The sequence below is a fragment of the Sminthopsis crassicaudata genome, chromosome 3, assembly GCF_048593235.1.
Source record: "Sminthopsis crassicaudata isolate SCR6 chromosome 3, ASM4859323v1, whole genome shotgun sequence".
Classification (NCBI taxonomy): domain Eukaryota; kingdom Metazoa; phylum Chordata; class Mammalia; order Dasyuromorphia; family Dasyuridae; genus Sminthopsis; species Sminthopsis crassicaudata.
This window is the reverse complement of record NC_133619.1, coordinates 601,447,777-601,518,953: the sequence shown is the minus strand read 5'-3', so window position 1 is coordinate 601,518,953 and position 71,177 is coordinate 601,447,777. Positions and strand designations below refer to the sequence as shown.

At 45.2% G+C, this 71,177-nt stretch overlaps 2 protein-coding genes and 1 long non-coding RNA gene across 8 annotated transcripts in view; all 3 read right to left on the bottom strand.

Annotated features, from left to right (window-relative positions):
* SRSF4 (serine and arginine rich splicing factor 4) overlaps positions 1-11,783 on the bottom strand; it is a 30,164-nt gene extending 18,381 nt beyond the window's left edge. The window contains exons 1-4 of one of the 5 annotated variants that reach the window (XM_074305549.1): positions 11,472-11,722; positions 5,279-5,395; positions 4,946-5,047; positions 28-221 (exon numbers count right to left, since the gene is read on the bottom strand). Coding sequence is in view for 1 of the 5 variants with exons in the window: in XM_074305545.1 (XP_074161646.1) it covers positions 11,472-11,578 (107 nt within the window). In the remaining 4 variants the exon portion in view is untranslated. Of the gene's footprint in view, positions 1-27; positions 222-4,945; positions 5,048-5,278; positions 5,396-11,471 lie in introns of all 5 variants that reach the window. The other 4 variants (XM_074305546.1, XM_074305547.1, XM_074305545.1 and 1 more) reach the window with 4 other exon arrangements.
* Positions 11,784-30,656: 18,873 nt separating this feature from the next.
* MECR (mitochondrial trans-2-enoyl-CoA reductase) lies at positions 30,657-66,615 on the bottom strand. 2 transcript variants are annotated; one of them, XM_074305551.1, is made up of 10 exons: positions 66,378-66,615; positions 55,420-55,517; positions 54,252-54,383; positions 49,445-49,588; positions 46,421-46,523; positions 45,455-45,557; positions 42,155-42,228; positions 33,242-33,302; positions 33,031-33,103; positions 30,657-31,043 (listed from the first exon to the last, which is right to left on the bottom strand). In XM_074305551.1, the coding sequence occupies exons 1-10, from the start codon at positions 66,548-66,550 to the stop codon at positions 30,886-30,888; spliced, it is 1,119 nt and encodes a 372-aa protein (XP_074161652.1). In that variant the 5' UTR covers positions 66,551-66,615; the 3' UTR covers positions 30,657-30,885. The 2 variants fall into 2 exon arrangements, with proteins under 2 accessions (XP_074161652.1, XP_074161653.1); XM_074305552.1 differs by lacking the exon at positions 66,378-66,615 and adding an exon at positions 61,781-61,914.
* A 1,251-nt stretch (positions 66,616-67,866) lies between these two features.
* On the bottom strand, positions 67,867-68,932 carry LOC141563863 (uncharacterized). Its single transcript, XR_012488527.1, has 3 exons — positions 68,757-68,932; positions 68,368-68,500; positions 67,867-68,229 (listed from the first exon to the last, which is right to left on the bottom strand). It is a non-coding gene; the product is annotated as an uncharacterized LOC141563863 (long non-coding RNA).
* Positions 68,933-71,177: the final 2,245 nt, after the last annotated feature.

Here is a 71,177-nt window from a genome sequence, read left to right as displayed (position 1 = left end):
GTGGAATGGCACATGAATAACTCCAACCTGATTTCACTATAGAGTTGATCACAATTCAGTTTCCATGACTTCTCTTTAATCCAATCCACCCTATATCATGAAGTAGATCAATCAGACTCTTTCCATCCAGAGAAGTGAAGTCACCAAGATCCCCTTGCTTATTGAGAAGTCCCACCTTGGTTGTGAAGAACATCTGTTACTGAATTTTCTTTCCAAAGTCTCTGTGAAGTAATAATGTAATAATGATATACTTGCAGAGTGTTTTACAATTTTCAAAGTATTTGCATATGCATTTATTTGATCTTCACAAGCACCTTGTGAGACAGACTGGGCAGGGATTAGTACTATCCTAGTACAAATGAAAAACAAGCTCTGAGAAGCTGGGACTTATCTGAGGTCACACTGCTAAAAGACAGCAAGCTGATCTTGACTCCAACCCTAGTTTTTCCTTTGGTGTCCTCAAGGAAACTCTAGGAGGGGACTTACCCAGGCCATCAGGCCAACTCTAATGCTCTAGCCATTACTGCCAAATGTCAGCTCCATGCCCTTAAAACTGTCTACCTAAATCTACTACTATCCAATTTGGTGGTGAATCCAGGTCTACCACTTTTGGATATGGCTTCTAGCTTAGGATTCAACTTCTCCCACATTTCAAAACAGAAACCTACCTCCTGATTTATCACCTGTGGACTATATCCAAGGAGTCTCAAATGCCAGATAATAAATAACAATGGTACCACTTTTCTGTATCATGTTTGCTTATATAAATTTGAAGCTCTCACAGTTCTTTTCTTGGCAGCTTTGATACTAAGTAAGTTGCTAATTCTTGCTTTAGTCTTCTAAAATGTCCTCAAGTTTTGCCCATTTGTCCCCACTGTCAAGACTTTACCATCTTAATTTGAGATTACCATAAAGCTTTTCTACCTGGAAACCAGTCTACTGTTTCTGCCTAAGCATTTTATATGTGTGTGTGTGTGTATATAAAAGTAAAACAAATTTTTCCTTCTCCCAGCACTATTTTGGTTATATTATTCTACTGCTCAGAAGATATAGTGAAGCGTCCCAAACCATTATCTAAGTTATTCTCTAAAGCAGGGGGACTTCACTCACTTAATGTGGCAAATTATAGCCTTTCTCAACAATCTCCTTTTAAAAAATTAAGCTTTTTTCAGAAATCTGACTTCCTGTCAATCATTTCAACAAGACCACTTTGCATTTGTCAATAACTGACCAGACCAAAGGATTTAGAACAGAGTAGAAACATTGCATCATTTAGTTCTACTTCTCATTTTAACAGGCTGTTAGGTGACTTGTCTGAGGTCACACGAGCAATAAGATGTAGAACTGGGTTTTAAACCCAGGTCTCCGATTCCAAAACTGGTGCATTTTTATACATGATGTAAATGGTGATACTTCTTTTGCTCTCTTTTGTTTGTAAGGCTTTTAATTTATGCTTTTCCTCTACTTCATTGCAGAAGTGGGAATTCTGTAAATTCCTAGAAGACAAGTATTATGTTTTCCTCAGGGCCTAATCTTCTGTACTTAAGAGGTATGTAGTCTTGACTTGATAATATGACTGTTAGGGTAGACAAGATAGGATTCTTTAGAGGCAGGAAACCTGTCTTCATTGGAAGTATTTAAAAATGACTGCAAGAATAGATGGCATACATACCTCAAATTATGGGAGTTGGGGCTGACTGCCCTTCATTCTGTTTTGGGGGGAGAGGGAGAATCAAAGATCTGAATATGTCTAAGTCCTATATTGAGACACATAGCTGAGTGATTGTCACCCTATCCTATTTCTTCTTCAAAGATAAAAAACTTGAGTAGAAAAGTTGGGGAAAGAGGCTTATTCTTGAGAATTTCCATTCTGAAGACCTCCCAGGGCCTAAAATGAACCTAGGGAAGTTGATGTCAAATTTAGTTCCCTGGGTATGCCTTTAGATTTAGGAAAGGAAGAGAATAAGCATTTATATAGCACATAACTATGTTTCAGGAACTTTGTTAAGTGTTTTTAAACAAATATTTTATTTGATCCTCACAACAACCTTGTGAGGTGGGTGCTGCTATTACCCCCAATTTATAGTTGAGGAAACTGAGGCATATAGGTTAAGTGAGTTGCCCAGTATCACATACATCGTGCCTGAGACCAGATTTTATCTGAGGTTTTGAGTCAAGGCTGAGTGCTTTATCTACTATACCGACAGCTGCCTCTGATGACTCAGGGCTGGGACTGAATGAGATTCATATGAAAGGTTAGTTAGTTAAAAAAAATTGTAATCACCACAAAAAGGGTTGAGAAGGGTGACCAGAAAGATCTTTGTATATGGATTAGTTGAAATCAGAACAAACAGGAAGTGAGGTATATAGGCTTCAAAATCTCACAAAGTTTGAGATGGTATCCCATGGTGTTCACAATATGGTAATTTAAAATTTTGATGTTGAACTAAGTAATATAGAAGGATTTGATTTCTAGACAATAATCAAAGGCATGTATGACTAGTAAGGGAGGTGGGCTGTTCATACAATGAGGTAATCTAAGAGTTATATTGGTACTCTAGATATAGGAAAGCTTCCAGTGCAATGGGTGGAGACTATATATATAGGATATTTAAAGGAAGAAAATTAAAAGGATAAGATATATCTGGTGTATAGTATAAGTTGGGACCCAAACTGATGCCCTTGATGGAATAAACAGTCTTCAGGTAATATAAATATACATATATGTGTCTATGTATAAGAGACACATTTATACTTTTATCTCTTTCAACTTACTGATATTAACTCAGATTATGAATGAATAAGTATCAGAAACAAAGGAATTAAATCTGTATTTGTGGGTCAGTTGAAATTGAAGATTCTTCCAAATATTTAAGTAAAATAGAAGTGTCATTAGCATTACTAACCTAAGCAATACCAATGGATCCAGAATTAGAAGAAGGGCTTGGATATCTACTCAAACGGCTTCACTTTTATAAGTGAAGTATATATATATATACTGAAGTATATATGTATACTGAAGTATATATATATATATATATATATACTTATAAAGTAAAAAAAAAAATTAGTCTTTCTTTCTCTAGCAAAAAAATTTTTGTGATACTACTAGTGTTGCATCACATGCAGTTTGCCTTTCTTCATTCACTGTGGATAATCTTTCCATCCTGCTTTGTCAAGTGGAGAGAGGAATCACAATGAACCAAACAAATCTGAGTGCAAAGAAAGCCAACGTGTTAACTGAAATTTTGCCAAGGAGACATTTATGGCATAGAAGTAAGAATTCTGGATTTGGAATCAGAGGTCCTGGGTTTGAATTCTACAGCTGCTCCTTATCACATGTGTGTTGGTGGCCAAGTGAACTGCCTTCATTATATTCACTGCCAGAATAAACTAATCTAAAAAAATATATTGGTGAACGAACAAACCAATAAAATCTCATAATGTAGTTATAGAGATGCCATTTACCTCAAGATCAGACAACTTTCTTCCATTCTCTTCAAGCAAAATATGATAAAGACTTCACTTTATGACTGAACTTTGGGTAGAAAAAGTCTAATCTAGAGCTTTATGTAGGTGCCAAAAGGACAGGATTACCCACCACTTAAAATAAAAAAGCTAGGTTTGAAAGTATTTCACTATCAATGAGAGATTTTGAATTATAATCAAAACTCGCCTCATTTTGTAGGCATCTGCCTCTATACTCATTTTTTTTGTGTCACCGTTGTCTCTGTCTGAAGTTACTTTGCCATTCTGAGCTCAGTTTCTTCCTTTATAAGTATAAACTTATACTGCCTATGCTTCAGAGAGCTATTGTGATCAAGGGACTTTGTACACCAGATAGCACTACACATATAGGAGCTATTCTCTGTGCTTGCACCTAAGCCCTGTTTCTATTTTTATTCAATAAAGCAATTCTCTTTTCTAGTCATTGTACCTACAATTATGTAAAATATGAGTAACAAATTTTAACCTAGGTGATTATATACCTCTGTAAATAGTAAAACTATTACTTTGGTTTTTATAAGTCAGAATCAAACTGCTCCTCTCCATGGAATAACTGGTCTTCAAGGATTTAGGGAAAAGGGAGGTGAGCATGGGGATGATTTTGGAAAAACATGTCCACACCTGTGTCCACTTTAATTTACTGACACTTAATAACATTAAATTGAGCTTAAGGGTAAATAGAATAAGAGGTGTCATAAGAAAAGGGACTGAATATTCCCTCAAGTCATAATGAAGTTCATGCAAACTCCATTACAAATTAAAAACAATTTCCCAAACATAAGACTTGAAAGATTAAAAAAAAACAACCAAAAAAAAAAACAAAAACAAAACACCCCACACTATTTTGTAATAATTAAAAAGCACCTCTCCATCCCAAATGATTAGGACTAGTGAATGAATTAAAATACCTAAAAGGCCCAATTTCCTTACTCCAGCAAGTGCTTTCAAAGTACTATCTACCACCAGCACAGAAAATATAAATTAGTTTATATTTAACACAAAGACAAGAATGACATGCCAGGCTATGGAGATCCTATGGAGGAGCCCATGTTTAGTCCTTCACTCTTAGGATCTTTTATGACTGGTCGGTTCTGGGAACTGATACTGGGACATCAAGCATTTTACTTCTTACTCTTGTTGGTGCATGTCCTACCCAGGTCAGCCACAACAAAATCATTACCATCTTACAGCTCTTCAGAGAATGGTGTGATGAGCACTTCTGGTCTCAGTCCAGGGTCAACATCATAAAAATCACCGTCTCACTTGGCAGTTACTGGTCCCCTTGCTGGTAGTCTCAGCAGAGAGACCAAAGACTGAATGGGCTGTGGAACCTGAACTACCCTCTCACTCTTAAGAGGCAGCCCCTGAAGGTCAGGGCCAAGCCACCCTGGAAAGGCGTGAGTGAGGGAAGCTTTGACTGCCACTGCCCATGCTGTACCTGGTCTGTGAATAAATAGGTCTTCAGTCTCCAGGGTTGTCAATGACTCATTTTGTAACCTTGGGCAAGCCACTTAACCTCTCTGTGCCTCAGTTTCCCCATCTGTAAAAAATAGGGACAACACTTGTTTGTAAAGCACTTTGATATCCTCAGTTGAAAAAAAAATCATACAAATGCATGCTATTAGAAAAAAAAAATTCCAACGATTTTACCTTACAAATATACAAAATACCACCACCACCATCAATATCACCTTGGCTGTTCAGAGCACCTTTCTTCTGAGGAGCTCAAAGTACTGTCTATATGTTAAGCCCAATCTTCTGCTGTGGTTACCTGGAGGTATCCAACAATACTGGATCCCAAAATCAAATAATATCTTGGATTTATCCAGCACTTGTCTTCTAAGGAGTGATAAAAGCTTCATGTATCCCATTTATTCATATGACACCCCTGTGAGGTAGAAAGGGGGAGGGGAGCACATATTATCCTCATGTTACAGATGGTTAAGCTGAGGCAGTTAGTGCTTAAAAATGACTCGCCCAAAAATCACACTGCAAGTCAATGGATACACCAGGTTCAAATTCCAAGTGTCTCAGTTCAGTGCTTCATCCACAGTGCTTGATATTTTAGGTGTCTTAATGTTTTAATTTGATACATGAGTCCTGGAATAAATTTTTTTTTAAACAATGGAAACAAGAGACTAAACAAAATACTTTAAACAACAAGAACACATTTTAATAATGATTTTTTTAAAAGTCATCAAGTTCAAAAAAAGTATCCACATATGGAATATTTATAATATAAACAACTTGAGGACTGTCATACAAGTCTTAGGAGATGTCACCTAACAATGACTGAAAAACAGACTTAGCAGAATCTCATGATGAGCTATTCTTTTGCCTGTAAATGACTCAGGATAAAGTGCTTGAGTATTCTATGGCCCCTCACACTAGTAGGGGAGCTTCTAAGGCAGCAGTCAGGCCAGATTTTAATAAGCGTCTCTTCCTCTATTAAAATACCAATGAATCTTTAAAAACCCAGAAATTTAGGAATCCATCTTCAACTTTAACTTTAAACAACAGGATTGGCCAAACCCTTCATTAGGTGAAAAACTTCAAAGTGGTTCTTAGGAATTATAATAAAATTATAGAGAACCAAATGCCCTAATTCTCATATAACCCAACCATGTCATTTCTGTTCATATTGGCTCTGAATGACATTCTAAGCTACTCCTTAGGATGAAGTTAACACACAAACATGAAAAAGAGAACAAGGGCCCCAGTGGTAACACTGCTCATTATATTACCACCATAAAAAAACTAATTATTTAAGTTGTTATCTGTTATTTTCAGGGAAGGTAATTACTTATGATTAATCACATCTTATAACCTGAATTATCAAAATCAAACAAACTTGCTCCCTCAATAATAATTTTGCTTTTGCTGCACCTGCTCTACAGGACAAAGGATCAAAATGACAAAAGCCAGGTCATATCAGGGATCATACCCACCTACACAAACCATTCTAAATTGTCCTGGCCTTGGGGCCAGCAGAGATTCAGACCACTGACCACTCATCTACTATATATATATATGTGTGTGTGTATAAAATGATCACTGTTGCTCAAGGTGACCCTATGGAAAAATCCTCAATGAAAAGATATATACTCTATTTACAAAACGTAGGAAAATATACTAAAACATTTAAGCCAAATTTTCCACAACATGAGTTTCCTAACTAATTCTCCATTAAAGGAAAACTCAAATAAACAAACCATCTTACTGTCTGAGAATATTGGTTAATCAAGGGTCATGATAGTATGAAACACAGATCCTCAAAGTACTGGCTAAACCTCAGCCTCAAAAAACATACTTAAAAGTTATTTATTTCATGTCTTCAAGTAGTGAACAATGGCAGCCCGCTCATTTTCAGATTTATTCTTCTCTAAATGCCAAGTGGTTAAGAAACAGAAAACAACCCATAGACACACATTCCAGTCACTATTAATTTGCTAAGGCCTACTAAAAATAAAGATATAAAAACTATCTTTAAGATGATTCTGGTACTATGGTCATTTATACATTTCAAAGCTGTTTTGAGCGGACCAGCTAACAATCTGTTTCAACAACCTACTGACCCCAAAATATGGGCACTTTAATTAAGATATTTTAGACTGTTGCTGAATTTATGGCAAATCCACTCATAAACACAAGATTTCATAAGGCTAAGTAATAGTAGATGTCACTAAATTTCATTAACTGAGGCTAATTACAACATTCAGAAGGTAGCACAGCCACAGAGTCCAGGTCTTTACTCACAGTATACTCAAAAGTTTTGTGAGGTGATCCAACTTTATAGAGCAGTTTGAACTTTGTCTGCTCCTGCCTACAGAAAGAAATTCACCATTCTATCAGTAAGAAGAGTGATTAAGAACTAACAACAAAAACTCCAGCAAACAAGCCAAGCCCTCCTCCCCTCCAGCCCTACAAAACAAAGAGAAAGCTACCTATGCAATTAGTATTTAGCTTTCCGGACATACACGCTACACATGGAGTAAAGAAGATCTAAGTGCAAATCCTGCCTCTGACACTGAATATTTTTGAGCCTGATTTCCCCTCATCTGAAAAGTAGGTATACTACTATGTTTGTAATAAGTACATACTTCACAGGGTTGTTTGTGCGTCTCCAATAATCCCATTTGGGTTTTGCAAACCTTAAAAGTGCTATTATTTTTAAGACTTAAAACCCATGAGTAGAAAGCATCTGATACCACTTTGGAGCTGCTGGTACAAAGAGAAAAAACTCCAATGAACTTGATAGGGTCTAGAATGGTTCTGCCTGAAAGGAGAATGAACCTACAATTTCAGAGGCCCTCCATAACAGGGTACAGATCTTACAGGTTTTGTCTATGAATGGAAATGTATTCGTCTAAATTACAAGGTAACTTGTAATTTAGCACAGCACAAAGCGAAACACTGTTGCCCTGAGTTGCCTGGTATACCAAAAGGGCATGCACTGTTTCCCTCCTCTTCTTCAACAATATTTAATGTAGCCCTGACTCTTACTTTCTAAGTTTTGTACACCTTTTGTAAAAATGAAATTTCCCATGCTTCACTAGTACTGAACTCTTCAAGACAAATTTCTCATCTCTATGCAAAATTCCAGCCGGTGAAGACAGAATTGTTTCTCTTTCAAAACTAATTTTCTCCTTCCTACCCATAATCCTCTTACTAGGAAGCACTCCCTTTCCTGGCACCCAAACCTATAAACTTGCAATTTAAGGTTCTCTTTTTCAGTTGATTATGCAGAAACAGCATATATAGTACAATGGGAAAAAAAGCACCCAGGAGGCCTAAGTTAGAATCCTGTCTCTCTCTCTCCAGCTATGTAGGCAAATCACTCCACTTCAAGTGCAAACTAAGAATTATATTTGCACCAGCTGCCAGTTCCCCAAGATTGGTGTGAAGAGGAAAGCACTTGAAAACTTTGTAACCTTAAAGTGTTATATTAAGATACTATTTTATTATTAGTTGCTAATCACACCATTTTTTCCTTTCTTACTTACTCTTTCCGTGCTGTACTGCTACTTTCACATCTTAAACTAGGATTAGGATCAACTCTTGGCTGGATAATGTCCCTAATGTTGGTCTCATTTTCTTCAAATTCTCCTTTCCTATTAATCCTGACTGCTGCTACAACTTCATCTTTGGTACATGTCCTTTGGCCAATATCACTTCTATCCTTTATTTTAGTTGATGGCTTCTGCCTTTTAAATGAATATTAATTTTAATGACAAAGATAATCCTTCCTTATGATCATCTTTCAATTAATTTTAAATCTCTATGAACTTAATTCTCACTTCTCCCCAAACACCCAATTTTCCTTATAGGACATGAAGTATCTGTATAATGACAGGATGGGAGATGAGAGTACTTAAAAGTGTGTACACTTTTAAGGCTTCTGGAACGGGATCCATTCTTCTTAACTATTTCACTTCCCTAACAACTCTACTCTACAAATGAAAGCCTTTTGATTCCTATGTATTACTGTTTTCATAGTAAAAGCTTTATAATGAACTTTAAAGTTTGTATTCATTCATAATTTTGATGTTCAAATCCTTTGTTGATTTTTAACAAATTCTGTTTTACTAGTATCCCACCGATACTTCTATCAAGCTAAGTTACTGGATGTCTGACATTGGGATTCTTCTTCCTATATTCTCAGTGAAGTTTTCCTCAAGTTCTCAAACTAAAAGTGATCTCTTCCTTTTGAGATCTTAAAGTACTGCACATATTCTAAGTAACAGTTATCTGTGAACATGACCTATCTCCCCCCTACTAGGTTAGTGGCAGAGCCCATGCCATATTTATCATCTTCTGCCCTCAACAAAGCAGATGTGTAAGAAATGTTCGCTCTTGTTCTTATCTAACCTGAGGATTGCTAATCAGGGGCTCCCATTATGACCAGGATAGTGCTTATTTTACCACCCAACAAGCTACCATTTCCCCCTCAACTCAGTAGTATATTATGCTTACTTCTGTATTATAACAATATTCATATCTTAATTCTAAGAGGCAGCTTGATGTAGTGGATAAAATACTAGATATGAAGAAAAAGACCTGAATTTGATTCTAGTCTTTATGATCATGGACATATCACTTATCCTTCTAGAACCTCAGTTTCCTTATCTGTAAAATGGGGAATAATACTTCCCCTACCTACCTCACAAGATTGTTTTAAGAAAGTGTTGTGCAAACCTTAAAGTGCAAATATAATTTTGAGTTATTTTTATTTAAACTATACATTGAGCTCCATATGGCAGAAGAGTCATCCATCCCTCACTATTCTATATTCCCATACAATAATTTCATCACAGTGGTAGGCACTCTGTTAGTATGTAACATAACAAAATGATCAGAATACCTGCATAGTATACTACTAACTCACATTGTATCCTAATAAAAAAAATTGTTTATTTTCAGTTGCTTGAAAATAAGGGGAAAAACTATGACTTGATCTCAATTTAATCTCCTTAACTGTTAGTCTCTCTCAACTAGACTCTGTAAAAAGCATTAAAACATTAACCTTAAATCCTGAGTGTATGTTGTACACCAGTCCAATTCAAATAAAGAAATATTCATTAACCTGACCAAGAACACACATGTGATAAGTCTTAAACCTTCAAAGTCCTACTCTATGTAATTTGGTGTTTTTATTTACCTATATGGGAAGAGGAATGGATATTGATCAACATTTACTAACGAATTTTCTTCCAGATAATTCCTTTGGGTGATCATCTCCCAGCAAACTTTAAAACTCACTACTTTATACTAAGAGCAGCCAAGTTTTCCATAATATACAACCTATGTTTAACAAACTTTCAGAATCTATTAAACAGTGTAACATGTAACAGTGTTACACGAGGGAATAAAGTGCAAGCACATAGCAAAGGGCTAGTTTGTTCTCTACCCTTTTCCTCCCACCCCTATTCAGGTCTCCCCAGAAAACTAACTTTCAGAGACTTCTTTTAATACTCAAGTTTGTCTTTTCATTTTTGTACAATTTCCCTCTTCTCAAGTCCCACCATTAATGTGTTGTTTTTGTTCTAAGTCCCTGTCGTTCCCCCTCCACCCCCTCATTCTCACTTGGGTAACATTCAATCCCTGGACTCACAATGCCCTCTTCACATTTTAACTCCTGATCTAAGAGACCTTCTTCTGGCTCAGTTGTCAGACCGAACCATTAAATGCGTCCTTTCAGGCAGCTCTTTGGGGGTCAATAAATTGAAAAATACTCAAAACCGTGCGCCTTCGTCTCCTTACAGACAACAGCAGAGGCGGTTCCCCCCTATTCAAAGTAAATTCTCTGACCGTACACTTTTCAGAAACACTCAAAGACAGGCACGAGGTAACTGAATAGAGCTCCTTCAGAGCCAAGAGGATGCTGACCTGCCGTGGAGAGGGGATGGTGAAGGCCATGCTTTCGCCAAGTGTCACTACTAGACTGAGTGGACTTGAATCTCCCGCCCAAATGAGCTTGGCACATGGCAAACGTGGCAGAGCCTCTGTGCCCGAGGTCGGGTACCCCGGGAGGATGCCCGGTGCCCCGTTATTCTGGGGGGAAGTGGAGAGGAACAAGAGATTCTAGTTGTTGGTATCCAGCGCGCTTCGGCTTCCCAGCAAAGGAAGCACTAGGCCCTCGCCCCGGTGTTCCCCTCCTCTGCCGGCCTCCCGGCCCGCTTCCTTTTCTCCCCATCCCACCCAGGTCCCAGGTCCTCCGGGCCGCTCCCCATCCCCTCCCCCGCCCGCCCCGAGTCTCCGCTCTGCGCAAGCGCAGTCGGAACCCGGGGCCTACTCCGGCCCCCCGAGGCGCCGCAGCGGCGGCGGCACCGGGGCCAGGAGGTGAAGTGGCTGTCCCCCCCGCGCGATCCCAGAACCCCAGCCCCGGGGCCTCCCCGGCGTTCTGGGGCCCGACACCCCCACCGGCCCCGGCCGGCTCTCTCCCGCCATTTCGCCGCCCGCCTCACCCGTTCTTCAGATCCACCTCCAGGATCTTCCCGTAGCCCTTGAAGAACCGCTCCACGTCCCGCTCCCGAGCCTGGTAGCTCAGACGGCCAATGTAGACCCGCGGCATCCCGGCGGCGGCGGCGGCTGCTTCCCCCACCCCCACCCCCTCAGGCGGCGGCCGGCTGGCTGTCCGCGACGAGGCTGGAGCGCGGCGACGGCGGGGCGACGGCGGCGGCAACGGGCGGGCGGGAGGACGCAGGCGAATCCGGGCGACGTAGGCGAGCACGCAGCGCGCGCGCCGCCGCGGCGGCCGTGAGCCCTCTTCCCCACCCTCCTGGCCCCGCCCCTCACATTTCGGAAGGATAACAGGAAGGGGGTGGAAACATAGGTCCGGAAGAGACGCGCGCGTGCCCGGGCAGGCTTTCCGCTCGGTCCGAGAGCGAGGGAGGGACGGAGGCGAGGCCGGGACCACGTGACCGCCAGCACCTCGTTCCCTGCCCGCTGCTGCTGGGGCATTTCCCGAGCGGACTAACGTCCCGGGAAAAGCCAACCTGGTTGGTTCCGCTCCTTAACTTCCAAGGTTCTTTCCGCTGCTCCGGGTCGGTGTCCAGGCCAGAGCCCTCCGTCGTCAGCTTGTGCTCGAGCACTTCCTCGGATGGGGAGCTCACTCCCACTCCGGAGACGGGGTCCCCGCTCACATTCCAGTCCCTTATTTAAGGATTAACTGGAGAAACCGGACATGGCTCACTTTGGCCCGGTTCCGGCCCTCAGTTTCCTTCTCTGACCCTGAGGGGGTTGTTCTAGATGTCCTCGGGCCCCTTCCTCCCAGATTTAAGGCCCTAAGATTGGGGGGGGTCACATGAATTGTATTTCAGAGTGCCCGGCGCTAAGGAGGGGAATGCGGCTCCTTCGAGCCTTCTCCCATGGGCCTCTTGGAACGCTGTGCTCGAGGCTAGAGGCAGGGCCCGGAGTCACCAGGATCCAACCCGACACCAGGCTTTCCGGCCCGCACAACACGGGTAACAGTACACCCATCTTCAGGTTGTGGGGATTAAACGAGATAGGATAGGTCAGAGGTTTTATGTGCCGAGAACTTGAGAAGTATCTCCTGTTACTTCAGGGCTGAAGGGAGTGCCGCTATTCTACACATGGAGACTGGGTCAGGACGAAGTTAAGTGGCATGCCAAGGACCACACTGCTGGCTTCTCATCGGGGCCAGGACTGTCAGTCAGCGCCTCTGCCGTGTTAGGGTGCGCACGGAGGAGAATGGTCACGTGGCTCAGGGAAGCAGGGCCGAACTCGGGGTCACTGGACCTTGGCAACTTTGGACACAAATTTCCTAAATGGACAAAGGAAGGTTTTGGATTAGTTGACCTTTGATTGATTAGCTGAGTTCAAATCCAAAAACCCATTTGCGATTTTCTTGCCAGATGGTGGGATGGTTTGCCATTGACTTCTCCATCTCATTCTATAATTGGGGAAATTGAGGCAGCCAGAGGTAAATTGACTTGCCTAGGGAGACGGGGTAGGAAGTGTCCGAAGATAGGTTCAACTCGGGTCCCGACTGCCCACTGCAGCCCCTAGCTAGGGCAGTTAGTGCAGGGGGTAGAGCATGGGAAGTTTAGCAGGAGACCATGAAGCGGATGCCCCCTGAGGCGTGACCTCCCTCGCACTGTCTTCCCTGTGGCTCCTCCTCAGCCTTCAGATGCCCTGCTCACTGATCCCCAACTACCCAGACTGGACCCCATTCTCCCCAGGCCCTTTCCTCAGTCTCTACTTGCTTCTTGTGATCGTCTGCATGGAGAAGCCTGTCGGGATCCACTCTGACATCTCTTCCTGGTTAGACCCAAGAGAAACGTCTCCCTTGTGTCTACACTCACTCTGGCCTTGTCTCCTCCAGGAAGCTCTTTGGGAGCAGCCTTTGTTTCACTCTCCAATGTGCAGCCCCTGGGGTGGAAGGTGTTTGATAAATACTTGTCATTGAGAGACTTCAAGATTGGAGGCTCCAGCTTTCACACCCAGCCCTGATTTCTCTTCACCCCAAGTAGGGCTGGGGGTGATGGGAACAGGAAGGGGGAGCCCCAATCTCTCTGCCTTAGGTAAAAGGCCTCCATAGTCCCCCTATTATTGCAGACGGCAATGCCATCCCCCTTCCTTAGGCTCACTAACTAGGAGTCACCCTGGATCTCTCACAAACTCCCCTCCCGTGATCCTCTCTGTGGCTAAGACCTGCCTAGGTCGCCTTTGCAACATCTTTTTAGTGTGCCCCCCTTCTCTTCTCCCCTCTTACCTGTATTATTCTGATAACCTGGTGGTGGGTCTGCCTGTCTCAAGCCTCTCCCCACTCCAATCCAGCTTCCAGAGATTCAGCTATTACCACTTCACCACCCTCTTCATTTACTCTCAATGGCTTCCTATTACCTCCAGGATCGAATAGACAATTCTGTTTAGCTTTTAAAACCCCTCATGAAGCCTTCTTCCTGCCTTTCCTGTCTCTTCACTTTACATTCTGTCCCACCCGGTGACACTGCTCTCCCCTTATTGTTCCTTAAACAAGACATTCTGACTGGGCATTTCCATGGGCTGTCCCCCATGCCCTTCGTGACTCCGGGTCCTGGGTTCTAGCCACGTGCCACTGTCCCCTCTTTCCTCATCTTTATCTCAGGTGTCTTGACTCCCTTGAAGCCTCAGCTACAGTCCTGTCTTCTATAATTGTTAATCCCAGTGAGTTCTCCGAGACTACCCCCTGCCTCCTTTTATTTTCAGAATCTCGAGTTATAGATATGGATAGAAATATAGCTTGCTTGTCCATAGCTTTTGTGCATAATGCCCTTCCCCATCTTCTGAGCTTTGAAAGAAGGAACTGTAGGCAGTTCTCTTTTATTGGGATGTTGAGGAGGACTGGAGGGCAAGGTGGGGGGCATTCTAATTTTCTGTCCCAGATGTCCCTGCAGATCCCAGGGATTAGGTCCTGTAACCTTGGTCCTGAGTCTTCCCCTGACTCATTTCAACCTGAATGGCAAGCTGGAGGCTCAGCACTCAAGACTGGCAGCCCTGGAGTGAGGTGATGGAGGGGGAGGAGGAGAGCTCATCCTTTTGCTCCTGCTCTTGACTGTCTCTGAAACCAGAGAACCCACATGGAACAGAACAGTGGGAGGCCAGGTCACCCAACAAACCAGGCAGTCCCCATCTCAAGTGCCTGAAACTTAAAAAAAAGACTACAGCATCCGAGCTGGAACATCAGAGCTATCAGACCACGACTTCTCTCAGTCTCTAGGCTGCCTCTGGATCACTAGGAATGCACAGAGACCTAGATATGGCATCAGGAAAACCTGAGTTCAAATTTGACCTCAGATATTAGCTAGCTGTGGGACCCTGGGCAAGTCACTTAATCCCTGTCTGCCTCAGTTTTCTCAGCTATAAAATGGAATAGTAATAGCATCTCTACCTCTCAGGGTTGTTGTGGGGAATGAGCTAAAATAACATTAGATAAGCACCTAGCACAGTGTAAATAAACATTATATAAATGTCAGTTATCGTCATTATGATATGAAAAATGGAATTTAAAACTTTTATAAAATGATTAAGAATAAAATCAGAAGAACAAGAACAATTACTACAATAAAGCACTATGAAGACAAACAAGTCTGAAAGATGTAAGGACTCTAAACAAAACAATGATTATGACTCCAGAGGACTGATGATGAATATTTTTTCCAACTCTTGACAAGAATGTAGGGTACAGAAATTCACATATGTATGTGTGTGTGTATATATATGTATTTCTGTTATATATATGAATACACACAAATATATTTACACGTAACCAATGACAAATTTGTTTTGCTTAACTTTGTTACAAGATTATTTTTCTTTTCTCTTTTGTTCTAGTGGAGTGGATAATGCAAAGGAGAGAATATAGATCTCTTTTGATTAAAAAAATTTTGACATTTAAAAATTAAGAGGTGGGGGGGAGGTGCTATAAGTGTGGAATATTGTAAGCACTTTCAGATGAGACCACAGGATTATTAATTTGGTTAAACTGTTTTACTTTTTAATAAAAGAACTCTCATGGGGGGTGGCGGGGTGGGATGTAATTCTGGAAAAGTTTTTAATGTAAAAAAATGCATCATTACAACTCAAAAAAAAAAAAAAAAGTAAGTTGTAGATAACTGGAACTCTGAAAAGGTATACTTGAATCTAGGTCACCAAGGTGCTTAAAGTTAAGCATATACTTAGTACTTAGTATGGTGATGTAATGGTTGTGCATGCATTGTAGTGATGTAATGACAGGCAGACATTTAAGGGAGTCTCAGGCACAGAAGACTCTCTTTCAGCCACAAACACAAGAGAAGACGCCAGATTCCAGACTCCATCTTGGACCAGCCTTGTGGTGGCTCTCCTGCCTCCACTCCTCCACTAAGACTAAGGACTGAACCCAAGGTCCTCCAGAAAGCTAGTCTAGACATTACATTTTGGCGCCCAACATAAGCAGGCCCAGAAGTTAAGGGAGATTCTGAAAGGGGGAGATCTGCAGAACTAGCACCATACTGAAAATTGGCAGCCAGGTTAAAAGAAACATAGATGTTTTTGGAAGAACCTTTCCCTGCTCCCTGCTGCTCTTATGCCTAAGGGATGGAGTCAGAGCAGGGCTTAATCCCTGGCTCTGCCTCAGAACTGTGCATTCTATCATTCATCAATAACGTGCCCTATCCTAGGACCTGAGAGGTATGAGGAATTAGTAGTGAAGGGAAGAGAATATGAGCTCCTAACTATTGCTGCTCATAATCCCACAATCCCAGCTGAAGGGATGTTTGCTAATATTTAAGCAATAGTTGTAGGTCTTCCCAAGGGTGACGGTAAATCTGAAATAGATCTTGGCAGGGCTCAGGTGCACCCCAGCTTCAGAGAGGAGGAAACAAGTAGCAATGACTTAAGTTCCTCCCTTTGTGACATAAAGTGGACCTCTTGTTTACTCTATTGTCCAGAAAGAAACTGGGGATCCAGTGCCACAGAGAAGGTGCAGAACCAGTATCAAAAAATTGTTCTTCAGCCTGGAAAGTTGGCACTGGAGTCACAGAGCCAGCCAGACTCGGGTCTGTTCTCTTAACCACGGCCCTGCCTGAATCTAGGTTAAGTTCTCCCCATCTGGTTCAGGATCCTGAACTTCCTGGGGCTGCTTCCTTTGCACTCAGTCTTCAGCCTTTGTCGGGCTCTTCTCAGTCCATATGAAGGCATTAACAATGGATGAAATACCCAGTAATCTGTAGAATTGTTTATATAGTCTAGCTCATTTGAGTCTTGATACTAGCAGGTGGAGAGCATAAGCAGCAGCCCTCTAAAAGCTGATGAAATTCTGATGATAACTTTCCAAAGTCCGATTCATCGTCTATCTCAAAATGAGGGTGAAAAGCCAGGGAATGTCATCCAGGGCGAGGTACATGAGCTTGAAGATGGACAGGTGGGGAGGAGCCCTGATGTAATGTTCGGGCTAGTTTTCTGGAATGCAGGAGGCAGGAGAGCCACCAGGAGGATGGTCAAAAATGGAATCTCTTATTTCCACTTCTCTCAGCCGGCACATCAATTATGTGTGAACTAGAGAACCACTACATCAACATGCTAAGTACTAAGTATATGTATACTAGAGAACCATCATGTCATCAATTCCATTGAATTAATAACTTGTTGGAAGTATCCTTGTTTCAAGTATACTTCTCCAGTTTTTTGATCTATAGATCTGTAGAGATCTCCTCTACACCCCCAAGGTCTCTGGCAACAGACTTGGGGTGCTACAATCCAATGAAACTTCCACAAACCCAAGACAGACCCAGGGCAAATTAAGATAGTAAACTGGCAAGACTTGAAACTAGTGATGATTAGCTTGACCTGGGAACAGCCACATGAACAGTGTTCTCTCACATTCTGGTCCTCCCCAAAGGCAAGACCCATAGGAACAAATCAGAAGTACCAGTACTTGTTGGAACTGCTTCAGTGCAGAGAGCACTGGGGCAAAGTATGAAGTGGACTGAAGGATTGAATGCTTGCATTATGAAACAATGCTATGTCAGAAGGAAAGTGAAAATAGATATTATTAGCTGTAAGCAGAAGGTTTCTTCCTGTTTTTTGTCCTCAGCATCCTCAACTTGAACAGACTGCTGACCAGATAATTTAAAAAAAAAAAAAAAGCCTCATCCTTGAGCCTTCTCAAAATAAGATTATGAAACCAAAGAGCTGCTAAACTCTTGAGGAAGGAAAATACTGAAGATTCTCAGGCCAATAAAAATACCTTAACTCCAAGTGCAGAAATTATCCCTAATAATGAAACAGATAACAGCAGCAGCATTTCAAATGATTTAGAAAAGGAGATGGGCAAACTTAGAATAGAATCCCAAAAAGCCCTTCTGAATCTAAATCGCAGGTCAATTATAGATCAAAACAGCAATTTAAAAAAAGCTTTTATCTGTGGTCACCATCACCAAGAAATTATCCTCAAATAATATTTGATGGAAAATGTAAAAAACATTTTAGGATTTCTGCCCAGTGGTATATGTAGCAATCATTGCCATGGTAAGAGCCAGAGAAAGAAAGGTAGAAATATAAATTAAAACCTATGGAAGGGAGTCCAGAAAACAAAGGCATCTCAGAAATGAGAACTTACCTTGACCAGCATTTGAGAGCAAAGGTTAAAGTGATATAAGAAGTTAACACAGGGCAAAGAATAAAATAATTCAATAATAATTAAAAACTTTAAAGCATCAATTCTCAAACTGTGAACCACAGATCTTTAGTATCCTTGAGGTCAAAAGCAATTTCACAATATGAATAATATGTTATTTATCCATTAAAATACCCTTCCCTGCAATTTCACAATATGAATAAGATATTATTTATCCATTAAAATACCCTTCCTTTTTATAAATGCCTATCTTTGTAAGGCCATTTTCTTCACAGATTTTAACTCCAACATGCAGCAGAAGTAGTTATGAGAATCCAGATCTCTTCAAAGATTTTCAAAAATATGTAAAACAATGTCACTTTTCACTTAATTCTTTTGGACAAAATATCTTTTGCAGAAAAATATGTTGACATATGGTAATTTATTATTTTAAAATTTATTAATTTTTATTTCTAATATTGGTAAAGATCAATAGTTATAACCAACAAAATAAAAGCTGTTATGAGTTTTTTTCTTTTAATTAAACAAAATCTTTGTTCTTTTTTATATTAAACATGCAGTTTCTCTATATACATTTCCACAATTATCATGCTGCACAAGAAAAATCAGATCAAAAAGGGAAAAAAAAGAGAAAGAAACAATATTATTTGTTTGCAAACAAAAAAGTAAAAGTACTATGATTCCTACACTCAGTCTTCCTTTCTTCTTTTTGGGTGCAGGTGGCTCTCTCTATCACAAGTCCATTGGAACTGGCCTGAATCACTTAGTACCGTTGAAAAGAATCACGTTCATCAGAACTGATCATCGAGTTGTTGCTATGTACAATGTTCTCTTGATTCTGCTCACTTCACTTAGCATCAGTTCCTGTAAGTCTCTCCAGGCCTTTCTAAAACTATCCTGCTGGTCATTTGTTACAGAACAATAATATTCCATAACATTCGTAAATCATAACTTATTCATCCATTCTCCAATTGATGGACAGTCACTCAGTTTCCAGTTCCTTCCCAATACAAAGAGAGCTGTCACAAACATTTTTGCACATATGGGTCCTTTCCCCCCTTTTAAGATCTCGGAATACAGACCCAATAGAGACACCACTAGATCAAAGGGTATGCACAGTTTGATACCCTTTTGGCATAGTTGTGAACCATTTTTAAGAGTATAAAAGGAGGGAGGCCTGAGGCTAAAAAATCCCACACCATGAAGCTGAAAATTGTATCAAATTGATCAACTACAATGACTTGGTTCTTTTGTACAATGAGGTGATTCAGGACAATTTCAATAGACTTGTGATGGAGAGAGCCACCTGCACCCAGAGAGAAGATTATGGGGACTGAATGTGGATCACAATATAGTATTTTCACATTGTTGTTGTTTGCTTGCTTTTCTTTTTCATTTACCTCCCCTCCTTTTTGATCTGATTTTTCTTGTGCAGTATGATAAATGTGGAAATATATTTAGAAGAATTGCACATGTTTAACCTATATTGGATTATTTGCTTCTATGGGAAGGGGAAGGTGGAAAGGGAGGGAGAAAATGTGGAATACAAGGTTTTGCAGAGGTGAATGCTGAAAACTCTCTTTGTATGTATTTTGGAAAACAAAAAGCTATTAAAAAAAAAGAAAATTGTATCAAATGAGAAACACAAAATGTATGTACATCAATAATTGGCAGGTGACATAAAAACAAATCAATTAAGAATGCTTTGCAAATGGTATAGTGCTTTATTTACATAAGGTATGATAAATCTCTGCAGGGTAGGTGGTTGATGGGCACATGGGGGAAAGTAGTCCCTTATGAGAGAAAAACCAAGTCTGAAAGTGTCTAGAGAGTCAGTGAAAAGCTGGCTGCTGGAACTAAGCTGGCCAGACCCATGCCATCCCACTCCATCCGCCTCCTTAGGCAAATCTACAAGGGCAGGTCTTCCCAAGCTAAGGCTATCTTGCTCCTCTTCCCCTGTTTGCTAGGATACCTACAACTCCATAGCCACAGTAGTAGAAGATCATAAATCTATTGCCAGAAGGGTCTTTAATAGTTATTTGGTCCAATTTTCTCATTTTACAGATGAGGAAACTGAGTCCCTGAGAAGTTAAGGACCTTTTAAGGTCACAGGTACTAAGTGACTATTTGAACAACCCAGGGTTTCTGGCTCTGGATGGTTCCACACTGCCTTCATTCCTTTGGATCTCAGAGTCTTGACCAGAAGGCAAAAGAAACTCTGAAAAAAAAAAAAGGCAGGGGGCAGCCTCATATACAATATTAATACTGGATTAGGAGCAATTCTGATGGTCTGGGGATAATCTGTGCCTTTCTTTGCCTCCATTACAATTTACTTTGAATTTGAAGGGGAGCAATTGGGGACAGGACAGAGCATTATTTGTAGCTATTAATCCCAAACTCTTTAATCATCTGGCTCAGTCCATAGCCAAATAGGATTTCCATTTACAAAATTTCTGACTATTCTGCTTCTTTATGAATATCTCCAGGGATGGTAGACTTGGTATTACCCAATTCATTTCACTCCTAGAGAGCACTAATGGTTTATAGTATGTTATATTTACATAGTATCCCATTTGATTTCCATAATAATTCTGTGAGGGGGTTATAATAGATATTATGAAATATTATATTTTACAGAGATGGAAATTGAAGCAGAGACTTGTCATCCGTGATCACATGTCAGTAGACTAAAATGAGCCTATAGCTTCTTGATTCCAAGTCCAGTGCTCTCCCTACCATACATATTGCCTTGGACACTTTCCCCCAAATGTGGGGTCAAAATCTGCCTGCTTGTTTCTTCCACTCAGTTGGTTGGGAACAAACTTCTGGGGGCCAAGGGCAAGTTTAATAATATCAGCAAACAAGCCTTACTTAGATGCATATTTCTCTCATGCTTATATTGCTGCCAGATCCCAATCACTAGGACTCTGGCACCTGGTTTGGGCTTTGTCTTTTTAAGGGTTTTCCTTCTGCCTACATGGTCAGAAATCTCAATGCACCATGTTAATGACGTTTTCAAACTCCTTGGAGTGATCTTTTCTGGGATTTCTCCCTCCCAGGGCCCTCACCTTCACCCCATTATACCCACTCACTGGCATGGCCATATTTTGCCTTTCCCCATCATTTGGGGAATGTTCAAGATGTGCTTTTGAGCAGGGAATGGAAACATGTTCCTGAGATGGATTTTCTTAGCTTGAGAGAAAAGTACCCACTGGGACACTGAGAGTGCTCGTGGCAGGAAGAGTTGCACCCACCTGGCCCAAGTTCAAGAATTCAGTGAATCATATCTGGAGAGGGAGGGCATTTCCTGGTACAGGTATTTTAATGAAGGTTAAAAAAAAATACCCTTGTCGCCCCTTTGTAAGTATCCTATGTGGAGAATGACTCAGAAGGGCAGGTCTGACAGGGAGGGGAATACTTGTTCAGCAGTTCTTAAAGGATATTAGTCCTTCAGGGGCAACCCAAATCCCAGGCTGGCCCTCGATGTCTCTGGGAGCATGGGCAGGGCTCAAGGCTGCCTCACTTATTGACTTGTGTGACCTTTGGCTTCATCTTGGTGGACTTCAGGATCCTTATTTGTAGAATTAGGGAGTCTGATCTCAAGGAGGTGACCTTTAAGGTCCTGTCCACCTTTAGATTTATGATTTTCAATAAATGGACAGTGTTCATCATGTTGGATCTGGATTCTAGAAAACAAGTTCAAATGGAGCCACGAAACTTATTTAGCTGTGACCCAGAGCAAGTCAGCCCTGACCTCCCCTTCCAACACAGGGCTGGATCAGATGAGAGGCTATAGAGGGATTTGCAAACTTTATAGCATTCTACAAATGGGGGCTATTTTTAAGACTATAACTCAGAACATAATAGATTGCCCTCCCGCCTTTCCCACTGCTTATTAATTACATTCATCTTATAACCTCCTGATCTTTGGCTGAGCTCTCAAATCCATTTAATTTTTATTTGCCTTCCTACCCAGCCGGGGTCCAGAATCAGACACTTTTGTTGACTCACCATCTCTCTCAAATCAGTTCTTTCTTTCCTTCCTCTTTCTTCCCATCCCCCTATTTTTTTCTGTTCTAGCTTTGTTCATCTTCAGGCCTGGGTTTGAATTCTCCATTTACATTTCTGAAATGCCAATGATTTTGTCTTCCAGTTGAAGAAGTTTCAGTGGCTTCTTAGTGCCTCAAGGATAAAGTACAAAATCCTCAGCCTGTCATGAAAATCCCTCATAATCTGGCTGCAGTCTCTTTTTACAGACTTCATAATCTTCCCCCTCATGTACCTTAGATGCCAGTCAAACTGGCTTCCCTGCTGTTCCTGGAATACTACATTTTACTCCCACTTCACCACTTTTGCCCAAGACAGATCTCATACCTTGACCTACTCCATTCTCACTTCTTAGATTTTCTAGCATCCTTCAAGACTAAGCCATCTAACACAAAGTCTTTCCTGGTTGTCATTAATTCTTTCTCTGACCAAAATTACTTTGGAGAGACTTTGCTTAAAAAATGCTGGCTAAATGAATGACAACTCCATTTATCATTCCCCTTCAGTTGGTCTCCTCTGAGCTACACACATACATACTCTCTCTCACCCACTCTTTCCTTCAACCTCCCCTTCTACCTCTCCTCTCTTTCTCCCTGTCTCTTTCCTTCTATTTCTCTCCCTATCTCCCCTTCTCTTTTTCCTTCCATCTCCCCTTCTCTCTATGTCCCCTTCTCTCTCTCCTATCTCCCTTTCTTTCTCTCCCTCTCTCCTATCTCCTCTTCTCTCTCTCCTATCTCTCCTTCTCTTTTTCCTTCTTTCTCTCCTTCTTTCTCCTTTTATCTCTCCTCTATCTCCTTTTCTCTCCCTTCTCTCTTCTTCTTCTCTTTTCTTCTATCTCCCCCCTCTCTCCTTCTATCTCCCCTTCTTTTTCTCTCCCTCTGTCTCTCTCTCATGTTTCCCATTTGAAACAAAACCACACTCCAGTTTGACCCTGCTACCTTCTCAAGCTGTCAGCTTAAACCTCGCCTCTCCTTCATAAACTGCCAATAACTTTAAACCATCTTTTCACTTGCTGCCTGTAAGTCCTGACCACTCACTCCCTTCTCAAGCTGATTCAGGCTGATTTCCATCTTCATTACGCTCCTGAAGCACTTCTTTCAAAGGTCACAAATGGCAGTCTAATTGCCAAAGCCAATGACCTTTTCTCAGCCCTCATTCCCCATGCCATTCAGGTACCATTTCCATGCCATCAAACATCCCGTCTTCTCTGTGCTCCCTGGTTTGTGCCATCGCTTTCTCCTACTTTTAAAATGTCTCTAACCTCTCTGATCTTTCATTTTGGTTCCCTAAACATAGGCTGATGTTTCCTGAACTCATTTAACTTGGCCATGAAACACATTAAGGCTGGAAAAGAACTGCTGTCTTTAAACAAATGCTTGACCGGGACCACCACATGCACTGCTCAGGGCGGGTGGGCAGGCCTCAGCTGCCAGACCACCATGTGCTTCCATGTAGCCCCAGGGACACACAGAAACACCCCACTGTACACCCAGTCTCCATCACTAGGATCCCAGCTCAGCAGGAGGGAAGTGGCCAGCCCCCTGCAGCTGACCCCCAGCACAGCACCAGACCAGAGGGTCCCCATGAGCCTCAGGACAACACCGAGTAGTGCCCATGTCTGCACCCTGAGACAAAAAGTCAAATCAGACCTTGCCATCCTGGAAGAAGAACTCAAATGTAAAAGAAAGGAACTGCTCTCCCCTCCCCCCCAAAAAGAGCAACCACCAAGGACCATAGAAAGTTATTATGGTGACAGGAAAGACCAAGGCACAAATTCAGAAGAGGATAAGAATGTCAAAATACTATGGGCAAACCTCCAACAGGAAGAACTCTCAAGCACAGAAAGAATTCATGGAAGAGCTGATAAAAAGAGTTTCAAAATCACAGGAAAGGCAGAAGAATAATTGGGAACAGAAATGAATAATTAGAAGAAAATTATGAAAAAAGAATCAAGACCTTGGAAAAAGAAAATAAGTGTTTAAAAAGTAGAATTGGCCAAAGGGAAAAGAAGATACCAAAAACCACTGAAGAAAACAGTTTCTTGAAGAGTATGATTATCCAAACGTAAAAGAAAGTACAAAAGTTAATTGAGGACAAGTTAGGATTGGGCAAGTGAAAGGTAATAACTCTTATGAGACATAAAGAATCAATCAAGGGGTAACTAGATGGTGCAGTGGAGAGAGTACCAGCACTCAGGAGGACCTGAGTTCAAATCTGGCCTCAGACGCTTAACACTTCCTGGCTTGTGTGATCCTGGGCAAGTCACTGAACCCCAACTGCCTCAGGGAAAAAAAAGAATCAAACAAATTCAAAAGAATGAAAAAAATGGAAGAAAATATAAAATCCCTCATAGGAAAAAACAACTGACCTGGAGAATAGATCAAGGAGGACAACATCAGAATCACTGGACTATCCGAAAGCCATAATCAAAAGGAGGTTCTGGAAATCATCTCTCAGGAAAAACTGTCCTGAGAGCAACTAGATGGTACAAAGGATGGAGCATCAGCCCTAAAATCAGAAGGACCTGAGACATTTAATATTTACTTAGTTATGTGTGACCTTAAATAAATCATTTAAGTCCAATTGCCTCATTAAAAAACAAACAAACAAACAAACAAACAAACAAAAAAAAGCAAAAACTCTCCGAAAGTCTTGGAACCAGAGAGCAAAATAGGCATTGAAAGAATCCACAGATCACCTGAAGAAAGAGATCTCAAAATAAAAATTCCAGGGAATATTGTAACAAATTTCAGAGGTGTCATGTCAGGGAAAAATGGTTACAAATGCCCAGAAAGAAACAATTCAAATATCAGGGAGTTGCAGTGAAGACTACAGATGACAAGATAGCTACAATATCGAAGGATCAGAGGTCAAGGAACATAATATTTAGGAAGACAAAGGATCTAGAACTATAATCAAGAATCACTTATGTGGCAAAATTAAGCATAACAAATCAAGAGAAAAATGATCATTCAATGAAATAGAAGGATTTCAAGCTTTCATAAAGAGAAGAATAGAACTAAAACAAAGATAAAACAAAAAATATTAAGACCTAAGAAAAGCATAAACAGATAAAAAGAGAAGAAAACAAGGGGTTCAACAGAGCTAAACTATTTATATTTTTACATGAGAAGATAATATTTGGAATTCTTAAAAATTGTATCACTAATAGTAAAGCTAAAAAAATATCCATAGACAGAGGATATGGATATAAGGTGAATTTGAGGAAATGACATTAAAAAACTGAGAAAAAGGAGTGCACTGGGTGCACAAGGAAAAAAAGATAGAAAGGTGTAAATTATTTAACATGAAGAGGTGCAAAAGACCTATTTCAGTGGAGGAGAAAATGGGAGGATGAGAGATGAACATTACTTGAACCTTATTCTCAACAGCTCAAAGAGGGAATCACAATCAGTTGGACACAGAAATCTAACTTACCCAACATGGATGAAGGAAGGGAACAGATTAATTAAGCAGAGGTGGGGTGGGGACTGACATAAGGGAAGGTAGATCAGGGTAAGTGGTAGAAAGAAGCAAAACACTGATGAGAAGGAAAAGGGTGAAAGGACATAAACAAGAAGAACAGGATGGAGGGAAATACACAGGTAGTAATCATAACTGAATGTGAATGGGATGAACTCTCCCATAAAATGGAAGCAGATAGTAGAATAGATTAAAAAGTAGAATCCTACAATATGTTGTTTACAAAAACATATCTGAAACAGAGAAACACACAGATAGGGGTTAGAATAAAATCTATTATGCTTCAGCTGAAGTAAAAAAACAAACAAACAAACAAACAAACCCTAAAAGCAGGAGTAGCAATCCTTATCTCAGACAAAATAAAAGCAAAAAGAGACCTTATTAAAAGGGATAAAGAAGGAAACTACATCTTACTAAAGGGTACCCTAGGCAATGAAACAATATTAATACTAAAACTATATTAATACTAAAACTATATACCAAACTCATCAAGGAGAAATTAAGTAAGTTACATGAAGAAACAGACAGCAAAATTATATTAATGAGGGATCTCAACTGTCTCCTCTAAGAACCTGATGAATCCAACCAAAAAATAAATAAGAAACTAAGGAGGAAAGTAGAATATTAGATAGTACAAGCTAATTAGAAGAGCAAGGAATAGTCTATCTGTCAGATCTATGGGAAGGGAAAAAATTCATGATCAAACAAGAGATAGAAAGCATTACAAAATGCAAAATAGATAATTTTGATTATATTAAATTAAAAAGCTTTTGTACAAACAAAACCAATGTTACCAAGATTAGAAGGAAAACAAAGCTGGGAAACAATCTTTACCAGCAAGTGTCTCTGATAAAGGTCTATATCTAAAATATACGAGAATTGGGAAAAACTGAATTAAATTGATAAGAATACAAGCCACTCCCTAAGTAATAAATAGTCAAAAGGATATGAACAGGCAGTTTTCAGATAAAATCAAAGCTATCTATAGGCATATGAAGAAATGCTCTAAATCACTTTTGACTAAAACATACAATTAAAACAGCTCTGAGATACAACCTCACACCTTTCAGATTGGCTAATGACAAAGAAAGTGATAAATGTTGGAGATGTGGGAAAATTCAAACATTAATGCACCACTGGTGGAGTTGTAAACTGATCCCACCATTCTGGAGAGCAATTTGGAACTGTGCCCATAAGGCTATCAAACTGTATACCTTTTGACTCAGCAATACCATGACTAGGTCTATATCCTGCAGAGATCATATTAAAAAAAAAAAAGGGAAGAGAACTTATGTGTATAAAAATATTTATAGCAACCCTTTTTGTGGTGGAAAATATTGGAAACTGAGGGGATACCCATTCATTGGGGTATGGCTGAACAAGCAGTGGTGTATGAATGCAATGGAATACTATTGTACAATAAGAAATAATGATAGGCAGATTTCAGAAAAATGTGGAAAGATTTGTAAGAATGGATGCCAAGTAAAATGAGCAGAACCAGGAAAACACTGTAAATACTATCTATAACATGGTGTGATGATTAAGCATGATTAACTTAGCGCTTCTGAGCAACATAATGATCTAAGATAAGTACAAAAGGGTCACAAAGGAAAATGCTATCCTTTATCTTTTACCAGCTAAAGACCTGAGGAACTCCAAATACAGATTAAAACATATATATATATTTTTACTATTTCTTATATCTCCCTCCTCGCTTTTGACCTGTTTCTTATTTTTACAACTGATTAATATTGAAAATATGCTTTACATTGTAGCACATGTATAAACTATCAAAATACCTACTATCTTTGAAAGAGGAGAGATGAGAGAGGGAGAAATTCAGAACTCAAAATCTTATAAAAATGAATGCTAAAAATTTTGACATGTAACTGGGGAAAATACTATTTAAAAAATAAAAAAATTCATTAAAAAATAAATGCTTGTCTAGAAGATGGAGAATGGCTTTAGGGCAAGATGCTTAACCTGGGCTGTAATTAAAAAAAATTTTTTTTGATAATTGTACTTCAGTATAATTGATTTTCTTTGTAATTCTACACATCTTACTTTATGCATTTAAAGATATCACTTTATGAAGGAATCCACATTTACCAGATTGTCAAAGGGGTTGACATTGCAAAAGGAAATAATTACAGATAATCTGAAGAAAAGTGCGAGGAAATTCAACTGATTTTGTTTCACAAATTGTCACATGGTCATGAACATTTGGATACGTACATCACTCCATATTTTAAAAGTTTTAGAGGGGGAAATACTACTAAAATTCTTGAAGAAATCTCATTTAAATTCCATGGAACACTGGAATCCTGTTCTATGGTTGGAGAAATGCTTGGATGTTATGAAAACTCCTCCAACTTCCCTTCTTTTTATTTTTTTCCCTTGGCTCTTTTACTTGCTCTTGAGGCTTCTCTATTGCAAGTGACTCTCAAAATTAGCATTCAAGCTCTCATCATTATTCCATGGTCCTTATGTTTTCAAGAGTCTAATGGGCAGCTCCAATTGAATGTCTCATTGATATCTCAAACACCAAAAGTCCTAAACCAAATTCACCATTTTTCTCCCCAAATCTGTCCATTTAATTGTTGGTTTCCCTCTCATGTCATTAATCATATTTAATGTTTTGTAAGATCTGTCCATTCCACTTTTTCCTTTCTTAGGCCTCTATTACCTCTTGCATGGAATCCTACAATAGAGTTCTAATATTTCTCTCCACCTCCAGCCTCTCTCCCTCCCTATCTATCCAATATATACTAGATTAATTTCCCTGAAGCAAAACTCTGATCAGGTTACTTGTTTATTTAAAAACCTTCAACAGCACCCAATTGCTTAGAGGCAAATCTACAAATTCTTAGAATAGCATTCAATGCCCTTTACATTTTGAGCCCCATGTATTCTGAGACTTCCAACTAAACTAGTCAACTAAAATTCCATGAACACAGAATTTCAAGAATCGGAAGAGACCTTGGCAGTCCCGGATAAATCTGAGTAGGAATCCCTGCAAAAGAACCTTCATCAACACAACCAACAAATAATCATGGAGGCATTGTATGGAGACCTTCACAAGGAAGAGGCTCTTCAAAGAAGCCCTCTGTAGCCCTGCTTAGGCCCAACTATTGGGATGCTACTTGTCACTGAGCCAAGTTCAAGAGTCCTCGCTTCTCCAGGTAAACACTCTGTTTCAACTTACCTTCAGATGTCACGACTTTTCATTCCATCATCCTGATCACCCTCTAGCTTATTAGTGTCCCCTTGAAGAGGTGGTACCTTAAACTAAACAATTTTATGTTCTCCCCATGGCAGAGAACAGTGGGTCCTGAGCTCTGGACACTATGTCCCTTCATATGGCCAGCTTTTTTGTCTGTGTCCTGAGGCTAGAGCCCACTAAACCCCCTGGATCTTCTTCAGACAAACTGCTGACTGGCCATGCCTCTCCCACCTTGTACATGTGAATATAGGTTTTGGAACACAAACATCAGGCTTTACATTCAGCCTATTAATTTTTTTTTTTTTTTTAAGATTTGGCCCAGCCTGTCATCAAGGGGAGGGAGTAGAGGGAGGGAGGGGATAATTTGGAAAAATGAATACAAGGGATAGTGTTATTAATAAAAAAAATTACTCATGCATATATATTGTCAAAAAAATTTATAAATAAAATTTTAAAAAATAAAAAATAAAATAAAAAATAAAAAATGACAGTCTAACCCCCCCCCAAAAAAAAGATTTGGCCCAGCATTTTTGTTTACCTATCATCTCCCACAAGAACCTTTCTCTCCTCTTCTTCTTGAGAACTCATAGTATTTTTAATCTCTTATGGGGTCCACTTTCTATTCTTTCTATTTCTGTGGATATTTTATCTCCCCAGGAGATGGGGAACTCTCTGAGGGCAGTTCTTGCTCATTTCTCAGTGAACTCCTGCTAGGCACTTGCCAGAGTTCTGCACACATCAGTTATTCTTTCAAATTTGTGCTAGGCAGATGCAAGCCCGGAGACAGGGCGAGGGGCCCCTCTTGTCAGTTCTAAAATAGGGTAACTCTTCAATCAGTTTGTTGCCTATGGAAGATGTCCCTTAAAGCCTTAGTGCAATAGCTAAAACTTTGTGCAGAGCCCATGTATCCTCATGCTCTGACTGCATCCTGGAGGAGATGCCCCTGGAGCTCATCTTCCAGTGATGGGTGGGATGCTGACCAGCCTGTGCTACAGCCGGGGAAGGACTCTCTTCTGGTCAGTCTTGGTAACAGTCTGAATCCTCAGGACTGATTCTACCCATCACCTCTCCCCCAAATAAAAATACTTCTGGCTGAACTTAGGCCCTAGAGAGGGCAGACAAGGCTGGGTGAGAGTAGAGGGAATGGTTTTCTGATTCTACCTGAGGCAGGTAAGACTGCTTTTCGATTTGGCCTGCAACCATGTTCCTTACCCCCTAAGGCTTGGTTGGAGTGTAAGGCTCAAGTAGACTTCAGGGTAAAGGAGGGCTGCTGGGTACAGCCACATCCTCTGAGACATGGCTCAGTGGGGCTTGCCACTTCTACCTAGTCAGGTGTTATTAAGGGATTCTAATCAGGCAGCCTGAGGAGAGAAGGTGATAATGTTAAAAAGCCTAGGGCAGTGGGGGTAGCAGATACTCTCCTCTCTATCAAGATGGAGGCAGGGGACCCTATCCTAACCTTCTATTCCTCCATCCTCTTCCAGAGAGGCTCCAGAGGATAGCCTCCTGAGGTCTGACCACCTCTGGCTTCTATTGCCTGGTTTGCAGGATTATGTCCCAGCCCTCAGCTGGCACATATGTCCTCCACAGGTCAGGTGCCCACCTTGCTCCCAACTATAAAGCTCAGCGCTGGTTGAGAGTATCCTCCCCTGCAGACCAATTTTTGGTACTTTTAAGACTTTCCATTCTGGGCAGTGAGGAAAAGCAAAGTGAGACCATGTGGATGCCTCCAAATGGTCAGCCCCCTACTACCCAGTGGGAAAAGATCACTTTCTGTTTAAGAAACTGGCAACCATACTTTATTGGTGAAGGCCGGGCCGGTGCCCAAGGGTAATGGCTTAATGGCCACTATTTCCTGACCTCAGAATCAGGCTCGCCTTGGGGAGCAGCGATGCTCCAGAGAGAGGTTCTGGTGGACATAGCACCTGATCAAGGGCTGATATAGGAGATGTCGTGTCTCTCTACCGCTGGCTCATGATGCATGGTTACTCTTCCTCCCGGGCCATTACATGGTGAGAATCTGCTTTGAGGAAATGAAGGGCTTCATGGAGGCTTCCAGAGCTACCTGGTAATCTTTCAGTGGGACTTCTGAGCAGGCCGGAGCCATGAGCTGCCCTCGGCGGACAAAGTCACACAGGGTGAGGATCATCTCCTTGAACTGGTCTGTAAGAGGGAGAGAGGATGGGAAAGAGTCTTAGGGCTCTGGAATTCAGAAGCAATATATGGGGAAACTGAGGCTGGAAGAAGGGAAAGGGCTGGCTCAAGATCACAGCACTATAGAATAACTGAAGTAGGATTGGAACTTAGCTCCTTCCTCTAAATCCAATGCTCCCTTCAGTTCTCCTCCACTCAGTTTCTATGTCAAGTGTGGGGAATCTGGTATAAAATTAGTAGTCTTCAAATGAACTTCAAGGAAATTACTAATTCTCTCTCTTCTGTTTAAAAAAAAAAAATCAAGCTTTCCACCAATGTGCGTATTTATTTTGTTTGACATATTTATTATAAGGAAACACTTTTTTTTGAGTGGGGAGAAAATGGTGAAAGAGAACTTAAAAAAAAAAAAAAAAAAAGAAAGCAAAGAACATCAATGAAATGTATAAAAACTATCCAGAAAAAAGTGAAAGGAAATTCAAGAAGAGAGATAAGTAGGACAGTGGGGGGGGGGCAATACTGGGTTAAAAGCGACAGGCTTAGGTTTGAAACTTTGGGGCACAGCTCTGTCTACTTAAAATGATGAATTGGAAGTAATATTCAGCTAGAATTCTTTCTTCCTTTCTTTGAATATTATTAAGTTCATAATTACTTTAAAAACATCAGCTCATTTGGTTTTGAGACATACTCATTTCCTAAGCCTCTCCACTTCCACAGCGTCTTCTCCCCAAAGGGTGCGGGAGAAATGGCCAGGAGCTTTCCTGCTTCCTATGCTCTGAGCCTCCTCTCCTCTCCCCTCTCCAGACTTCTCTGGCTCCAGTGGGCCTGCATTTGTGGATGTTTGCCCCTCCTTCCCTACAGGTCAGGAGAGATGTCTCTTTCCTACAAAGTCCCATCCCACCCTATCCCCTCAAGGGGAAAAGAAAAATAAAACACTGAGGAAGGACCAGCTGGAGCTCAGCAGGGCTCTTGGGGGAGGCCTCAAAAGGCAGTAGATGCAACAGGATTTGACCCTGATGTGTGCATGGAGAGGCAGCCAGATGTGGGGTGAGATTCTGAGAACATGGAAGAGGGAGAAAGGGAAGAGAATAAGCATTTTTGTGGCACCTACAGCATGCCAGCCATGCTGTGGGCTAAGGGCTTTTACAAGGGACTTATCTGATAAGGGGTGTGGGTAGATGCTATTATCTCCATTTTCCAGATGAGGAAACTGAGGCAAACAGAGGTGAAGTCACACAGCTGGGAGGGCCTGAGATCTGAGCTCAGACTCCAGGCCCTGGGCAGGCCAGAAGGGGCACCCTCCCTGGGCCACACCAAAGCTCTGCCACCACTCCCTGTTCTCTAAGAGTCGCAGTTTTCTCATCTGGAGCCCTTCACACGTCCCAGGAAGGACTGGCTGAGAGAGGGCACACAGCACTTTGTCCCTAGGACCGGCGCCCTGAGCAGGCTATCATCAGCAGGAGGAACGACGGCACAAGCGAGCCTGGGTCAGGTCCCAGGAAAGCAACCCTGAGAGGGCAGCATGGGCCAGATGCACCGGGGGCAGGGGAACCGGTGCAGCACACTATGCAGGGCCTCGGCTGGTGCCGCACAGGCTTGGGGGGCACGTACAGCTTTCCTTGCGGGCCCCAGGTCCCTGTAGTCATGGGCACAGGGCTTCTCTTCCTGGCACCGGGGTCTCAGGGCTGCCCTCTGGTGTCAGGAAGAGACAAGATGGGGGTAAACAAAAGCCAGCTGGGGACTGCTTCCCCTTGGACTTAATGCTTGGGTATAAGCTCAAGCTCACTTCCTGGGGACTTGACAACTTCAGGGTCTAGTCTGGGGGTTTCCAGTTAGGGCTCATTCTCCTCATCAAGGATGGAAGGGGTTTTTGGGCATGCAGTAGGTGCTTAATGTTGACTGAATGAAAGCAAAAGAGCCACATCTGTTGGGGTGTAGCAGGTACCCCCCCAGCCGGCCTGTTGTCCCCTCAACCCCAACATGGTCATTCCCCACTCACCTGCACCTCGGTCTTTCTTCCACTGAGACATCCAGAAGCCCCGGAGCTTGATGTCCTTAAAAATGAATGAGCTCTGTGGACACAGGAAAGAGAAGCTGAAGTCTGGAAGAAGAACAGAATGTAGGAGCAAAAGGTGGAAACTCGGGATCAGCTGCCCTCAGGGTCAGGGAGGGGAATGTCCTCCCTCTTCCACCTCCTGGTGCCCACTTACCACCGACGCTGTGACTGGCTGCTTGGCCATCCCTCCGTAGGTCACCATGGTACCTCCATGCCTGCAGAAATACCAGAGATAAATGCTGAGGGGGGGGCACATCCGCTCTGGGGGCAGCCCCTGGGGAGACGGCTCCACTCCTGGCTCTATCACCAAGGAGGGACGGGGCCTCGCTTCCTCTTCTAAAAAATGAGGTGGGGGAGATGGCCTCCCTGGCCCTCTCCTGCATCCATATTCTGTGCTCCAGCACTCTCCATCCTAAAGTCCCTTCCAGCTCTGACATTCCATGTCTGAGTCACACAATAAAGCATCTGGGTGCTACCCTGCAAACAATGCTCTGGAAAGTACTTCTTCATTTCTGCCTCACAGACCGGGTCTGGTGCTGTTCAGCTCTGTCCAACTCTGTGACCATATATGGGGTTTTCTTGGCAGAGATAACTGGAGTGGTTTCCTATTCCCTTCTCCAGCCCACTTGACAGATGAGGAACCCAAGGCAAACAGGATAAAGTGACTTGCCCAGGATCACACAGCTAGGAAGTGTCTGAGACCAGATTTGAATTCATGAAGACTACTTGACTCCAGACTTTGTACTCTATCCACTGTACCACCTAGCTGTTCCAACAGACTGGCCCAGTTTCTCTCAAAATATGTTTCACACACAAAATCAACTAATCCAACAACCTTTTTTTTTTTTTTTCCTCTTTTTCCTGAGGCTGGGGTTAAGTGACTTGCCCAAGGTCACACAGCTAGGAAGTGTTAAGTGTCTGAGCTCACATTTGAACTCAGTCCTCCCGACTTCAGGGCTGGTGCTCTATCCGCTGCGCCACCCAGCTGTCCCATCCACCAACCTCCTCCAGCCCTCTCCAGCTGAAAATTTTCTTTTCCTTTGAAAGTTATTTTGAATTTCCTTATCTGTGCACATGTCACATTTCCCTGTAGAATATAAGTTCTTTGAGGGAAGGAGGAGCATTCTTTTTGTCTTAGTCCATTGAGTAGCACAGTGATCCTTATATACACTAGGCACTTTATATTTGCTGAATTTCACTAAATTATCAGGTGCCTACTAGTTTGTAGATACTCTTTCAGTACTTGCTAACTGGTGGATTGTCACATGTACAAGAGCAGCCCAATGCTCCCAGAATCAGGGATGACACTGAACTCCATCACTCAACTTCACCTAGAGTCCTGTTCCCGAGTTCTTAGAATCACAGAAACCTTTGCAGTCAGATGGTCCCTGGAGCAGGGAGCTTAGGACATATGGCAAAAGAGGGTGGCGGCCATGGTCATGTCTCAGGTCTAAAATTCTTTCCCCAAGATCTCTTAAAAACCACGATTGAAAAACAAAGGCGAGGGATGATCATCTCTTTCAGAATTCAAAGTAAGCTATAATTTTGAAGAAATGACAGTGAGTTTTATCAATGCTGGGATCTCAGTGAAGACCTAGGGAGTTGCCTGAGATGGGCAGAGGCCACATGGCTTGATCAGGATTACACGGCTAGTTAAATAAGTATATCATGGGGTTTCTGTACTAGGACAATGCCTTGCATTCAAATCACTCTGGCTCTCATAGACTGGCCAACAATAAGTCCCAGATTGGCTCAGAATGCGTATAAATAACTATTGTTTCTGTTTTGGCCAGAGACCCTGAGGGTCTCCCTCGCCTAGGTTGGGCACACACACACACACACACACACACACACACACACAGATATGCATGTAAATATGTTTGTACACACAGACCCATACATACACATATTTTGACTAGGTAAAAAATGCCTCAAACTGTTACCTGGTAAAGATCTAAGCTTAAAAGGGACCACCCAGTCTCCCACTGCATCCAGGGCCATCTCCAGTCATCCTGATCTATATCTGGCCACTGGACCGAGATGGTTCCAGAGGAGAAAGTGAGGTAAGGTGACCTTTCACAGCGCTCCCTCACTTAAATCCAATTCCCTTGCACGTTATGCCTGATGTCGTAATTCTGTTCTAGAATGAAGGATAAACAACAGCTAGTTTAGTCTCAGAGATGGACTGAACCCAACTCTTCCTGATGCTTTGTGGAATTCACCATCTACTAAGCCACATTGTCTCTAGAGAAAATTATGAGCTAACAATTCTGAGTCTTTGCCCACTCTCTATCAAATTTGGCAAATACAATTAAAAGAAAAAAGAAAAGAAAACTGCAGATGCAGCTATGGTAAAATAGGCACACTCTTTGGCAGAATCTCAAATTGGTCCAACATTTCTGGATGATTAATGACAAAAATGTGCAGACTCTTTGCCTCAGTAGTATCCCAGTGGTGGGACTACTGGGATGTCTCAAGGCGAATGTGGATAGAAAAAAAGAGATCTGGGGGCAGCTAGATGGCATAGTAAACAGAATGTCAGCCCTGAAGTCAGGAGGACCTGAGTTCAAATCTGGTCTCAGACACTTAATACTTCCTGGCTGTGTGACCCTGGGCAAGTCACTTAACCCCAGTTGCCTGGGGGAGGGGGGGAAATCTGTTCAAGAGTACTGTGAATAGCAATTTCTCCAGAAACAAAAAGCTGGATATAAGCCATGGATTGCACTGGCCAAACAAATTATTATGGTAGGTTAATATAGTGAAATTTCATTATATTATAAGAAATGACAAATAATTCAAAAAAATTATAGGATGACTTATTGACATAGAACAGAAGGAGGAACTAAAAGAACAATTAGCATTCACCGCTATATTGTTAAAGCCAACAACAATAAATCTCTATTATGTACCGAGAAAATAAAATTATATATAGTTGGTGAGCAATGGATGAATAGTATATTTCACACATTTTGTATAATAATTGATAAACTAGGTATTGTGGTTTTACCATACATGGCAATTTTTCTTGTGCTCCTGATTATACATCTAAATACAAATCTACGTGTACTTACTAACAGAACTCAAAATGTAAAATTTTTAAAAAGAACTTTGACTCTATAGCTAAAGATGGAAGGACTTCTAAGGCTCTATGTGCACTCCTGTTACAGGAAACATTCAACCCATGGCTGGATGACTGGAGCGGGAAATAAATCAGAGAAATTCTAACATGAGGAAATCAAGCCGGGGCAGGGCAACCAGAAAGGGTTGTCTCCAGATGCCCTGCTTGAGTCAGTCAGTCGGCCAGCATTTATTAACGAGTTACTCTGTGTTCGTTGTTATTGTTTGGTGGTGTCTGACTCATCCCCATTTGGAGTTTTCCATTTCCCTCTCCAGCTCATTTAACAGATGAGGACATGGAGGGGAGTAGGGTTGAGTAGGCTACAGCTTGTAACCCTGGATTTGCACTCAGAAGGATGAGCCTTCCTGACTCCAGGCCTGGTGCTCTGCCCGCTGCACCATTGTGCTCTCCTTCCTGCCAGGCGCTGTGCTGGCGAAGGAGTCAGGGCTGTGAAGTGGACATGGCACAGACTTGGCAATCGGGGAGCCCTAGCTTTGGATCCTACCTCGATCGCTTATTTTCTCCAAGCCTGTTTTCTTATCTGTAAAACTGAGATGACAACACCCATGATATTTTCCTCACTAGCTACTTATGAAGATGAAATGAGGGCATGTTGGTAGAGTGCTCTCCAAGCTAGAATGCAGCACACACAAGGCAGGTCCCTCTTTTTGGTCTAAGTTTGCACTGTAGACAACAGGTGGGTCTGCCATCAGCAAAACCCAAGACTATGTAGAGATTCTACTGACTTTAAACATTTGGTTCTTAGGCTCTTGGCCAGGGAGAGGATGCACTTCACAAAGGCTGGCAAACACAAATCTGGTAATGAAAGCCTTTCTCCCCAAGAAGAGGTTATGGAGCTTGTCTGGGAGGAACTCTGGCATGGTGTGCAGGGCCCTCACTCCAGCCCTTTCATGCCTGTGTGATCCTGGACACATCACCTATCTTAACTGGGCCTAGGTTTCCTCATCTGTCAAATGAGGGGGTGATTGCAGACAAGTCATTGGCATCAGATTCAAACACACACACACAGATCTTTGCTGATACATTCTGACTTAAGAATAGCCCCTGAGAGAGAGAGGCAGAGACAGAGAGGGGAAGAAGAGAGATCCAGAAAGGATTGTGCTGCAAGTACAAAATGTTTTAAAAAAGAAAATTTTTTAAAAATTGGACTTGCCTGGAGTTGTATAAATTCAATCAAAAGGTCTTTCAACTGAAAAGGAAGCAGAAGACTGCTAATTGGTACCCACCAGGAGTTGCTGCAGTGCTGGCAGAAGACTAAGATCATGCAAGAGGCTAAACTAAGAAAGGAGCCATCTCTAAGCCCTATGACTGACAGGTTGACCATCTTTCTCTAAATGCATAAAGTTTAAGACAAGCAAGATGAACAAGAGATCTTACCCAAAGAGGAAAACTGGACCTCAAAGGTTTTGCTGATACTTGGTAGGATGGGACATATGAATGGAAAATGGTTCTGAAAGCTTATACCTGATTAAAAGGAACAAAATAGGTAAAAGCAGCAGGGGGAATTGTGTACTTTAGGTTTTTTTTTTTTTTTAATTGAACTAATAATCATTTATTTTTGCCTGCCTCTCCTGTACATGCTCACTCCAAAACAGGTTTTTTTCTATGTATCCTCTGGCCATTGGGCTAAATGCCTGATACCTAATCAGCAATTAATGGTCACTTGCTGAATTGAACTGATTTCTTGGGGCTGCAGGAAAGGGCTCCTGTTTCAGGAGAAGCAGGGGGTTGGATGGTCTTAGAGCCTCCTGATCCCTTCCCACTGTGAGATTCTATGCTTCTGTGAGCTAATAAATTGATTTAATCTGTGGTTTCATAAATGAATTCAAAATGAATTAAATGTTTATCATTTGGGGAAGCCTCATGCTCTTTGGCTTGTCCTACTACCTTAAAAAAAAAGGGCAGCATTGTATACCAAGAAGTCATATTTATGTGAGGAAATCCAGGAACAGAGAGACAGAGTAGCATGGTAGAGAGAGAGCTTTTTGGTGAAGATCTACACAAGTAGACACAGAAGTGGTTTTATCATCAGCACACCACAGACTACCTATCCAGAAAGAGGAAACGGATGAATAATTTGAGAAGGAGCATTCTGTGCAGGTGAAGAGGATGACTAACGACATCCAAGGCTGCAGAGAGGACTGAGAAGGTTTTGGGGATCTTCCCTTTATTGTGTGCTGCTTTTACTTAAGGGTTAGATAAAGACAAAAGATGGCCCATCTTTCCAGGGTGCACACTGTGCAAAGCTAAGGACCAAAGTCACAGATAAGTCTGCATTTTGTTCTAGGGGCATCAAGGAAATAGTGAAACTTTTGGATCCAGGATTCAAAAAAATCCCCAGAAGGTGAACACTGGACTGAACTGAAAAAGATGCAATTTAATAGAGAGGAAGTTTAAAGTCTTGAATTGGAGTTCAAAAGGTCAACCACAGAAGATGACCCAATCGGGTCTAAATTAGTTTGTCTAAAAGAAATCTGGGTGTTTTAATGGCCTACAATCCCAGTGTGAATCAACAGCGTGGAGGGGGATAATGGAACCTTAACCCACAGTAAGAGGCAGAGCATTTAGCACAAGGGACATGGCTACTGCACTGGAGAGCAGAGCTGGAGCCTGGCACTCAGTCCTGGGAACATTTTAGGAAGGTCGCAAATAAATGAGAGCATCCAGAGAAGGGTCTTCAGAAGTGTGAAAATCCTCCAGGCCATGGCAGATGCTGTTAAGCAGAAAGAGCCCCATCTATTTGCAGTGGAGAAGACTTAGAGGAAAACACGCTTGGTCTGGACCTAAGGGCAGAATTAGGAGTGGAAGCTGCAGAGATGCAGATCTGGGTAGGACAGAAAATTCCTCACAAGGAGATGCTCCACAAGTACCAAGGGCAGTGCTGGAAGTGGGGAGGAGCACGGTTGGATCTAATGGACAGCAGGTTCTTTTTGGCTGGAGGTCCTGTGGATCACCTCTTCTGCCCTGGCCCTGGGGTGAGAGACCGCCTACAGTCCACAGCTGAGCTAAGACCAGAGCCCTTCAGTCCACAGAGCTGGGGCCCTGCAGATGTCATCGCCAAGAAGCAGGGTCACCTTCATACATAGGCCAATGGGGCATCAGAGGGGAACTTCAGAGCAATACTCTCCATGCATACAAAGCAGTTCCAAGGAGCGGGAAGGAATTATTTGCTGTTCAAAAGAATTTACCTTTCTTTTGATACCTGGCTCCCCTGGAAAATGTTTCAATTAGTCTACCTGTGAGCCATGTGTACCTCTTTTGGAACACACCGGGGCATCAAGGGGAACTCAGCTGTTTTCATCAGCTCTTAGCCAGGGTTTCAGAAGCATGTCTTGTTAGTATGTCCTGATCTTTTCTTTAATTACAATTTGAGCCCTTCAAGAGAGGGATCAAAGACTCTTTGTTTGATACTGTCTGCCTAGATCAGCAATGGGGGGTGCTCCCCCATCCCGTTCTCCAAAGGCAGGGCTAACAAATGATGATTTCTGCCCATACTAAGACTGGCACACCATCCCAAGAGGAGGTGGGTTCAACTCAGCTCAAAAAGGGAACTGGGATGAGATGACTGGAAACTATTTTTGACTTTCAGGTTCCAGATACCCTGGAATGCCTTATGGAGGAGGGAGGGAAGCAGAGGGTGTGTAAGAAATCCAAACAACTTTTAATTACTTATCAACTATTACAATCCCATTAGTTTGTTATTTGAGCTAATCCCATGTCATTGGCTTTCATGGGAAGTAAATCTTGCAACATTAGCAATATTTTCATGCGTCATTCAGTTTCTGTGAAATCTGGAAGGATTTTAAACCTCTTAAGAGGATTATCCTTCCCAAATTTACTAACAATACAACCTCACATTTGTGTAATGATTTATATTTTTCAATACTCTTTTGCAAACTTCACATCAGTCAAGGTTTGGGGGTGGGAATGGTAACCATGTTTTATTGATGAAAAGTCCCCCAAACAGACAAGACAAATACCCACCTATGAGGCCTCTCCCTCTCAGCAGGTCTCAAACAGAACCTGTTCCCTTTCCTCTCAAACTTCTTAACACCCCCCACCCCCCTCCATGTTTGCTCCTGCTGCTTTTCTGTCATCATCCTTCCAGTCACTCAGGTTTGTGGCCTTGAGTAACCAGCTGTCAGGAATTGTGGATTCCACTTTCAAGTCTCTCCCTGCATTCTTCTCTAACTCCCACTTTCCTCAGAGTACCCTGTGGGAGTATCCTACAGGCCCATCCCCTTCTGATCCTCCTTCCACATGATTGCCAATATGATATTCTTAAATCCCAGATCTTATCATGCTACTCACTTCTCAGTTCAAAAGGCTTTCTGTGGCTCCCTATTGCCTCTAGGACAATGTGCAAACTCTTCTGTTTGGCATTTCCAGGCCTCCTAGTCTGGCTTGATCCTTCCCAGGCCTCATCCATGCACTCTCCCCTCTGGTCCAGCCAGGCTACCCTCGGCGCTCCGTAAGGCTATCTCCAGGCTGGAACTTATTCCTTCCTCACTGTAATTTCTTAGAATTTTTAGTGTCCTTCAGAGCTTGGCTCAGCCACACCTGCTGGCTGAGGTCTCCCCTCAATTCCTGCCCTTCCATTTTCCCCAACTAAAGTTACCTTGATCCTCCTCTGTATACCTTTCTTACTTTTGCATGAACCCTTGTTTCCCTTAATGGAATGTGGGCTCCTTGAGGGCAGGGACTGGGTTTTTTTTTGTCTTCATATTTTGAGTGCTCAGCACAGTGTGCCTGGCAGTGCCAACTGCTTAAGAGATGGCTTGACAGACTGATTGGTCCAAGTCGCACCACTGTGGATGGCAGTGCCAGAAATATCCCGTCTTCATTAACTTTGGTTCTTCCTCCTGGATCCAATTTCTAGCTGAGATCAATGGTTGAGTCTTGGGATTCACCAGGAAGAGGAAAGGGAATTATGAAAATGCTACAGATGGAAGGGGCCCTCCAAACCATCTATCTAGGGGTTCTTAACCCGAAAGCTCTGAGATCTTTGGATGGGAAAAAAACGACATCTTGGTTTTTACCATTCTCTAACTGAAAACTGGCCTTTCTTTCAATTATTTAAAAATACTACTCTAAGAAGGAGCATTATGGCTTCATGAGATTGCCAAATAGCCCTTAAAACACAAAAAGAGTTAAAATCCCCCAGATAGAGAAAGTTGCCAAACGAAGCGACATGGGCCAGGTCAGAGCAGGTTAAGGACAGCGATGGGGTGAATGGACTCCAGCAAAAGGCCAGGTCCTCGGTAGCAGGTGTAATTATGGTCTTGTCCTGACAGATGCATCTTGAACAGACAGAGCCATCCTGTACTGACGCCCAGTGACTCTACACAATGCCAGTGATGTTAGCTCTTGTGGCCATCTTGTATAAACAGGACAACCATGATCACCACTGATTTACTGACACACACAAATAGCATAAGTGGGGCCACTTTTCCCCTTGTTCACTGTGAGTGCACTGGGAGCTCTGTCCGCTTCTTCATTAAGCTTGGCCCATTGACCTGGAGATGGTCATTCTGGATGACTCCCCACCCCTTGGGACTAGCTGTACCTCACCATGACCTCCCCCATCAGCAGGGCTGGAGCCTTACCCCAGGGGTCTGACCCTGAGCCTCTACAAAATGATTCTGGGTACCTCAGTACAGGATGGCTGCCTCCCCATCTCCCTGTCCAGCTGGGCTCTGGCCTGGCCACTCCCAAGTCTGCACCGGCAGTTCACTGTGGCCTTTCCTGGCTGCTGGACATACAGACCACGAGAACTACTTAAAGAACCACACCCGTGGTCCTTCCCCAGCATCTAGCCCGGCCCCACAAAGCTACGCATGAAGCCCAGATGCCAGCTGCTGGCAGGCCCAGCCACCCGCTAGGCTGGTGCTTTCGGATCTGGGGGCAGCCAGACACTCGCTCACTCACCCCAGGTGTCGCATCAGCTCAGTGGAACTCTTCCCACCAACACAATTGAGCGCAAGTTGTGGCCGAGGAAAGGTCTGAAAAACAAGGAGCCAGTGGGGGGTGGTCAATGGCTACCTGGGTGGTTGGGGCTCCACTCCCACTCCTGTTCTTTCCCCTCCCCATCCCTGAAGTGAAGCTGGAGTCCCTGGGCCCAGAGGTCATCTTCCAAAGGGAAGGCCAGAGAGACAAAGGACATTCCCCAACCCCAGCCATTGTACCCTTCCACATCTGGTCCAACCCTCCCTCTGCCTGGATCTCCTAGGACTTTCTGGTCCTCAAGGCCCATCCTCCTAGCTTCTCTGCAGCTTGCAAGACACAAGACTCTTACTTTACTTCCCAATCTCCTGCAACTCGAGGCAGTCACACTCCAGCCCTGGCTCTGCCGAGGACTTTCTGTGGGACTCCAGGCAGCCCCTCCCCTTCTGTGCCCCGTGTCCTCACCACTGGATGACCTAACCCTTGACTCTAGTCTATAACTCACTGCTGCTGGAGGTTCCAGGAGGCCCTGACATCTGCAGCAGGGAAGGCTCACAGGAGGCAGGAGCTTTGGACTGATCTCAGAGGGATCCTACAGAGAATTGTCCAAGGGGGCGCAGAGGCTGGGCTTCCCTGATGCTCGCGGGGCAGCCCTGATGCTCTCCTTGGCAATGGGTTACACGGAGGTTGCCAGAGTGTCTGTGAATCATGCTGTGTGCAGAAGTGAATTGGATTTGTTGTTTGGTCCCAAAGGGGGAGAACCAAGAATAGTGGTCTCTGAAGTGACCAAGGGGAAAGGCTTCAGAAGGGTTGGAGCTAACTGGGATGGACTGACGTGGGGGGTAACTGCATCCTCTATAAGCATTCCCTCATGGGAAGCCCTTGAGCTGGGGCTGGAGGCCGGGATATGATAGGGAGATGTCCCTGTGCAGGGATAAACTAGAGGCTGAGAGTGTATTTGAGTTCTAAAGTTCTGGGACTAACTACTGACACAAGTAATACTGCTGAGGATGGGGGGAGGGACAGGGCACAGAGTGCTGGGCCTGCAATCAGGAAGGCTCATTTTCACAAGTTTAAATCCTGCCTCAGACACTTATTAGTGAATTACATCACTGGCTCAGTTTCCAGATCTGTCAAATAGGCTGGAAAAAGAAATGGCAAACTAGCCAAGAAAGCCCCAAATGGGGTCACAAAGAGTTGGATGTGACTGAAATGATTCAGCAATAAAACTTTATGAAGTCTATGAAGCACTTCACCTATATTGTCTTGTATGAACCTCTCAACCTGGAAAAGTAAGTTCTGCAAGTATTATTTCCATTTTAGAGATGGGGAAGCTGGGACTCAGGAAAGTCAGAGAGTGTTTGAAGGCTGGATGTCTGCTGAGTGCCCAGGGCTGGCATACAACAGGTATTTAGTAAATGCTTGTTGAATGACTGGATTCAGACTCAGAGACTCCAAGTCTTCTGTGCCCTTCCCAAACCACTGACCATCACTGTTCTTCCTGCATTCTATGACCCAAGCCGACCTTGTTCCTCACCCGTGACCTTCCAACTCCTACCTCTAAGCCTTTGCACTGATTGTGTCCCATGCTTGGAACGCACCCCCTCCTCAGCCCACCTCTTCAAAGAGGAGCTTCTCACACCTCATTTCCCCTTCCGGTACTACTTTGATCCAGCTAAGCCAGTGGCTGATTTGTTTCTCGCAATCTCCCACTTGCTGCAAAGGTGATCCCCCAAACCGGTAATCCTCCCTCTTAGCTTCCCTGGCTTCGTTCAAGACTTGACTCAAATCCTAGCTTCTGCAGGAGGCCTGATTCTCCCAGGGCCTGTTAGGGCCTCCAATTTGAGATTACCTTCCATCTGCTCTGTAAATATGTAGCCTCTATGTATTGTACATATAAAGTTTACCTGTTCTCTCCCCATTAAACTGTGAGCTTCTTGCACACACACATATGTGTATATACTTAATGTTTTTTTCCATCAGACTGCCAACTTTTTGTGGGCAAGGATTATTTCCTTCATTGTATTCATAGTCCTGACACCTAGCACAGTGATGGGTCGAGAGAAGGATCCACAATATTATTTTAAAAATATTTTGATGTCTATATTTCAAAAAGAATTGCTTTCTTTTGTAATCTCATATTTTTTTTTTTTTTTTTTTTTTTTGGTTTTCATTGAAAAACATGATTCTGAGAAGGGGTCCCATAGAAAGATCAGAATTGGATCAATGTCTTGGGCCCAGTAGGCAACAGGGAAATGCCAAATGACCTGAGAAAGGGGAGCTGTGGTAAGAGTTCCCTAGCAAGGACCTTGTTGTCTGCAGTGGGCCTGGCTCATGACTGCTGGAAGACAGCATGCTCTTATCTCAAAAGACCCACGAATGACTACTGAACTGGGCTGCGTCCTGTCCTAATGCAGCTCACGTACCTCCCCCTCCATCTATGTATTAGGAATTTAGGGAATTGCTGCGGCCTAAAGATGTCATCAATGAGCCTGTGGGTCCTGGGAACTTAGCGAGGTGGTTTGTGGAAGACAGTCTATCCCAATGAGAAAATCCTTAAAGGAGATAATGTTTCAAAGACTTTAGGTGCTCCAGAAGCTGGAGGTTTCTTGCCCTCCACGGCTTTTGTGAGTCCAGGGCAGGTGCCTGGCTAGCGGGAGACCCGAGACCCAGATTTGAGAGGCTGCCAGGAAATCGGAGGCCATGGGTGCTAGCAGATGGGGTTCTGGGGCTGGTCACACTCTCTGTACAAGTGGGGAAATGAGTTGGCGGGAGCAGAGACTGGCCTGGGCCCCGAGCCAGCCTCGAGGCTTGCCCTGTTTCCCCTTCAGGATGCTGGCTCTCTACTGGCAACAGCTCCTTTGCTCTGTCTTTTTCCCAGAGCCTGTGGGTTTTTGCCCCCAGGGGTGTGTGCGCCCCTAGGCTCTGTCACCTGAAGAATGAAGTCTCTCTCCAGGGAAGAAGAGAGGTTTCCATGGGAAGAGAACAGAGAAAATTCTCTGCATTTGCGACTGGCTGCTTTCTGGAATCACAGACTTCAAGGCATAGAGTAGCAATAAGGGACGTTAGCGGTCCTTTAGGGAACCCTCCTTCTCCTGCCTCCATTTTACTGATTGAGAAATGGAGGCCCAGGGATGTTAAGTCAAGATTGGGGCTCTAAGGCGAGCCAGGGGGAGCTGAGGCCCGGGGAAGTTAGCCCTGGCTGTCCGCAGCCCCCATTCAGCAGGTCCCCTCTCTCCCACCCCCACTGGCTCTCTGGCCTCCTCCTTTTGGTCCGTCCCATACCTGGAAGAAGTCCTTGATCTCTGGCCTTCTCAGGGCCTCCTCTGTGAAGACGTGTTCAGCCCCCAGAGCCTTCAGTCTGTCCACCAGCTGTGGCAGGTCCGGTCTAGGCCCCAAACACATGCCCTGAGTGCTGTTCTTCTCATGAAGTCTCCCCAGGAGGCCTGGCGCCCGCCTACCTACTTCCCAGCAGCCAGACATTGGCCCAGGAGCAGCCCCACTCCTTGGAAACAACCGGCTCCCGGCTCACTTTACAAAGGACAGGACTCTGCGCTACCCCCTTTCTTGGGCTGATTCCGCCCAATTCTGCCCACTGACTCCACTGCCCATGCCCTCTCACTGCCTGGGGTGGGTGCCCAGGATTATGGCAGGAGCCAGCTGAGGATGCCCGGGCAATCAGAACCCTCGGAGCAGGGTCAGGAGCAGAGGCAGGGCTGTGGCTCTGGCGTGGAGCGCCACCCCCCCCCCCCGGAGGGCTGGACCACCCTGACATGTGAGGTTTGGCAAATTCATTTTGCTCAAAGAACAAAACATTTCACACTCCCAGATAGCAGTTGCTGTTCTGAAAACAGGGCCTTGGTTCCTTCTAGGGAAGGAGGGATGGGAGTAACAAGTAAGAGTGGGGGTCCCCAAAGGGAGCTTTCCTCTAATTCCTGATGTTTTATACATGCACACAAACCTGCCTAATCACCTGTGGCTGATCACCTAATTGCCAGCATGGAAGAAATCAGCTCCACTGCTTCCCTGAGGTGATCTAGTGTCAGAGCTGGGAATGGCCTTTCTAAAGTTCCCATATATGGTTTTTAGGAACCTTCTGAGAGGTGGTCTGTGCCCAGCTTTCTGGCTTTACTCTGTAATCCAGCCTCCTGCTAGTTGCCTCTGTGCTTTAGACCCTTGAGAGTAGCCTGAAAGACCTGAGGGAGACTGTGACAAGGCAAATGAGCCCCAGGCCAGCTCCCGCTCCCTTACCTGTCTCGGACCACGTTGATGGTTTTCAAGCCCAAAGCTGCAGCGATCTGAATGACGGCTTGCCCCACTCCACTGTTGGCTGCGTTCTGGATGACAGAATCTCCTAGAGAGGCGGAAAGAGAAACCAAATCGAGGTCCTGTCTTCCCTGCCCAGGACCTCCCAGGGCTAGTGTCACTGTCATCCAAGCTTTGCCTAGCATTTATTTAAAAAATAGTGCTGTCAACACTGTGCAATGACAGACTTAGCTCTTCTCAGTGATACAGTGATCCAAGACAATTCCAATAGACTTGAAATGGAAAATGCCATCCACATTCAGAGGGAGATCTATGCAATCTGCATGCGGATTTAAGCACAGTACTTTCACTTGTTTAATATATTTTTTTTCTTTCTTTCCTGTGGTTTTCCCCTTTTGTTCTAATTCTTCTTTCACAACATGACTGTTCATGTATAACCTATATCGGATTGTCTGCTGTCCTGGGGAAGGAGGAGAGAAAGGTGAGGAGACAAATTTGGAACACAAAGTCTTACAAAAATGGATGTTGAAAATTAACTTTACATGTATTTGGAAAGAAAAAAACTATTAAGTGAGAAAAAATTGCCTTCAATCAATCAACAATTATTAAGGGTCTGCTATATACTAGGCACAGTGCTAGGCCTTGAGGATGCAAAGAATGGAAGGATTCCTTATTTGCAATGAGCTTACACTTCAGTGACTTCTCCCTACTGGGATCACTTTGGGGCAGGATCCTAGGGACAGGGTCCCAAGGCTGTCTGCTGAGTATGCAAAGATCCTCTGCCCTAAGTACCGTGTAAGTGAGAAAGGGGCAGTCACTCCCAAGCTACTCTGGTAGGGACAAGGTCAGACAGAGTGAGCCTGGGATACTAGAAAGGGTTCAGCCCTGGAGGAGCCAGGTTCTATCCAAAGGAAGTAACAAAGAGGAGTGTATTCTTCCTCCAGAGATACAATTCCTGCCCCGTGTGTTCAGGGTACTCACTCTCTGCTGAGAATAACTAGAGAACCCTTGGTATTCCGAGGATATACCATACAGCTAAAACAGGACCCCATCCTCATGGTCATGTAGAATTAGAGATTATTACAGCTTCCCACCCTCTGTCATTTAATCCGAGGCTCACTGCTGCCAGTGAATGATCATAAGGATGGAGGTCCTGTTTTAGATCTAATTCACTGCATGACTTTGGGCAAGTCACTTGACCTTTAAAAGGCCTACATTTCATCCTCTAAAATGAGAAACTTGGATTCCATGGAAACTAAGTTCCCTTCCAGTCCTGGTATTCCAAAGCCTCTTCTAGTCCTACAGCTGACTCTCCTAAGGATTCAGCCAACTCCCACATGATAAGATTATTAGTCTGATAGTCTATGTTCTAAGGCCCTCCTAACTCTGACTTTCTGTTCTGGGAGCTCTCTAATTTGAAAATCCTAAGGTTCAAGACTGATTTCTGCCCTACTATTCTATGAGCAAGGGACATTTGTAGTCTAAATCACTATGGAGTCAAAAATGGTGGGAAAGGCTCACATGGTAAATGTGTTTTGCTAATTTAAGAAATGAAGAGGAAAGCTGATCTCTGGGTATAGTTACTAAAAATTTGAAAGTAAAAACAGAGGATATTTCTTTTCCCCATCTCAGGCAAACTATGTCTATGAGGACAGCCCCCCTGCCTTATGTCACTCTCAGACAGAGTCTCACAGCCCCTGGAAACCAGGAAACCACTGGTTTTAGAAACATAGGATTTCCAAGTTAAACACAGTCACAGCACACATACCAGTCATCACTGTCAGATCCTGAGATCCAATGTTTTAAGGCTGTGACTCTTGCCCCTCCCCCCTTTTTCCCAAGCAAAACCAAGCCAAAAAACATCACCAAGAATAAATATTCAGGCAGGTTGCAGATTGCCAGGCATCTTTGTCTGATAGTCAAGAAAGAAATGATCCCAGGTGAAACTTGGACAAGAACTCACACTGTGCCCCAGGTGGAACCCTACTTAGGTCTCTGTTTTATTTCTCTCTCAGGCAAATCAACCAATGAGTCATTTGGCATCTATTGAGACCTAACTTTGAGCCAAAGCCTGTACAAGGCACTGTGGATACAGAGGCAGACATGAAACAGTCCTTGCTTCATTTCTGATACACAGATAGAGAATTTACAATCTACTAGGGGAAACATAGAAGAGATTAAAAACAGACACAGATATATATATATATCTAAGTATGTAAATATGAAGACATATAAATACATATCTACAAGATCTAGGCATTTCTATAAAATAAATACAGGGTGATTGTGGTGGGGTCACACCAGCAGCTGGGAAGGAGGGGAAATGGCCCTTGAGCTGAGTCAAAGCTAACCCCTTATTTGAGGGGGAGGTGAGAAGGGAGTGGATTCTAGGCATGGAGGGAGAGGAGAAGAAGAGGCAGACTGGGCCAAAGCATGGGAATGAAAAAAGAGCATCTGGTGGATGGGAAACGGCAGGCTGGTGTGCAGCAGTGCAGGAAGGGGGAGTCATGTACAACAGGGATGGAGAAGCAGTTGGAGCCAGGAGAGAAAGAGTTTTAAATGTTATATGGGGGGGATTTCTATTTAACTAGAGGTAAGAGGGAAGAACCAGAATGCACTTAAGTAGGAAGTGACAGAGCTATGGGGAGGATGACTTGGAGAGGGCATCAGCTGAGGGATGGATACCTAGCAGGTGAGTGGTAGCTGTATCAGGAGAGACCCTGGGATGAAGAGAGAGACCATGGGATGGGGGAGAGAGATACGTAGGTGGGCTGAAGGGGAGGAGCCCAGGATGCCCTGCCCAGTTGAACCAAAGTTAGCCTCTGAGATAACCTCCTAGCAGGCTCACTGTTAAAGAGAGGAGAGCAGGGGCTGAGGTTTGGAGGGAAGGGTCTGAGAAGGCTAAGAGCCATCAGGGTGCCCCAGAAGCCCCTCTCTTGGAAGCCCAGGGCTCCAGTCAGCAGTAGGGAGAGCACTTGGAGCCCAGGCCTGAGCCCCCCAGTCACCCACCTGGGCGCAGCTGCTCAAAGTCGCACAGCATCCTATAGGCAGTGCAGGGGTTGACGCTCAGGGTGGCTGCACAAAGCAGGGGAATGTCACTTGGGACGCCGATCAGGGCCTCTTCACTGATTACAGCCTCAGTCCGCCAGGTTCCTGGGCCAGAGAAGGATACTGCTTAGACATCAAACAAGGCGGTTTGTTCCCAAAGGCCTGAAGCTCAGGCCCTGCATCTCTCCAGATTCTCACTGCTCAACCAAGACTCTCAAAACCCCATGTTCTAAAACATCTGGAAATAATGACAAATTTGGGGTTACTAAAGGTCCACACAATAAGACCGGGTGTGGAACTGCCACGTCATGTTTTGTGCTGGGGGCCAGAGTAAGAGAGGAAATGATCCGTCTTCAAAAACACATTGTGCTTAATATACAAGTGGAACCCAATTAGTGCTTGTTGACTTAAACATTCAATCATTCAAAGCCATAGAACACAAAGAAGAGAGGTCTTTGGAGTCAAGAAGATGAGGGTTCAAGGTCTGTCTCTGAGACAAACAGGTGTGACCCTGGACCAGCCATTTAACTTCTTTTTACTTTCAGTTTCCTCCACTTCCCAGGGTTGTTTTGAAGGTCCAGTGAGACAAAAGCCTCCTGTGAATGTGGTTTTCGGGCAGTTCTCTAGGCCTGAGAGCCAACCTGCACTGCTAGAGCTCTGCTGGCCACCACCCTGGGCTGAGGCTGATGATCTGGACAAGGGCATGGGCTAGTTTGTGCTTGAGAGAGGATTCAGTTTCACCCTTCGTGCCATGCTCGATGTACAGTAGGTGCTTAATAAACGTTCAGGGATTGACAGAATGTGCTGACTCCAAGCACAGCACCCTATCCAGCCCTCCTCCTTAGTTATGGAGCTGTTGCCAGTCTCTCCCGTGAGCCCCGATTCCCAGGTCCCCCCCAGGCTGCTGTGAGGGCCCATTCCCCATTGTCTCGTATTGCTTTTAGAAAACACAGACTGGGCACACACACATAATCTTCCCCTTCAGAATATAAGCTCCCTGGAGGCAGGGACGGCCTAATTTTTATCTTTTCTATATCCAGTGCTTAGGATGCCTAGCCCACAGCACACAGTAAGCGCTTGCTGAAGGCCTCTCTGGACCACTGTTTTAGGGAAGCCCTGCTCCCTCGGCCTGACTTCACTCCCTCCTCCACTGCCTCAGTAACCAGCCTCCTCCCTTAACCCCCTTCCCAGTTCCATTAAACCAGGAACGTACAAAATCAACGCTGCCGTTGTTCCCAGACAGGGCATGTCAACGTACCCATTTACTCCCTGATGGCCCCACTCATCATCCTTGTGGGTTTTCTCCAAATATCCCACAGCCAAGATTCTCTACTCTGTACCGTCTCCCCAGTTAGAAGGCAATTTCCTATTAGAGGAGGGCTTGCTTTTGTTCTTTGCACACCAGGCCCTTGGGAAGACACCTGGGCACCTTCTGCTGTTATTTGGTAGTGTCACTACTGCCTGGCTCTCTGGGCCCCCATTTTGGATTTTTTCTACAGAGACACCAGACTGGTCTCCAGCCCATTTTACAGATGAGAAGATTGAGGTAAACAGGGTGAAGTGTCTTGCTCAGAGCCCCACAGTTGGTCTGAGGCCGGACAGGAAGTCAGGAAGGGGTCTTCCTGAGTGCAGGCCCGGCTGCCCTGCTGCACCAGCCAGTGGTCCCTCTCCAGGGCTTACTAGTTGCTAAAAGATGGCCCGGTGGATGAGCCTCAGCCACTTCTAGCCTGTGACTCTGAGCCAGTCTGTGTGCTTCAGATTCCTCCTCTATGAAAGCGACTGGAGAAGGAAAAGCGCTGCAACCTCTTGGCCAAGAAAACTCCAAATGGGGTCATGGAGAGCTGGACACAACTCAACAATGACAGCCCCATAAGCTCTTGAGAAATGGCTTTTCATTTGTTAGTGGGCCAAACTTCCCTCCCTGGAAGTTCCCTATGCTTATGAAATCACAAAAATCCCCCAAAGTGAAAAACAAAACTTGCCACCCTCCCAAAGTGAGATCAGATGTAGAGGCTGTTTCCTCCGGCCCAGGGAAGGGCCGTGACCCAGCTGGCAGAGCTGTGGCTCGAGGCAGGAGGGCACGGGCACTGTGGGGATGCACTTTGGAGGTCGGGACGCCTTAACCTCCCAGGGACTGCGTGTCTCTGGGATTCTAACTCCTGCCCGGGGCAGGCCACAGAAGCGTGGCGGCCCCTGCCACTCCACCAGGGGCTGGAAAAGACAAGTGAATGAAGTCTAGGCTCCATCCCACCTCCAGGCCCTCACTGACCCCGCACGGAGCTGGGTGTGACTCCGGGCCTTGTCCCAGCCTGTTCTGAGAACAGAGCTGGCCCCTCCCTTGCTCCCTCCCTCCTCCAGCTTGCACTTTCAGGCCTCAAATTCCCCAGCAGTGCAGCTGTCCCTGGGTGCTCATGGGTGTGGTGCCCAGGGCCTACTTCCTCAGGCGGCTGACAGGGAGGGGGACCTGCCCCAACCCCAGAACCCTCATCCAGCAGTGAGGTGAGTGAGCCCCAGGGGCCTGCCAACAGGCTGCAGACTCTGGGGCCTCCCTGAGCCTCCAGGAACAAAAGCTCGGCATTCAGAGCCCTGCACAACCGTACTCTCTCCTCCCCTTCCAATCTCCTTACACACCCAACTCTGTGATTCAGGGACACGGGTCCTTCACCACCATGGGCTCCAGGCCTGGAACATTCTCTCTCCTCCTCTTGGTCTACCGACTGACCTTCCTGGTAGTTTCCACGAAAATCCCACCTTCTACAGGGAGCTCTCCCTAAACCCTCTCAACTCCAGTGCCTTCCCTTTCTTAATTACTTCCTATTCAGTCTATGGGGACAGCTGGGAGCACTATGGGGCACAGAGGGCCAGGCCCGGAGTCAGGAAGACTCATCTTCCTGAGTTCACATCCAGCCTTAGATACTTACTGGCTGTATGACCCTAGGCAAGTCACTTACTCAGTTTCCCCACCTATAAAATGAGAGGGAGAGAGAAATGGCAAACTACTCCAGTATCTTTGGCAAAAAAGCCCCAAATGGGTAACAATTGTTTCTATCTGGACCTCTCCAAAAAGATAAATAGGAGATAACACCAATAATAATTAAAGCTACAGGGGGCAGAGACTGGGGGGGGGGGGGAAGTTAAGGACGAGGATTTGAGAAGAGGGCACTAAGCTATGTGCCGAGTCCTCCGGACTCAGGGATGCTGAGGTTTTCTCTCCAGCCTCCAGGAAGCCTGGATCAGGCCCACACTGCTCCTGCTGTGAGGGAGAGAGCCTTGGAGCTTTGGATGAGGTCCCAACGGTTCTGCTCGCTGGAAGAGGAGATGGAGACCCAGAGACGAGCGGCTGGGAGCCGAGGTCCCAGAGAAAGTGGATGGCTATGGTCTCTGACCACAGCTTCAGAAAGGCTTCTCCTAATTCTGACTTTGTCATTGATCATTTTTTGTTAATCCCCATCAGTTTCCCTTCAGTGATAGAAAGTGAAAATCTCTTTATAAATGCCTTTCTCATGTGCATGGAGGTAGGGAGGACTGGAAGGGAAGTCTGAGAAATCGAGTCCACTCAGGAGATCTGGGAGTGGGCAGTGAGTGCCCCTGGGCGGAGGGCACCCCAAAGAAAGGGAGCGGGGGGAGGGGCTGACAGCTAAGATACAAGGGAAATAATTAGGCCAAGCAAATGACTGCTCATCCTGACCCTTACTAGCTGGGAGAGGTGGGGGAGGTCCTGAGCTCCTCCTCAGTCTCAGTTTCCTCCTTTGGCTTATTAAACCCATCACTCGTTTGTACATAGTTGTTTGCATGTTGTCTCCTGTGAGCCCCTTGGTCCCTGGAGGGGGTGAGGGGAGGGGGGCTGCCTTTTGATTTTGGATCCTCTGTGCTCAGCACAGTGCCTGGCACATAGTAGGTGCTTCATAAATTTGAGGGCACTGATCCTTCTGGCTCAGTGTCTAAGATCCAGTGGTCAGCCTCCTCCCGCAGGCCCAGATCACACCTGGGCTCTGTGTCCCCTCCTCTCCTTGATGGTGCCTTGTGCACAGGGCCCCAGCTATGCCAGCCAGCACAGGGATTCTTTAAGCCTTTCCTCTGCTATGGACAACCTTGGGCAGGTCCGCTGAAGCTTATGGGGCACCTGCTCTGAATCATCTTTTTAAATACACAGGATAAAAAGGAAATACAGTTCATGGAAATGTTGTCAAGAAGTAATAACTCCAACAAGTTCATGGCTCCCAGAGTAAGACGCTCTGCTCTGGTACATCTGTAAGCTTGTGAATGAGGGAGATCCCTGTAAAAATGGAAAGCGCAGCCTGTCCAAGCGTGGCCTTCCTTTGTGACTCTTACCTGTCCTTTGCTTAAGTTTACCCTGACATTCTCTGAACACGATGTGGACATCAGTTAGCCCTAACTCTTGCCCCGTGGCATGGAAAGGACATCCCTCTTCTTTCCCCTGGTTTCCCTCAGGGGCGTCCTCCTGCATCATTCCCCGGTTATCATGCCCTCTGACCTGCCCTCCTGGACCTCTCTGTCGCTCCCTTGGGTGACCCTCGGCTTCACTTCTTTAGAGGTCACAGGGACCCCGCGTCCCTTCATCATTTCCCAGAAGAGTACTCAGGTACAAGGGAAGGACTTTGTTTCAGGAAGAAGCCTGGGCTCATTACAGGAACATCAGAATCTCCCAGAGCAGCAGGTACAAGGTAAATATTTGTTGAAGGAAGCTAATGAGATCAGGCTCCAGGAAGGCTGCTGCCCGAGCAAGGAAAGACCTGGAAGAACTCACCAAGGCCCGCGTCAGCCGGGATCGCCCAGTCCCCAGGCTTCAGTGTGGTCACAGCTCTGCCAACTTCCAACACCTGGCCAACCCCTTCGTTCCCTCCGACCGCGGGCAGCGCAGGAAGGATGGCATATGTCCCTGGGGGCAGAAAAATGCAGAACCGTCACCAGAGATCTCAGGGGAAAGGCATAGGGGCACAGCAGCGGGCCATCTAAGAAAGCCTGTCAGGCCCAGGGAGGCTGTGACCAGCACACAGGAAGTATCGGGGAAGCTCCAGGGCGAGCACCCCTTCCCTGAGTTACAGCGCTCCCCCCTCTCTTCAGAGGCTCAGTGATCCCCAAAGAGTAGGACCCTTCTGAATGATAGCAAGTCAGGCTGTGCTCTTAATACCAACAGGGAAAACCAACCATGACAAAAAGCTACTAGAAATTCAATGACACTTTTTGGAGTTAACATCTGGCTCCATATCCTAGTTATGTGACTGTGGGCAAGTCACTTAACCTGCCTCAGATTTCTCAGCTGTAAAATGGGAATAGCAGCACCCACCCCTACCAGGGTTGCTGTGAGGATCAAATGACATCATGTTTGTAAATCCAGTAGCCCCTATAAGAACACTTCCTTCCCTTTCAAGTGAATTTGTATTTTGTCAATCACATCATTTGCATACAGTTGAAAAACAGTCCCACATATGGGAGGGCCATTATTTGTTGAATCCACAGGTGTGACTGCTTATTAGTCAGAGTTGAGGCTAAATAAAGATGGAACTGACCATTCTTGGTTCCTGGCAGAATTTATGACCCTTTGACTAACTCGACTTCTCACGAGTCCATGGCTCACAGGCTGGGGACCATGTGTGACACTTGCCTTGAGAAACCCCACAACCACGGCTGTCTCCCCACCCCCACACTCAGGGGCCCAATTCCACAGCTGACTTGACCCGCTCCATCTCCAACCCAGACAGTCCCTCTTCCGCCCGCTGCTCCTAGGACCACTCTAGAGATGCCCGACTTGGTATGGGCACTGATTGGTTTTAGGCCCACAGTACAGAGGTTCTGAGCTCAAATAGCCTGAGCTCCAGCCCAGACACAGGAATATTCCTCCCACCCCAGTGGAGGAAAGGAAACGAACTGGTGCGCAGGAGAGATGCTGGTGAATAAAACGAAGACCATGTTACCTTGGATCATATTTATGTCGGCTGGATTGATGGGGGCCGCCAGCATCTTCATCCGGATGTCAGACTTGCCCAGAGGCCTTAGCTCCTGGTTCTTCAGTCTAAAAATAAAACCACACTCGCATTAATGCCTCAAACCGTCTTCCCGGGGGAGGTTCCTTGAAGAGAAAATTCTCTGGACATTCATGGGATGCAGGCATTGACTTGGAGTCAAGAGCCTGTCTTTGGGGGCCAACCTACATGGCATGGGCAAGGGCAAATTGTTCCCTTTCTTCAAGCCACCTTTTGTTCATCTGTGAAATGGGGACAACACATGCCCTACTCAGCTAGGGCTGGGGCAGGGACCAGATGGGTATTTTCATTCTGGGAGCTATTAGTCTCCTGGGGCCCCTGAATACTTTGGGGATAAAATGCAGCTCTCCAGCTGGTTCTTGTCCCGATCACTGGCCTTGGAGCTGTTCCTCACACACAACACTCCATCAGTCCCTCTGGGGGGGTCATCATCCACAGGAGGCCTTTCTGGGTTTCCCCAAGTCACTCTGGGTATATTTTGTGCTGATTTACACAAACACATGTGGTTTCTGCTCAAGAGAAAGTGAGCTCCCCAAGGGCAGGGATTACTTTGTTCTGGTTTTCGGAAATGCTTAGGGATCAGTCTAGCCTTCTCTTCCCTGTTCTGCAGGCTGCTACTGGTGGGACTGTGCTAAGTGGAAATCGGGGAGAGCCTTTGTCACATTTGGTTGTATGTAGCTGCCTATTCAACAAGCATTTATGAAGCACCTACTACATACCAACCTTGCCCTGGAAACACAAACTTCCACTAAACCCTAAGAAACCCCCTGCCTCACAAGAGCTGACATTCTGATGAGAGGCAGTCGTTTCAATATATCTGAGTCTTTGTGACTCCATTTGGGATTTTCTAGGCAGAGATACAGGAGTAGTTTGTTATTTCCTTTTCCAGCTCATTTGACAGATCAGGAAACTGAGGCATATAGGGTAAAGTGACTGGCCCAGGATCACACCTCTAGGGAGTGTCTGAGGCTGGATTTGCACTCAGGAAGAGGCGGCTTCCTGCCTTCAGGCCCAGGCCTCTGTGCCCACAGCTGCCTACTAGGCCTGGAGGGAAATCTAGATTGTGGAGTATGAGCTGTCCTGAAGAAAACCCACAGGCAAGGATTAATAGGGAGAGGACGCCAAGGGAGGAGGAGAGCCTGTGAGAAGTGGAAGGGCTGGCAGACAGCGGGTCAGGGCCAGTACAGAGGGATGCAGAGCTCTCTGAGGGGAGGAAGGCAATAGGAGATTGGGCCTGGTTGAGAAGGCATCCAAAGGCCCCTTCCAGGTTTAACTATGACCCAAGACTGTTTCTTAGCACAAAACACAAATGACATCACTGGTGAGGTAGAGGACCCAGCTAATAACCAGTGCAGTGGCTCGGACAGGAGAAGGCCGATTTGGGGCTGGCAGTTGGAAGTTCGGGAAGCAGCAAAGGGCGAGCAGCCGGTGGAAAGGGGCAGGGCTCGATGCCAGAACCTAGGGAATCATGGCAGCTGGGAACGGGGCCCAGAGGAGGCTAGTGCACCCTCACAACCTAGTAGGCTCAAGGTTAACTTGCCCAAAGTCACACTAGGCAAGCCAGCAACTGGCTGAGGTGGGATTTGGACCCAGGCTTTCTTGGCAAGCTGATACTGTGGAAGAACCTTGGCTTTGGAGTCAGTCCCGGGGCTCGCCACTTACACTACTATTTATTTGACATTGGATAAGTCTAAGCCTCAGTTTCCTCATCCAAAAAACGAGGGAGTCAGCAGCAATTCCACTATGAAGACTTAGAGAGGAAAAGCATCATGTGTACAAAAATATTTATGGAAGCTCTTTTTGGGGTAGCAAAGAACAGGAAACTGAGGAATGTCTATCTACTGGGGAGGAGCCTTAAAAAGTGATGGTAAATGAATGTGATGGACTATTATTATAGTATAGGAAATGATTAGGGGATAGTTTCAATGAAACCTGGGAAGAACTGACAGAATGAAGTGAGTGGAACAAGGAGAGTAATTTATACATTAACCACATTGTAAGGACAATCAACTTTGAAATTGTAAAAAGCAATACAAACGATGATGAAACATGAGCTAAGGCCCTGTGATGAAGGCCACATCTTGACAGAGAAATGACGTAGATGGAATGAGACATACAATTTTAGACCCATCCAATGGGGGAGTTTGTGTGGTTGGTCTATGAATATTTCTTATGAGCTATTTTCTTTTTTTCAATGGGGAGAAGGGAGAAAAAGTAGGTTTTTGTTTATTGAAAAATAAAATTAAAAGAAGAGGTTGCCCTGGATCAGGGTTCTTAATTTTTGCGTGTCATGGACTCCTTTGGCAAACTGATGATCTCTTCTCAGAGTGTATCAAAAGAACCCTTGGACTAAATGATCTCCAAGGACTATGACAGGCTGCCTCTTAATAATGAAGAAATGGAGGTGAAAATCCCAGCACCTGCCAGCAGGGGCCAGACAGGAGCTGTGTCATGCAGGTCCAAAGAAGTGAGTTCTCTCCCTCCTGCCTTTCTGAAGCTGCCAGGGGATGCCTGCCCAGGCCTGACCCCCAAGGAATGTCATCAACATCACAGAAACTGCTGGGTTGCCTGGATGCTGTTTCCGTGTTGCCAAGGATACCAGTGGCGCTCCACGTCTGGATTCCTGAAATTAGACCTACTCTGAACCAACCACTGACGACGTCTCACAAATGTCTTTTTAAAAACTCACTCAGGAGACAGGTGCCTGTAACAAAGAACAAAGGAGTCTCCTGTAACAGGCAGGATAAACCTCCAGCTCCTTTCTGGGGATCCTACGTCTGCTTCTCCAGGGACCCCCATGGGGAGGGGGCACCTTGGTCAGATGCCAATCTGATCCAAAGCTGGACAAGCCACAATGGCTCTTTGGAAGCTGAGACTATACGCCTGTAAGTGATGCTGCCCAGCATAAAGGCAGGAGGAAAAACAAGCCTCTGAGATGGGAGGAAGAGTGTCCTGGGAATTATTAGCCCCATAGGCTGGAAGCTTAGAGGAGGTACTGTCCAACTCAGGCCCTATTAACGGCCTCTGTATTCAGTGCATTGTCAGTTGTGCTATCTGGCAGCTTTCGTTTGACAATCTCAAATGATTTACTGTTGCTCTGGTTTTTGGAGGTGGAAAAGAAACAGGATCACAAAAACTTTTCTAAAAACAAACAAACTTGGAGTTTTAAAAGCTCCACTTCTGCTGGGTCAGGTACGGCGCCGAGCGCTACACAGCGATCACCTTGCTCGATTCTCGCCACAATCCCGGGAGGTAATTGCTCTTATTCTTTTGCAACTGAGGGAAACTGAGGCAAGCAGAGACAAAGGCACTCGTTCAGGGATGGACATAGAGCTGTATGGTGATCCTGGTGACTCAATGAAGGCCTTCCAGGGTCCGGGCCCAGCGCTCTGACCAGCATGGAGCCCACCCAGTGACCAAGCCACTTAACCTGTGGCCCTTTCCCAGGACCCCCGGGTGTAACTGGCTGAGCATGGCATGTCTCAGTCTAGCGGCTGTATCTCATTGCTTTCTCTCAGTTCCTCCGCCCCAAAGTAGGTCACAGGGAAGTCACAAGAGGCGCCAGGGAAGCAGCCTTCATGTCCTTTAGCGCGGGTGTCTCCCCAACATTCCCCTTGAGCCCCGGGCCTAGAGACCAAGGAGCAGAACTTCAAGAGTCAGATTCAGGACTAGTGTGCTAGCTCTCTCCCCATGTCATTTAGCAAGAGATCACTAGGAGCCTCTCAGGCCCACAAAACCCTCACTGCAATACCAGCTTCAGTGAAACCTTTTAGAGCAGTACAAGGGCTACCCGCTGGCAAACACCCACAGGCCGTGGTCCGTGCGTGTGGCTCAGGAAGGCAAGGCCTGGCAAGGAAGGGGGCCGCGGCTCTCCTACAGAGGGGGAGATGGCCGGCAAGGTGACTTCAGGGAAGGCTGGGGTCCTTGGTTAACACTTAACTAACGATGGGCAAGAGCCCTGTGGCACATTCTACTTGAGAGTCTCTAGCTACACACACACACACACACACACACACACACAATATATAGACACACACATATACAATGTGTACACGCAGATATAAATCACTTATAAACAGGAATACCTTTGTGTTCCTGAAAGAAAAGTGAAGCAGTGCCTGCCCTCAAGAAACTTACAGTCTACCCGGGAGAGAACCTACACATATGTAAAATAATACATTAGATATAAAATAACAATATACTAGATATAAAACAAAAAAATAATAAATGACATACAGATATATCCAAATTAGATATAAAATAATAATAAAGCATTTATAAAGTGCTTTAAGATTTTCAAAGAGCTTTATGTATGTTAGTTTATTAGGCCTGTGACACAGGTATTACTATTATCCTCACTTTACAAGGGAAGAAACTGAGGCAGAGGTTAAGTGACTTGCCTGAAGTCCCAGAGAAAGTAAATTTCGGAGGCAGGATTCGAATTCAGATCTCCTGTGCCTTTAAGTCCTGCATACCACTCACCATGCCCCCAGCTACTTAAATTTTCAGATTATTTTCATTTACTCTGTTGAATCTTACATTTCCCTAGATATTTACAGGCTATCTCCTGTATTAGAAAGGAAGTTCTCTGAGGGAATGGAGAGCTTCTTGCTCTTGCATTTCCAGGACTTAGCATGGTGTCTGATACAACAAGAGGTAGATAAATATTTGTGAGTGTTGACTAAACTGTGCCTTGAAGGGAATTGGGGGTTTTAAGAGGCACAGTGAGGAAAGCACACTGGGGATGATCTGCACGAAGGCACAGAGATCACTGGTGGAACAGTCAGGATGCCAATGCTGGGGAGCCACTAGTGTTGACTGCCTGGGGGACTGAGCTAGAAATCAGGGAATGCCTCCCGTGAAGGCCCAGAGGCAGATCCTCCCCTCTTCCCAAAGAAGCACTCCCAGGGAGAGTGGAGTGGAGGGAGCCCACACTGTGGGAACCCATGCTGAGGGAGGGCCACACTGAGGGGGGCCAAGGGTCACGCCGAGGAAAGCCACACTGAGGGGGCCACAATGAGGGGGCTCCACGCTGGGGGATGCCAAGCTGAGGAAGGCTCCCTACCAAGGAGAAAGATACCTGAGTCTTGGCTTCTGTGACAGTGCCTATACCGCCCGTGGCTGCTATGAGGCTCAAATGATGCCCAAGTACACCAAGAAGACTTTCTGACCCAGCACAACTGAACCCCTGGAAGTCTGGGTGCCTCTGTAAGAGAGAGGTGCCTTCCTCCTGGGCTGGTCAACTTCAGGAACCTCCTAGGTGGACAAGGCTGGCCGGGGGGCGCCATGGTGCACACAGCCGGGGCTCCGCCATGGATTAGCTGTGTGACCTCAGTTACTCGGCTGTAGAATGGGGAACCCCTAATTCCCAAGGTTACCATGAGCAGAATGAGATATTTATAGAAAGCACTGAACAGCCCGTCTGGTACATAATAGGTGCTACATAAATGTTAGATAGTATTGTTATCTCTGCTAAGCACAGAGAAAACAGAGGGTTGGACGAAGCCAGGATGAGTGGAATGAGAGGGAGGGAGAGAGAGACAGAGAGATAAAGAGACACACAGAGATGGGGGGCAGGGGAGAGGGAGAGACACAGAAAGAGAGGGAGAAGAGGGACAGAGTAGAGAGACAGACAAAAGGTTTTGGGGCTATTTGGAAAACTTTCTCCCTTGCTCATCTCCCTGGGGAAGGAGGCACAATGGGGGTGGAGGACCCTAAAGAGGGGACTTAGGGGTCTAAGGTCCAAGTGCCAGCTGTGCCATGAGCTCTCGCATGACTGGCTGAATCGTTTTCCTTCTGTTTCCTCAGCTATAAAATGATTTGAACCCAGTTCTGTAATTCATTTCCCTGATAAAGAAACTAAGGCAGGAGGAGGGCCTGCATTCTTAGGTTACCTTCCCTACTGGAAGCTACCCATGTTCTTCCAGCAAAATAAGCATCTTTAGCTTTTACAACTGTACTCAAAAAAAGCCTCATATCAGAAAATCAGCAATCCTTTTTGCCTCTTATAGAAGTACTATAATTTTGGCTTAAGCACTATAAACAAAACAACGTCTAAGATCACCTGCATTGATCTCTGGCTCCAAACACAGCATTAATCTTGAAATGAATAGTTACCTAGGGGCAATCAGAACCCTTGCAGAGGCGCTGAAAGACCACTAATTACGCTTCTTCTTGTACCAGGGGCTCTCTCAACTTCCTAACTTGTTCCAGCTGGTTCAGAGCAAGGGTGGGCAGGCACCCAAGCGATCCGTTGCTTCATTTCAGGAACTGAGCCTGAAATGGCACTTACCTGCCCCCTTTCAGGCCAGAAGCCCATGACCCTCTGCCGAGCAAAGGAAAATCTTAGATCTGTGGAAAGGAAGAAGGAGGTGTACTTTCTCCATTTCCTTGTCTCCAAATCTGGAGGGAGCACAGGATTCACTTTGGTGGAGAGAGGCTCCCTGACAGGGAGCACTCTGGAGAACAAAAGTCTGGTTTCTGGAAAGAGCAATAGTGGGCAGGTCTTGGGGGGGAAGGGAAAGAAAATGAATAAGTGGGAAGTGCTAGAGATGCCAAAAAAGAGTTAGCAATTAAAAATTCTGAGGAAGAAAACAAAAAAGTTCAGAAGGGGACAGGACAATTTTGTTACTACTGTATTAAATTTAACTGATGTTTTAAAAAAATCCAATGTAACAAAAGTTCATGTACACTTCCATTGTCCTTTGCAGTTTTAAATAACAATTTTTTAATGAATAGAAATGTTTTCTCTCAACTCTCCATTAGGAAAAAAAAAAACCCAATAATAACCCTGAAGGAAAGCAAAATCCTTACAATAAAGTTAAGAAAAATGTCTAAGAAATGTAAATATCTCATTCTGCACTCCCAAGTCCATCCCCTCTTCGTCCTCTGAAATCAGGTTTATCATTTCATCAATCAGAATTCTTACAGCTTCCAGAGCTGTCCTTTGCACATGGGATTTTTGTGTACTGTTGATGAGTAAGTTCACCAAAAACCCCAACAACAATAATTTTAAAAGCTTGTTAGGCTTGGAGTCAGAAGTCTGGACTCAAAGTCAGCCTCTGATGCTCACTAGCTCCATGATCTTGGGCAAGTTACTTCATCTCAAAGTGCTTCCATTTTCCTATTTTAAAAATGGGAATGCTGTCTGCCTCATCAAGTAGCCATGAAGCTCAAAGGATATGTGTGAAGCGCACTGCAAACATGAGCTTCCCAGCTCTTCCTGGGATGCTGGCTTGGGATTCTGGGAAAATCTTGGGATGGACGCAGCTGCTGAGAGCCAGAGCCTGCTGCCCCAGGGGCTTCCCTGGCTTTTGAGCTGGAGCTTTTGTGGTTTCCTGTGAAGTCTGGGGCTGAGGTCACTCTCAAAACACCATGTTCCAGCTTCTTCTAGCTTTCTATTTCTCCAAAGGAAGAACTTGTGCAAAATGAGAATAAATGAATACTTTCTCTTCCTATTAATCTCACATCCTTCCCCTTTCCTGCTCCCTCACTTCTGCATCTCTCCCAGCCTCGGGGGCCCACGGCCAGCCTGGGCTCACTTCCCATGAACTCTGCAATCCAGCTGTGGGCCGGTTCCCCATTCTGCACACGTGACTCCATCTCCATCTCAGGGCCTTATCACCCCAGAAATATACTTCCTCTTCACCTCTGCTTCTTGGAATCCCTCCCCAAACTACCCTACTTCAAAAGGCCTTTGTATCCTAAGCCTCATCTCTATTGCTGTAGTCGGAGACACATTGTGTATTGCTTTTTTGTGTAACTTTTGTCACCTACGCCATTGAAACACAAGCTCCTTGAAGGCAAGGAATTCCTATCCCTAGCACTCACTACAGTGCTTAGCACAAAGGGGGTGTTTGATGAATGACTGCTGATTTACTTTCAACCAAAACACATCCCTCCCTGTAGACGCAGACAGACCCGGAGTCAGGAAAACTGAGTTCAGATTCATCCTCAGGTTTTAGGTGTGTGAGCTTGAGCAAGTCAATTAAATCAGCCTCGGTTTCTTCAAGTGCAACAGTACTTATTTCACACGATCATTGTGAGGATCAACTGCGATCTGCACAAGGAGTAGCAAACGCCTGGCCCATATTCTCCTTCCTATTCCCTTCTTTCAAAACTGCTCAAAAACCAGCTCTTCTCACCAAACGATAAAAAGAGCAGTTTCAGAGAAAACTGGGAAGACTTGTATGAGCTGATGCGGATGGAAGTGTGCCGAACGCGCAGAACAATCTCTACAATAACAATGGCTTTGCAAAGGCAAAAGGATGACTTTAGAACTCTACACAGACAGAGCACAAGACCCGCCCCCGATTTGAGATGCAGAATAAACACATATTTTGGACAGTGTTGATAAGGGGATTAGATTTTCTGAATTTTTTTTTTTTTTGCTGAGGCAATAGGGATTAAATGACTTGTTCAGGTTACACCGCTAGGAAGTATTAAGTATCTGGGGCTAGATTTGAACTCAGGTTCTCCTGACTTCAGGGCTACACCATCTAGCTGCCCCTCGTGTTTTCTTTTTCAAAGGGGGAAATGGGACAGAAAATAGATCCCTGTTAACTAAAAAACAGAAACTTAAAACCACTTTTGGAGCATTCCCAGGCTCCCTTGCTCCGGTTCCACCTCAGTTCTGTACTCCTGCGGCCCCCATGGCCTTCCTGAATAGCTATAATGAACTATGTACAGATTTATGAACACAGTCAAGCCGGGGGCTGGCCTCATAAATCCGATCACCCAGAGCGCTCCTCTTCCCTATTCTACAACCGCATTTTCTCTCCTGCCCTCCTGGAGTCCTTGTTGGGCTAGGCGGGCTCCCTGTCAGCTCTGAGATGCTGTCCGGACACCATCCGTGACTCTGCTTCTGCTGATGGGGCTTCAAAGAGGAAGGCCGTACCCCCATGGGGGGGGCCGCAGCAGAAGGGTGCAGGTCCCTCATGAGCTGTGTCCTCTGGTCTCTCACAGAATCAGTGCACACCTTCGTCAGGATGGCTTGGGGAGAGGAGTGACTGCTTTGCATGACCTGCGGCAACACTGGGGCTTTTGGGGATTGAGACATGGGGTATTGGCCGACTCCCTTCCCTTTCATTCCTTTCCCCCATCCCTCTACCCGATCAGGACCCCAGACTCTGCCCTGAGGCCTATAAAGCTAGGACTTCCTCTCCTAGGCCTGTGGGCCAGGGCGCTCTCAATCACTGCCGCTTTAGCATTTTTTTGGATAAGGCACTCAGGGTTAAGCCGCTTGCCCAGGGTCACACGGCTAGATTTGGAGTCCTCCTGACTCCAGGGCCAGCTCGCCACCTCCCTGATTTAACATTTTGTGGCCTCGATGAACTCATCCCCTCCTACAGTGAGAGCCACGAGCAAACATCTCCTTGGCAGACCACCTCCTCTCTTCAGGGTCTTGCATCTGCTCCACGCGGTGCACATTTGCAGTGTCCCCGAGGAGCCCATGTGACCATGTCACTTCTGAGCTGCATTCCCAGGTAACCTCCCTCCCACCCCAGTCATCATTCAGGTCCTCACCTTAGAGCCACAACCTCCCGCAAAACCTGCCTCCACAAAGACCTCTGGCCGTCACAGATGGATCTTCCCAGGGCCATTCCCTGTCCTGACAGATCAGGATTGCCCAGAGCCTTCTCCCGGGCTCTATTTACAAAATGCCAAATGTTAAAACCAGAACGCGCTTAGAAAGCAGCTTCCGGGGAAAGACTGTAGAAGGGAGAAAGTTACAGCTGGAAAGCACCTTAAACTAGAATAACAACAGAAAAGGGCATTTAGAACCCGGATGTCAGAGCTGGAAGGATCTACGACAGAGGAGAATCATCAGGGACTTAGCACGAAGAAGAACGAGTGGTAAGGCTACACTGGAGGCGAATGGGTCCTCGGGAAATGGAGCAGAGGTGAAAGAACCCATCTCTAAGAGAGGCTCCCGGGGCCTCTAAACCTGCAGCGCGAAGAAGTGAAGAATCCAAGAAAGAAGCGGGCCCTCTGACCTCGGAACCGGCACATTGCAGCGCTGAGGAGCCTCCGAGCTTGGACGCTGGAGCCAAGGGGCCCGAGCTCGGAAAGTCAGCGGAGAATGGGGTCTCCGAAGGGGGACGTCAGAGCCGAGGGGGCGCTCGGAAAGTCAGCGGAGAATGGGGTCTCCGAAGGGGGACGTCAGAGCCGAGGGGGCGCTCGGAAAGTCAGCGGAGAATGGGGTCTCCGAAGGGGGACGTCAGAGCCGAGGGGGCGCTCGGAAAGTCAGCGGAGAATGGGGTCTCGGAAGGGGGACGTCAGAGCCGAGGAGGCCTCCGAAAGTCAGCGGAGAATGGGGTCTCGGAAGGGGGACGTCAGAGCCGAGGAGGCCTCCGAAAGTCAGCGGAGAATGGGGTCTCCGAAGGGGGACGTCAGAGCCGAGGGGGCGCTCGGAAAGTTGGAGAAGAACAAACATGATGAATCTCAAAACTTGGCGCGTTAGAGCTGCGTGGGGTCTTGGAACATGGAACGTTCGAGATAAAGAGTTCTCTGATTCTGGAAGATTAGCGTTCTAACGGGTCTCAGAACACGGAACATTGGCTTTTGGACTTGGTGGCTATGGACGGGACTGGAACTTGTAAAGGTGAAGGGGATACGCTCGGCACTTCGGGGTTCTAGGGGACGCCAGAACTCGGCGCGCCAGAGCTGAGGAGGGGGCCCGGGGTAAGGGCCTGGCCCGGAACGGAAGCTGCTCGGGGTCTGGGAAGTGGAACCTGGGAGTTCCGGCATGTTCTCGCGGTGACGCGCTCTAGAACCTAACAGCGCTGCGTGAGCCCCCGAGCCCGAACCCCTCGGACGGGGAGGGAGAGGCGGCCCCCGCCCGCCCCCAAACCCCCGCAGGGCGGATGCCCGCGGCCCCCGGCTCTTACTCAACGACCTTGACCGGCTCCCCGTGCTGCGCATAGACCAGCGCCCGGACCCCGGCGGCGCCGCCTGCCGCGGGGCGCGAGGACGAGAAGGCCAAGCGTCGGACCGCGTCGCGCTGGGGCCCCCGCCGGGGCCGCGGCCGGAGCCGTCCCGGAACCACCCGCAGCGCCCACATAGTCACCAACACGTGAGCCCCGAGCCCCGCGCCGGCCCCGGCCCGGCAGCGGCGTGCCCCGCCCCCGCCGCAGCGCGTGCGTCGCTGCCCCGCCCCCGGCGAAGTCCCGCCCCCCGCTCCATTTAAAGGGGCCGTGCCGCCTTCTCCTTGCCGCGGCTGACCGCGAGAGGGAGCTTCTGGACCCGGAGGCGGCTACTGGAGGTTTTCTCGGCTTCAGGCATCCTTCTGACACCTCCTTAAAGCACAGACCTGGGCTAGCGGTCCGGGAGCTGGGACTGCCGGAGCACAAACCTCGGAGATCATCTAGCCCAGCTTCTGTCCAGTTTGCGGATGGGGAAACTGAGGCCCGGGTCTGCCTGCGCTCACCGCCTTATTGGGCAGCCAGCGGAGGAGCCGGCGAGGGGAGAACTGCCCGGTGGAACGGGCTTGTCTACCCCACTTCTGGGGGCCGGGCTCGCGCCCCTTCCGCTCGCGCCCCTTCTGGGGAGATCAGGGACTTGTGGGGGGGCCGGGCTCGCGCCCCTTCTGGGGAGATCAGGGACTTGTGGGGGGGCCGGGCTCGCGCCCCTTCTGGGGAGATCAGGGGCTTGTGGGGGAGGTCGGGCTCGCGCCCCTTCTGGGGAGATCAGGGACTTGTGGGGGGGGCCGGGCTCGCGCCCCTTCTGGGGGCTCTGGGATTCACATACACTCCCGGGGGTCGGTCCTGTGACCCTGCAACCGGAAGTTAAGCGTTTTCAGTGAAAAGAATGCAGCGTTAAAAGCGGTGAGGTTGTCGTTGAGATCCACAAGCGCCCATAAACCCACGCTTGATTTACGGTTTTGTTGATGGTCCAGACTGGAGAAAACGTTAAATTTACCACGTAGGTCAAAGTTAAATATGTCCACCCTCCCCCTCCCTCCCCAGCCGGGGGTTAAACCCTTAGCAGCCACTGCTACATATAAATGTGTATACACAAATGCGGACACTGGTAAATATAGCCCGAAGCACAATCGCTTTGGAAGAGGAGTACAAAGTGCGTCGGAAATGTTGGCGGGAGCGAGCGCACTCTCAATGGCGTCTTGTGGTCAGAATCATCCATCACCTCTAGGGGGCGCTGTGGTGCAAAGGAAAGAACCTCGCTTCGGAAGAATCCGAGCCCCCAAGTCCGGCCCGAGAATTATTTGTCCGTATGACCCGGGGCGATTCACCTAAACTCTTTGGGTCAGTTTCCTCATCTGTAAAATGAAGCCGGACTAGATGGTAAATGGTCCTTATCTAGTTGATTCTGCTTCATTCATTTCATTGTGACAAGCATTTATTAGATGCTTACTGTGTGCAGAGTGTGTGGGGAGGACTAGTGCCTCTGATGGGAGCACTTGGTGGCCGCCTGGCGCCGACCTGTGGCTCCGAGGGGTGTCACGTGCACAGCGGCCACACCCCGGCAGGCAGGTAACTGAGGGCTCTCAAACCCACTGGGGAGTTAGAGGGGTCTTTCCCCTGGCACGTGAGGGCTTCCCTCGGCAAAACGGGAGGATGGGAGCAATTTGTTCCATGGCCGTGAAGGCGGCTGGGGAATGCTTAGAAAGGGCCTCGGTCATCCATTACCGGTTCGATGACCACTGGATTTCTTGATGACAACTTTGTCCACTTCAGCCTCACTTACGTCCAATTCACCCAAGAGTCAAGACATCATTCTCTTCTAAAAGAAAGAAAAAAACAATAACTGTGCGTCAAGAAGTATTATTCCTTATTTATCTTTATAAAAGGGATTTTGGAGTCATTTTCTCTCCATTTTATAGATGGGGAAACTGAGGCCAAGGGAGATTAAACAACTTACCCAGAGTCGCCCGGGTAGCAGTCCAGTATGGTCTCACCAGTGTGGGGAGTATCTTCCTGTCTGCATCCTACCCACGTCTGCCCATCTGGCGCTACCTTTGTCCTGTCCGCCACCTAATGGCTTTGAGTAGTTCCTGGAGAAGAGATTCCGTTTCAGAAGAGAAATATAGATTTAAAGCTGAATGATAAATGTGGAAGTATGTTTAGAAGAATTTCACACGTTTTACCTATTACTTGCTGTGGGGGGGGGGAAGGGGAGGGAGAAAAATTTGGAACACAAGGTTTTTTAAAGGTGAATGTTGAAAATTATCTTAGAAATTAAAAAAAACTATTATTAAAAAATTAGATTTAAAGCTGAAAGGGACCTTCAAAAAAGTTAATCCAACCCACTCATTTTGTTGCTGAGTTACTTGAGATCCAGAAAGGTTAAGTAAGAAGAGTCTTGCTCCAGGTCACACCGGAGTCTGGGAGACAGGAATGGAAACCTGTCCTTGAACCTCACACCAGCTGCCTTTCTACAGCTGCCTCTTGGCTTCAGGCTGAGAAAAACAGAAGTAAACAGGAAGTCCCTGAAAAATCTATAAAGGAAAAAAAAAACAAATTAAAAAAAAAAAAGACAACAAAGAAGAGGGGAAAAAAAGAGAGAAAAATACTATAGTAAGCTTTTGGAGCGGACCTGGAGAAATACCCAGAAGAGCTAATTACTTAGAATAGATACTTTACAATTGTGATTAACTAGTTGTTATCTCAATGCATTCAAAGTGGAGGGATAAAAATAATTGGGACATTGTTTTGTTTAATCAGAATGGGAGAAAAAAGAGAGGAAGATAAAATGGCAAAGAGAATTGAAAGGAGTTTATTCCTTGAGCAAAATTGAAATGCAGTCCTTTTTCTAAGGGAGTTTACATTCTGCTAGATGAGTCTCTCACTTCCTGAGCAGAGAGGTGGGACCCCATCGGCCCCAGAGCTCATCTTGGTCTTGTATTTCAAACTTGGTTGGCCCTGCTGTGGTCAACATTCTATAGGATGGCCTTTGACAACTAAGAACTTTTTTAAGCATGCAGGAGGGCATTTAAATGGTGCTGTGGATAGAGCACTGGGTCCAGAATCAGGAGGATCTGAATTCATATTTGATCTTAGATATGTTCCAGCTGTGTGACCCTGAACAAGTCACTTAATCCTGATTGCCTTAATAGAGAAAAATAAAAGAATGCAGAGGGCACTAGAGGAAGACTAGAGAAGAGAGGAGATGGAGGGAAAAAGAAAATCACTTTCAGTAGAGGAGGTAGCCTTTGAGTTTGGTCAAGGAGAGATGTAGAAGGAAGAAAAGCTAATTATAACTAAAAGGTTTCAGGAATTGGTGACAAGGAGGCACTTAGGGCTGGGGATGGTTTACTGAGGCAAGGAGACTAGAACATAGTTGGCAAGAACAATTAATAATCATAAAATTAAGGGTACCAGGGTGGATAAAGTCCTGGATTTGGAGTTAAGAAGAACTGAATATTGATGGATAGATGGCTTCCCCATTGCCATGGTATTTTGGCATGGCCCATCCTCCTAGGACAGTCCCAGCAATAACTTTCCTGTGCCCTGGCATCTCCCCCCCCCTTTCCTCTCAACAAACAAAACTGAATTGATTTTACAGTTTATCTAAGGTCATGATTATACTAATTTCCCCAGTCATGTTTTGTGTTTGTCTCAGGCTTGAAAATTGCCTCAGTATCCCCAGTTGTATCAGTGTAGTTGTTAAGGTTCAGGAGACCCCAAGAGATTGGGGTCACAGACAGGTGTCGTGAGGTGTCTCAGTGGTTTCAACTTGCTGTGTTACTTTGGAAAAATCACCTTCCTTGAGTCTGAGAAGTATGGATAATCTCATTCCCTAAAATGGGGAAATAGTACAATGATTGCATAGGTACTTGAAGCTCTTAGGGAAAAGCCCCATTGGGAGGTGAGGGGTTTCTATTTTTGAAGCATTATAGTATAAATAATCTTACATCACTGTAATCCTTTCAGGATTCAAAGCATTTTCACCCATAGTAGCTCATTGGATTAGCTGAAATGGCAATGCCTGGAGATTTTTTACATCCAGTGCTGTCCCACTGGGAAGGGTGTGGGCTCTTGGGGAGAAGAGAACAGAGACAAAGAGTTCAAGGCTGTTAAAAAAAACTTTGTGGTTCCTAAATACCATAGTAGAAATTGTTTCAATGGACTTCACAAAGGACCCAGGGAATAGACATCGGTGCTAAGCTTGTAATTTCTGTTTTACAGAGGAAGAAACTGAGGGAGTGTAATGAGCCTTGAGAAGCCATCAGCAATGATGGAGGTTAAGGGTTTTCTGGCCCATAGTTACATGTTGTAATTTTTTGTCTTTTTTTTTTTTTTTGTCTTTTTTTTCTGAGGTAATTGGGGTTAAGTGACTTGCCCAGGGTCACACAGCTGGGAAGTGTTAAGTGTATGAGGCCACATTTGAACTCAGATCATCATGACTTCAGGACTGGTGCTCTATTCACTGTGCCATCTAACCCCTCGGCCTTCATTTTTGAAGAGAATAAACATTCATTTAGTGTTTTAAGGTTTATAAAACACTTTATTTATATGTTATCCATTGGTGCCTCACAATAACTCTGTGATTCAGTATTATTATCCCTGTCTTACAGAGGAGGAAACCAAAGCAAACAGATATTAAAATGCCTTGTCAAGAATCCCAGAGCCAGTAAATATCTAAGGAGGATTTGAATTCAGGTCTTCTTGATTCAGGGAAAAGGCTGAAAGACTTCTTGTTATGGTTGTTTAGATGAATTCTGAGATCAA

Bases quoted from the DNA above. Each gene is read 5' to 3' on its own strand.
- MECR (XM_074305551.1), bottom strand. From the start codon at position 66,550: ATGTGGGCGCTGCGGGTGGTTCCGGGACGGCTCCGGCCGCGGCCCCGG. The intron at 42,229-45,454 runs GTATGGGACGGA...CTTGTTTTTCAG, and splicing joins AGATCAAGGACTTCTTCCAG to ACCTTTCCTCGGCCACAACT. The intron at 33,303-42,154 runs GTGAGTGAGCGA...GTATTTCTGCAG, and splicing joins GAGCTGATGCGACACCTGGG to GCATGGAGGTACCATGGTGA.